At 39.6% G+C, this 72089-nt stretch overlaps 1 protein-coding gene across 2 annotated transcripts; it reads left to right on the top strand.

Moving 5' to 3' along the window:
- The first annotated feature begins 23809 nt into the window (after positions 1-23809).
- Positions 23810-55002, top strand: poc1a (POC1 centriolar protein A). Of its 2 annotated transcripts, none has more exons than XM_016991584.2 (12): positions 23810-24033; positions 27691-27775; positions 28960-29131; positions 30247-30426; positions 32863-32970; positions 40355-40470; positions 41899-42032; positions 44644-44712; positions 45958-46110; positions 50441-50500; positions 51592-51738; positions 54733-55002. In XM_016991584.2, the coding sequence occupies exons 1-12, from the start codon at positions 24016-24018 to the stop codon at positions 54829-54831; spliced, it is 1341 nt and encodes a 446-aa protein (XP_016847073.2). In that variant the 5' UTR covers positions 23810-24015; the 3' UTR covers positions 54832-55002. The 2 variants fall into 2 exon arrangements, with proteins under 2 accessions (XP_016847073.2, XP_016847072.2); XM_016991583.2 differs by having other exon boundaries at positions 23813-24033; positions 51589-51738.
- Positions 55003-72089: the final 17087 nt, after the last annotated feature.

Here is a 72089-nt window from a genome sequence, read left to right as displayed (position 1 = left end):
CGGATTTTATCAAGTTATTCCACGGACCTTGTTCTTGTTCTTAGTTACCTTGTTCCACGTTCAAGCCTTGTTTCAAGTATCAAGTTATTTCCTAGCCTCGCTCAAGTTTCATGGACTAAAGGACCTTGTCATCTCCCCTCACTTTGCTTGGCAAAGTGAGTGTTTCGGTTATTGGATTACAACTTTGGACCTTAATATTTCTTATTGGACATTGCTTTTTTGGACTAATTCTGACCTTTCCTGAAAGGTCTAATTCTGGACTATTTTCTACACTTGTTTTTATTAACTTTATATATTCCTTCAATAAAGATATTAGATAGATTCTGGCCTCTGTGTATGGTTATTGGTGCTCTGCAGCCTGGGTTGTGACACCTGCCTGCGGAATCTCACTCCCAACCCACCCTCTCTCTGCAGATCCCGAAATGAGCCACGAGGCGCCCGTGCACGCTCTTTTCATTCATACTACCAGCCCCTCCCCTGGGTTAAACGTGCTCTCTGATTGGCCACAAGGTGGAAAGAACACGCTAGGTTGCCCCAGTGCACTTAAACAAGTTTGGGTGATTTGCAAAACCTTTTTTTCCCAACGAAAAAAAATGACGAAATAAGAAAAACGGCCTGTCGCGGTTCGAAACCGCGATATCCAGACGTGTGGACAATCAAGGTCGTATATTGCTTCACAAGTTACAAAAGTAACGAATTAGTAACGAGTAACGGGGAAATCGAATTATTTGAGCAAGCCTAGTGGTCATATATGTGGATAAAAATATTGTATCCGAATTTCAATTTAAAGGTCAAGAGGGTAGAATAATTGGAGTGAAAATAACAATTGGAGTAATAAAGATTTTATTATGTAATATTTATGTGCCAAACGGTCCCAAATCCCATTTCGCAAAACTTTTAAAGGAAAAGATAGACCCAACTGAATTTGATGATCTAATTATTTTTGGAGACTTTAATAGACAGAAGAATAGATAAGACAACTGACAACAAAAGAAAGAAGGGAGACACAGTAAGTACTCTTCCCAGAAATTTTATACAACTTAAAGAAGAATTTGAAGTGGAAGACGTCTGGAGGGAACATAATCAAAATCAAAAGGATTATACATTCTACTCAAACAGACATTCTAGTTCGTCTAGGATTGATATGATTTGGATTTCTAAAACATTATTGACCAAAATAGACTGTATTAGAATTCTACCAAGAGACTTATCAGATCACAATGCAATTGAAATGATAATAAATGAAAAAAGACAAAGTTTTAGATGGAAGTTAAATGATAATCTAATTAAATCAGAAGAAGATATAATCAAAAATAAAGACATTACAAAAGGTTATTTTGAGATAAATGATAAGCCACATATTAAAATGGAAACTATCTGGGATGCTTATAAGGCAGTATTAAGAGGACATTTGATACAAGGAGCGAGAAAGAATAAATTGAAGAATCAAAAAATTAATACAATTAAGTCTACAGAGAAAAGTCTTAAAAGAAAATCCCAGAAACCAAGAGATTAAGAAAAAATTAGAAATTTTGAGGAAGAAAAAGAATACAGAAGAATTAGAACAATTTGCTAACCAATTGAAATATATAAAACAATATACATTTGAAAATGCTAATAAATCAGGAAAGTGGCTGGCAAGAAAACTGAGGAAGAAACAAAATATTCATGTATTACGAGAATTAAGAAAGGGAATAAGATCTGTACAATGGATAAAGAAATACTGGAAGAATTCAAAACATATTACAGAGAGCTATACAAGGAAGAAGATATAAACATTGAAAAAAATTCAGAGTATGTGAGTAGACGAAAATTAAACAAGATAACGGATGATCAAAGGAAAGACCTGAACAAAGAAATCTCGGAAGAGGAAATAAGAAGAGCGATAAAAGGTTTAAAAAGTAATAAATCGCCTGGACTGGATGGATTCACGGCTTCATTCTATGCAAGAATAAATAATATATACTTTAAAGAAAGTAATGAACACAATCTTACAAAAGGGTACAATGCCAGAGACATGGAACAAGGAGGATATTGTCATGATTCCCAAAGATGAAGTAGAATAAGAAGATGTCAAAGGATATAGACCAATATCATTATTGAACACGGACTATAAAAAAATTTCAACGATTATGGCAAATAGATTAAAAGAATTCTTAAAGACCTGGATTGGTGTAGAGCAGGCGGGTTTTTTACCAGGAAGAAGTACAAAAGACAATGTAAGAACTATATTAGACACACTGGAATGTTATGAAAATTATCACCAAAAAGAACTGGCCTTGCTTTCTCTGGATGCAGAGAAAGCTTTTGATAATTTAAATTGGAATTTTTAAAAAATACTTTTTCAGGAAATGGATATGGGATGAGTTTCAAAACGCAATTTCGGCAATATATCAACGACATACAGCAAGAATATTAATAAATGGGCAAGCTTCTGAAGAATTTGTAATTAGTAAGGGGACTAGACAAGGCTATCCCCTCTCACCGCTAATATTTATTTTTGCTCTAGAAATTTTACTAAGAAATGTAAGAGAAGATCAAGAATTAAAAGGAATTAAGGTTGATAAACAAGAGTACAAAATTAGGGCCTATGCGGACGATGTGATTTGTATTATTGAAAATCCAAGAGATAATATACAGAAATGGCTTAGGAAAATTGAAGAATTTGGCGAATTGGCAGGGTTTAAAATTAATAAGAAGAAAACAGTTTTATTAACTAAGAATATAACCAAGAAGAATCAGGAGATATTGCAACAAAAACCAGGATTTCAAATTGTAAAGAAATTTAAATATTTGGGAATTTGGATATCGGCAAGAAACAATCAATTATTGAAACTATATACAAAAATGGAAAGAGATTAAAAAGGAATTGGAGTCCTGGAAGAATTTGAATCTTTCACTCTTAGGGCGAATAGCCACGATTAAAATGAATATATTACCAAAATTATCTTTTTCAGAACCTGCCAATAATTCGGAATATTAAATTGTTTAAAGAATGGAATAAAGATTTAATGAAATTTGTATGGAAAGGGAAAAAGCACATAATAAATTATAAAACAATGATTGATTCCCAAAAGAGGGGGCTTTGCCCTTCCAGATTTCAAAATATATTTTGAAGCATGTGCCCTGATCTGGATAAAAGATTGGATAAAATTAGAAAACCCCAAAATCCTAGTCCTGGAAGGTTTTGATTTACGAAAAGGATGGCATGCATATATCTGGTATGGACAATTTGTCAAAGAAAAACATTTCGGGAATCATTTTATACGCTCTTCATTAATTTGGGTATGGAATAGATATAAAATATATTTTTATGAAAGAACTCCCAGATGGCTATCTACTTTAGAAGCCAATCAAAAACGTTTATTAGGATGGACTAAATGGTACACATATAAAGATCTGTTGATAGAGGAACATAACGAAATAAAATTAAGAAGCCATGAGATGATGAGAAAAGATTTTAAGATGTAACATGGTTACAATATATGCAGATAAAAGAACATTTTAATTCAGACCGAAGTTTAGGTTTTGGGGTGAAAGAGGACTTCTGGGAAACTATATTAAAGTCGGAAAGAAAATTAATCACAAAGTTATATAATAAATTGTTGGAATGGGAAACGGAGACGGAAGTAGTGAAGAACACGATGGTGAATTGGGCAAAAAATATAGGTAGGTCAATTTTTCTGTCAGAATGGACTGAGATTTGGACAAGAAGAATGAAGTTTACCTATGCCACGGATTTAAAAGAAAATTGTCTAAAAATGTTACATAGATGGTATTTGACTCCCAAAAAACTAAGTGTAATGTATAAACAAGCCAATGATAAATGTTGGAAATGTAAGACTAAGGACGGTACATTCTATCATTGCTGGTGGACTTGTAATAAAGCAAGAGAATTTTGGAATATGGTGAATGGTGAAAGTCAGAAAATCTTAAAGATGAATTATTCAATAAAACCAGAGATCTACCTTTTGGGCATTTTGGACAAAGATATTTTCCAAGACATTAACAACAGCAGCAAGGATGGTCTTTGCAAAGATGTGGAAGATGGAGCAGATACCAGATAGAGAAGATTGGTTAACAAAAGTATGGGAGATAAAAGATATGGACCAGTTAACATACTACAGTATTTGAAAAAAAAAAATACTGGCAAGGGTGTAAAGAAGACTGACTGGTCGGTATTAGAAGAGTATATGAATTTAAATCACAATCCTTGAAGAATAGAAGGAAAATAAAGATTTTTTTTAACCAAATGGGAGAGAATCAAAAAGAACTAGAATATAAGAAAATTAAACAGGAATAAGAGTTGAGAGGAAGTTTTAAAAAAACTTTTTTGCTTGTTGGATTTTTTTTCCTTTTCTTCTCTTTCTATTTTTCTTAACTTTCCTATAAATATTGTTCCCCCTCTTTCGATGTATAAGTTGTTTGAATTTTTTAATAAAAATTATTTTTGTTTTTTCCAATTTTACCCAGTCCATAACCCAAACTAAAGCACAGGATTCGTGATATTAGCTGCAAATTGGGGAGATCAAATCCACCTTTTGATTTCGGGACAATCATTGTGTTAAATTTTATCCTGGGCTTTTTATTATTCCAAATAAATTTGTTAATTTCCTTATGCCAACTTTTAAATAGTTTTATACCTCTAATAATGGGGATGTTGCGGAACAAATATAATAGTTTTGGTACGGCCTAAAAGCAATAAATTCAAATTCTTCCAATTTGTCAAGTCTTTCCTTATTTCTTTCCATTTTCCCCCATAATTGAGTTCTAGTAATTTATTATTTTTATTTGCTATCCATATTCCCAGATATTTCTTTTAGATCTTTCTGGGCTTTTATGGACAAATTTTTTGTAAGGATTACAGTTTTCTTTTTATTAATTTTGAAGCCAGCTAGTGAGCCAAATTCTTCTATTTTCGTTAGCCAATCGTTAATTTTTTTTGGGGGGGGGGGGGGTTCCACGATACAGATAACATCGTCGGCAAATGCACGGACTCTTATAGATTGTTGGTCTAATTTAATGCCCGTAAAGTTGCTATCTTTCCTGATTGTTTCCAATAAAATTTCTAACGTAAAAATAAAAATAAATGGGGATAGAGGGCAACCTTGATGTGTACCTTTTTGTATTTCAAATTCTTCCGTTGTTTGGCCATTTACCTTAATTTTAGGTCTTTGTTGGTGATAAATTGCATTAATACCATTTTGGAATTGTGCCCCCATGTCTAATTCATTTAATAATAATTTGAAAAAATCCCAATTCACATTATCGAAGGCTTTCTCAGCGTCGAGTGCAAGGAAGCCAACCCCTTTTTGGTGATTGTAATCAAAATATTCCATTGCATCCAATATTATATGGACATTCGCTTTAGTGCCACGGTTGGGGAGGAAGCCTGTTTGGTCATCAGAAATCCAATCTTTCAAAAATTCTGTAAATCTGTCGACTAAAATTTTGGTAAATATTTTATAGTCGGTGTTTAATAAAGAAATGGGACGGTAATTTTTAACGTTACTTGGGTCTGTACCTTCTTTATATATTAATATAATTTCTGCTGTTTTCCATGAATCGGGGATGATTTTATCTGTTAATGCCAAATTCATATTTTTAGAAAAACAATTGCCTCTTCTTGGTCTATTTTGTAGAATCCAGCGGTAAAGCCGTCTGGGACCAGGGGGTTTTTCAGCATCTAATTTTTAATGACCTTTTTAATTCTTCTGTCGTGATTTCTTTATTAAGTTTTAATCTTTGGTCGTCCGAGATCTTCTGTAATTTCTGTTTGCCCAAGTATTCTACTATTTTTTCTGGGCCTATTTGATCCTTTGTGTAGAGATTTTTATAAAATTTTTCAAATTCATTTTTTATCTCTTCATCGCTATACATTTCATTGTCTTGGGTTTTAATTTTTATAATTTGCTGTCCACATCTTTTTTTCCTTAATAACCTAGACAACCATTTCCCCGGTTTGTTAGCATTTTCAAATGAGTTTTGCTTTGCCCATTTTAATTTGTTGGTCAATTCTTCTAAATCTAGATTCTTTTTTTCCCGTAAGATTTCCAGTTTGTGCTCGGTTTTCCTATCATTGGGATTAAATTTTTGTCGTTCTTCCAATGCTTCAATCTCATTTTGAAGTATCTGAAATTTTCGGTTTTTTATCTTGGTTTTATATGACTGTAGTTGTATAAGGTCTCCTCTAACTACCGATTTATAGGCGTCCCAGATTATTTGGGGTGAAGTGTTTTGATTTCGTTTAATTGAAAATATTCTTTAGTAATTGCTTTGATCACCTTAATATCCTTCTCCTGTTTAATCAAGCTGTTATTTAGCCTCCAGTTGAGGGAGGGCTTTTTCTGATTCTTGGAGAGATATTTATAGCATCGGAAAACAAGAGAGGGGTGGCACTGTATATTAAACAATGGCTTAATCCGCAATTGGTTTTTAAAGATGAGGAAGGAAGATTTGTTGGGGGTCACAATTCTAACAGAATTTTGGTCTGCAATAATTAGAGAGATTATACCTTTTTCTCCAACAGACATAGATCCTGGTCTAGAATAGATATGATATGAACTTCCAATGTAGTAGCAATGTGAGTAAATTGGATAGAGATCCTGCCAATTCAGATCATTTTCCAATAGAGATGATTTTGAATCATCAGGAACGACCGAGAAGATGGAGACTAAATGAAAATATTTTGGAGGAAATTGATATAAAGAAAAGCAGAGAAGCACTTTTAGATTACTTTAAATGGAATGACATACCATTTGGGACGCAAGCAAAGCAGTCATGAGAGGCTACTTTATACAACAAAACGCTCTAAAGAATAAGAAAAGGAATTCTAAAATAAAGGAAATAATGGACAAAATGGAAAAAAACAGAACAAGACCTTAAGATAAACCCCAGATAAAAAACTGATACAAAAAAGGGAAATAGTACAAAAGCAAAGAAACATTCTTGAATCAGAACAAATGGCAAGGAAGCTAAAGTATGTTAAACAACAATATTTTCAATATGCAAAGAGGTCAGGTAAATGGCTCTCAAGGAAAATTAGAAAGCAAAGACAAGCCCAACATATTACAAAAACACGAGTTGACGATACAGAACACACTAGTGAACAATAGATTGCCTTTCAATTTCAGAAGTTTTATGGGAACTTATATCTCAAAGAAAAAATTAATAGAGGAAACAAATACCTGGGAATACCAAACCTTCAAAGAGTCACCAAGCCACAAAGAGAAATGCTGAATAAAGAGATAACAGAAGATGACGTTATTAATTCTATTTGAAAGTTAGATGTATCTAAAGCACCGAGACCAGAAGGATTTACAACATTATACTATAAAACTTTTGAAAAAGAAGTAACACCAATTTTAAGGAAAGTGATGCATTTAGCAATGACAAAACAAAAGATTTCAGATTCATGGAAAAAAAACAAATATTAAAATGATACACCGAAGGCTCAGATCCAAGCCGCCCTGAGTCCCCCAGGGGAGAAGGGCGGGGTAGAAATACCGGAAATAAATAAATGACGTAAAGAATTATAGACCAATATCTCTTCTAAAGATAGATTATAAGATTTTTGCAAATATTTTAGCGGAAAGACTGAAAACTTTCCTTGTAGATTGGATCCAGGAAGAATAAGCAGGCTTTCTACTACAATGTCATATTAAGGATAATGTAAGGACATTAATAAACGCAAGTGAATATTATGAACGACATAAACAGAAGGAATGCACATTGACAGCATTGGACGCGGAAAAGGCATTTGATAATGTGAATTGGGGCTTTTTCCTCTAATTGATTCAAGAGTTAGATATGGGACATTACAAAAGTCATACATTCAATATATGAATTACAAGAAGCAAAGATCATAATAAACGGTCTGGACACAGAAAAATTCCAAATTAGCAAAGGCACACGACAAGGATGTCCACTATCTCCACTATTATTTATAATGTCCCTTGAAGTATTTTAAAGAATATAAGAGAACATTAAGAATTAATTGGAGTCCAAATAAGGAAAGAAACTTACAAGGTTCGTGCATTTGCAGATGATTTAATTTGTATTGTAGAAAATCCACTCAATACAATACAAAAATGGATTAACAATAGAAGAATTTGGGAAAGTCGCAGGCTTGAAAATTAATAAAAATAAAACAATGATTTTGACTAAAAATTTAAGAAAAAAGAGACGAGAAATAAAAGAAAAAACAGGAATACCAGTGATCAGTAAAATAAAATATTTGGGAATTATTTTAACAGCAAAAAATGCTCATGTTATGAAACGTAATTATATGGCTCAATGGAACAAAATAGAAAAAGATTTGGAAAATTGGCAGAATCTGCAACTTTCTCTATTGGGAAGAATATCAATAATAAAAATGAATGTACTTCCAAATATGCTCTTTCTCTTTCAAACAATTCCCATAAGAAATAACGAAACCTTTAGGAAATGGAATATCGGCATAAAGAAATTCATTTGGCAAGGGAAGAAAGCCAGAATAAAGTTTTTAAATTTAACTGATGACAAGAAAAGAGGAGGGCTTGGCCTTCCGGATTTGAAACTATATCACGACTCATGTGGCCCTGCTTTAGCTGACAGATTGGTGTAATCTGTCTAAGATAAAAATATTAACATTGGAAGGATTTGATCTAAGATACTGATGGCATGGTTACTTATGGTATAAGAAAAAAGTAGAAAAAATGGGAATCATTTCATAAGATCATCTTAAATAAAAATCTGGGAAAACTATAAAAGAAGATTTTATCCAAAAAAACACCTTTGTGGATATCATCAATGGAAGCCCAGCAAAGAAGAGAATTAGGATGGGGCAACTGGCCAACTTATGAAAATATTAAAAAGCAACAGGATAAAATATCTACAAAAATATCAGGAGGAAATAAATTTGAAGTATAAAAATGTATGTAATTGTATACATACAATTAAAAGACTATTTTACTAAAGATTTAAAAAGTAGGCTTTTCAGAAAAAGATTCACCAAGGGGCAAAATATTATAAACGCAAACAAAATTGATTACAAAAATATACAAAGTTCTACTGCACTGGTCGACAGAAATTGAACAAGTAAAGGAATGTATGACTAAATAGGCCGCTAACATTGGGCATAATATAAAAATGGAAGATTGGGAAAAATGCTGGAACAAGAAGTTGAAATATATTCTTATGATCTGAAGGAAAACTGGTACAAAATGCAATATTTGTTGGTATATGACACCAGATAAATTGGTGAAATGTTATAAAAATGTATAGCTGAAATGCTGGAAATGTGGAAAAAACAAAGGTACCCTTTTATCACATGCGGTGGACATGCGAAGAAGCAAAAAGGTTTTGGAAATTAATACATGAAACAATTCAAAAAAAATCTTAAAACTGAAATTCCCAATGAAACCAGGATATTTTCAATTTTTAAATTTTTATTAAGGGTTTTTAAAAAGTGCAGGGATAGTGATTTGGTGGATGGGGGGGGGGGGTTAGGGAAACGGATAACCGAGAAAGGGATTTGCAGGTTAGGGTAAAAGGGGGTAGGGTAAAAGGGGGTAGGGTAAAGGGGGATAAAGGGGTAATGGGTAGTCTGGTCTTCCATTCTTCATCCGGTGCGATAGAATTGTTAATCAATTTCATTGTTTGTATATGGTCCTTGTTATTTAATTTTATCCAAATTTTTATTTGGTTTCTGTTTTCTGTAACTGTTCTTACAATATCTCTTGAATTCTTCCCAATTCGTAGCTCTGATCGGTTTTCCTCTGCTTTCTTTTAGGAGGAAGGTCAATTTGTCCTTATCGTGAATTTCTTCTAATTTTCTCAGCCACAATTCTTTTGTCGGCATTTCTTCTGATTTCCATTTTTTGCAAACATTATTCTCGCGGCGGTAGTAATGTAAGTAAATAAAATATCATTTAAATCAAAATTCGTCTCTGTTTGTTATTCCTAACAAATAATACTCTGGTCTCATGGGAAATTCTTTGTTAGGAATTTCTTGTGCTTCTTCATGAATTATTTTCCAAATTTTTTGGTTTCTGTCACATGTCTACCAAGTACGATAATATGTACTATTATGGGCTTTATATTTCCAGCATTTATTGGTGGAGTTTTTATACATTTTACCTAAAAAAAAATAATTGGGGGGGGGGGGGGCGGTTAAGTACCATCGGTCAAACATTTTCAGCCAATTTTCTCTCATGTCCGCTTAATTAAATCCTGTTTTAATATCGTTAGTGAACTGTTCTTTTATTTGTGCGTACTGAAACCACGACAGACTTTTATATTTAATTCCTTATCTCTTCTTGGCTCCTAACTTGAAAGTTTCCATTCTTTTTTATCAGTACATCCTTATAAGTTCGTAAAAATTATTTTTGTACCTTTCCCAAATTTTAATTAGCGAAGATCTTACAAAATGGTTCCCAATTTTTTTCTCAATTTTTCTTTTATCATACCAGAGGTACGTGTGCCAGCCCTTCTTAGGTTGAATCCTTCTAGGTTTAAAATGTTTTCATTTTTTAAGGTTGCCCAATATATCACCCATTGCAAGGCACACGCTTCAAAATATCATCTTAAGTTTGGGAGTCCAAAGCCTCCTCTGATTTTTAAGTCCGTCATGATTGTATTTTTAATTCTGGTCTTTTTATTCTTCCATATAAATTTTATAAGTTCTTTGTTCCATTATTGAAAGGTATATTTTGAATTATCGGCAAATTTTGAAATAAATATAATAGTTTGGGTAATACACTCATCTTGATCACCGCTATTCTTCCCAGTAAGGAAATATTCAAATATTTCCCATTTTGTAAATCCTGTTTTATCTCATTCCCTCTAGTATGATAATTTTTAGCAGTGATCCAAATTCCTAAATATTTAATTTTCGTTACGACCTTAATACCGGTTTTCTTTTGTATGAGTTCTTGATCCTTTTTTGATATATTCTTTGTTAGGATTTTGGTTTTGTTCTTATTTAGATAGAATCCTGCTAGTTCCCCGAATGTGTCTATTTTGTTTAACCAGTTAGACAATTGGCTTCTTGGTTCTTCTATAATACATATAACGTCATTGGCAAAGGCTCAATATTTGAATTCATGATTTCATATTTTGGTCCCGTTTAGTTGTTTATCTTGTTTGATATTTTTTAAAAGAGTCTCCAAGGCGAATATGAAGATCAATGGGGATAGCGGGCAACCTTGACGGGATCCTTTGCCAATTGTAATTTCCTCCGTATACTGTCCATTTATTATTCTGGCCTATTGCTTTTCATAAATTGCATTAATCGCATTTGTAAATTGGAACCCTATATCTATTTCTTTGAACAGTAATTTAAAGAAATTCCAGTTTAAATTGTCAAAGGCCTTTTCCGCATCTATAGCGAGTAAGGCCACTTCTTTCTGGCGATTTGACTCATAGCACTCAATTATGTCCAAAATACAGCTAACATTGTCTTTCATATACCTTTCTGGCAAAAAACTTGTTTGTTCGAACCCAATTCAATTGGTTAGGAAATTTATTATTTACATCATTTTTATCCCGCCCTTCTCACCCGGCGGGACTCAGGGCAGCTTACAACAGTTGGCAAATTACATTGCCCAAAATACATTCAATAAAAGAAAAGACATATTAATAAACAATAAAACAGTACCACATCAATTAAAACTCTAATTAGACTCTATTAAACCAAGAATTATAAAATTTAAAATGTTTAAATCTATTTGCTAGGATAGTTGTGGAAAATTTGTAATCGGTATTTCAGAGGGATATGGATTGGTAATTTTGTACATCTGTCGTGTCCACACTTTCTTTTGGGATAGTTACTATGTCTGCGGGAATCCAGGATTCTGGAATTTCTTTATTTTGTAGTACTAGGTTCATTACTTTCTTTAAATGGGGGGGGGGGGGGTTATTTCATCCTGTAGTACTCTGTAGAAGGTTTACGGTGAAACTGTTGGGTCCACGTGCCTTATTGGCTTTCATTGTCTTGATGGCTTTCCTAATTTCATTGTCTGTGATTTCCATATTTAAAGAGTCTCTCTGTGCATCTGTAATTTTTTTGCAAGTTTTGTTCCCCTAGATATTGAGATATTTTAATTGGATCAATTTCTTCCTTCTTATATACTTGACTATAAAATCTGTTAAACACCTTTAAAATTTCTTCCTCTGATAAATGTTTTATCATCTTCCATAATTTTAGTAATTGTTTTTGCTTCTTCCGAATTTTCCTTGCTAACCAACTACCTGGTTTTATTAGCATTTTCAAAATTGTATTGCTTGATAAACCTAAGTTGTTTTGCTATTTGCTCGAATTCTATACTGTGACTTCCTCTTTTTTAGGTTCTCCAAGTCGTCTATTACTTCTTGATTTCGTGGATTTTCTTTCAGATCCTTCTTTTTTACTAAAATTTCCCTAGTTATTTCCTTGATTTTCTGGTTTTTCAATCTATTTTTCTCTGCTTTTTGTTGGATCAAATGACCTCTTATCACTGCTTTGTACGTGTCCCATATTGTTTGATCTTTTACCTCCGGTGTAGTGTTGAATCTAAAAAATTATTTGGTTATCTTCTGATTTCAACAAATTTTCATCAAATCTCCATTTTCGGTGTGTTCTTTTATCATTCATAATCATTTCTAGAGGACAATGATCCGATCTCTCTCTTGGTAAAATCTTAATATCTATTTTAGTACACAGGGAGTTGACGTCCAAATCATGTCAATTTGTGACCATGATTTGTGTCGTTGAGAGTAAAAAGGTATAATCCCGGAATCTCCAGGCATCTTGAAAGTCGAATTCCTCTTTAAATTTTATAAAGTTTTGGGGGAGTAATCATGCTTTTTCTGTCTTTCTATTTTTTTATTTTGTTGCTTGTATCCATCTTAATGTCCAATATCCCATTAAAATCTCCTATTATTATTAACTGATCGAAGTCAGTAGTTGTTATATGTTCCTCTTTTTTGATAAATTGCATCTTCGGCCCATTTGGGGTATAGATATTACAAATCAAAATCTTGTGTTGTCCATATTCTATCCTCACTGCTACAAATCTGCCGTCCGTGTCTTTAAATTGTAATTCTGCCTTAATATTGTCCCTTACATATATTACTACCCCTCTCTTCTTTTAAATGACTGCCAAATAGAATTATTTCCCAATTTTCTTACACATCAGATGGGCCACATGTTTTTGGGAAATGTGCATTTCCTGTAGTGCAGCCAAGTCATAATTCCCTTTTTAAATTTGGTTCATAATAAACGTTCTTTTATTCAGTGAATTCAACCCATTAACATTATTGGAGTAACATTTCAACTGTTGGGTGAACTCATTATTATTCAAACTTATATGCCGCCACTCCCCTAGGGCTCGGGGCGGCTTACAAGAACAGGCTAAAATCTAACAATTTAAAAACATCTTAAAACATCTTAAAAACATCTTTTAAAAACATCAATAACAGAAATCAAAATCCTGCCGAAACAGGTGTGTCTTACATGCCCTGCGAAAGGCTGATAAGTCCTGTAAGGCACGAACGTCAGGTGGCAGAGTGTTCCAGAGAGATGGCAGCACTGCTGAAAAGGCTCTGCGTCTAGTTGTTGTTTGATGCAAGGTCTTAAAACTGGGGACTTCCAATAGGTCTTGGTCCTCAATATTGATTCTTGTCTTCATCATCCCGGTTATCCGGTAACTTGCCTTTTTCTTCTTCCTCCGTCTCACCTTCCGTCATGTCTGAATTTGTCGATTCCCCTTCTGTGTTGAATCTTAGGTCATCTGGGGAGAAGTACTTTGCCCTTATTGGGTTTTTTCCTCCTTAATGGTGATGTTAATGTAGATTCTGGAGATTCATCTTTTTTCTTCTTCAGGTATTTTCTGTAAAAATCTTTGGCTTTTTCCTCCAAGGTGAGCCAAAATCCCCCCCCCCTTACATGTCACCATGACTCCTCCCTCATTCTTTCCCCACCTAAATCTGATCTTTTGTCTTTTGAGTTCATCTGTCAAAAAGAAATATTTTCTTCTACGACTGAAGGTTGCCAGTGGGAATTCTTTTAAAACCACTATCTTTTCTTTATAGAAGATGGGATTTTGACTTTTGTACATAAGTAAGTCGTCTCTAATTCTCTTCTTCACAAAGTGGATTATTACATCCCTTGCTACCTTATGCTTCCTGGCATAATTAGTCTGAATTCGTATGTCTTATTCATTTTATTTAAATTCTGTTCTGGTTGTTGCAAAAGATCTGCAATCAGTTTGGTAATTATTTGCCTAATATTTTCATTAGCTTCTTCCTGAATGTTCCGAAAACAAAGTTGGTATTCTTTTCCATTTTGTTCCCATTTTTCTTGGAATTTCTCAAATTTTATATTTTTATAATCCATCCCATCTACTTTCTTTTGTAATTTTTGTGTTTTTGTCAATTTCACATTTTCCTCTTTTAATACCTCCATCTCTTTATGCGTTTTCCACTTCACTTTTTAATATACCAATTTCTTCTTTAAATTTCATTTTTCATCTCAATCATTTCCTGATGCATTTCTCTTTGTTGATCTAATTTTGCATGGAATTCCATTTGGTATCATCCTGTTTTTCAGAGAGTTTCTGAATCTCATAGAAAATCTTTTAAATTCACTTCCTCTGATTGTGAAGGTCTTCTGGCCAACCCTCTTATTATCTTTTATGTCCTTCCCAATTTTAGATTTTATTCCTGCCATGTTTTGTATCATTACTTTTTATTTAACCTTGGCGTTTCTTTAAATTTCTTTAAGGTTAGTCCTTGAATCCCAGGTTCTGTATGTCTCTGCTATTTATTCAACTTTATTCAATTTTCTATCTTCAGTTAAAGATCTTAGTTCCTGGTCTTTTGGCAGACCCTAACCTATGTATAGTTTTTAATTTAGCCTCCTCTTTCCTTTATTCTTTTATTGTTGATCTGTCGCTCCGTCTTCAATTGGGTAGCCCTCCGTCTGTTTCTCTTCTTGCCGCCGCTCCTTCGTTTCGTTGCTTTGCTGATCGCCGCCGCTTCTCCTTGCCTCCTCTTTCTCCTCCCTCTTACTTCTTTCTTCCTTCTCCTTATCCACTCTTGATTTCACCACTTTTATTTCTTATTTATTAGGTCATTTACTGCTTTGGGCCCCATTCTTAGTCCTTTCTATTCCACTCTGTAATGTTCTTTCTCTATGCTTGTCCTCCAGTCCGTCTCAGTTTTGTTTTCCCCATCCTGTTGCTCACTTCCATTTTGCCAACTTTCTGGTAGTGCGTCCTCCAATTTCCTCTGTGCTCCTTCACTTTTTGGTTTCCGCCCTTTTGATGCCAGGAGGAGGGGAATCTTCTGCCCTTCCGACACATTTCCTTATATCCCTCTCGTAGAGTCTCACGGTTGGTGCGGAAGGAGGGTTGTTTACACCAAGGGGAGAGGAAGACAAAACAATATGTCTCTCAAGGTCAGTCGCGCTGAGTTGGTTGCTCCTTGTTTCCCAGCACCAAATTCCGACCCATGCCCCTGTCTTGCTTTAAATTTTAGATTTAAGTTCCTTTTCAAAACTCTCTCTCCGGTTACTGTCCTGTTTTTATATTCTAGTCTAGTTTAGTACTTTTTCATTAATTGTCCAGGATATTTTCTATTAGGTATCACCCACTCAATTTTTGATAAAAGCAAGACAAATTATTTACATATCTCACAACGGCAGCTAGAATAGAATATATGAAAAAAAATAACATACCAGCTAAAGAAATATCAAACTACTCCAATTAAAAAAACGGACTGGACATGTTTTAGAGACTTTTTAAACTCAGATAACAGAAAAATGTTCATTTGAATTAGAAAAGTAAATGACTGAGAGTTAATATAAAGTAGGAAGACCATACAAAAATTTATCCTAAAAGGAGATCGGAAGTCACCCCCCTCCTTCTTTCTTTCCTTTTTAATTTTCTTTTTACTCCATCTATATATTCCTACTTTTCTGTAATAAAAATGTTCTCCCACTTTTCCATGGGATGAAAATCCCCTTTACCCCTTTTCAATAATTTTTTTTAAAGACTCCCCATGTGTCTGTGGTGTGGACTCCCGTTCTTTGGAGATCCTGAATGGGAGGAACAAGATTACCACAACTAAATACAATTGAGTTGGACAGGGATTACTTGATCTGAGCCCGTTGTGTTTTGGGGGACATGGGGACCACTCACTTTAGCCTTTGAACAACTGCAGAGGAACAGCTGCAAGGGAAGCTTCCTCATCCATCTCCACGCTGCTTGGCCCTTTAAAACTCTGCTGCTTTGCTATTTGCTGTTTGGCCTTGGAACCACTGCGGGGGAACAGTTGTAAGGGAAGCTTCCTTGCCCCTTTCCCCACGCTGCTTGGCCCTCTATTGCATGTTAGGCTTGGTCCCACTCCATTACTTCCTAAATTGGAACTGCTATAAACTGGTCCTGCATTAGCACTTTTATAATCTGAATCCCCTCCACCCACTATCCACTCACTATCCTCTTGGTGGGGGGGGGGCATGTAAGGGGGAGACAGTGGAGGGTTCCCGCCCTGGAGTTAGAAAGAAGCTCTTCCTTTAAAACATCAGCAAGTTCCAAGGACGCTGGATCAATGCAAGCACGGAGACAGATGTGGAGGAATTGGAAGGAGGGAGGGAGAAGTGAAGAGAGATAAGAGGGAAAGTGGGAGAAAAAGGGGAAGCTCCATTGGATTTGAGTTGTCCGTGTGACTGAAATAAAGAAGTTACTGGGAAAATTACAAGCAGCTATCGAGTCTTGTTTGTTGCAACTAACTGCCGGAATGGATAACGCTGGACCCTTTCATGGGGCTGTACCCAGAAGGTGTTGTTGGGGGACTCGTGCTCGGCCTCACAGCCATTGACTTGTCGGGTCCCGCAGGGTTCAATATTGTCCCCTATGTTGTTTAACATATACATGAAGCCACTGGGAGAAATCATCCGGGATTTTGGAGTTGGGTGTCATCTGTACGCAGATGATGTCCAACTCTATCACTCCTTTCCACCTGCTGCTAAGGAGGCTGTTCAAGTCCTGACCCGGCGTTTGGCCGCTGTGACGGTCTGGATGAGAGTGAATAAACTGAAATTGAATCCAGACAAGACAGAGGCATTCCTGGTCAGTCGCAAGGCTGAACAGGGTATGGGGTTACAACCTGTGTTGGATGGGGTTACACTCTCCCTGAAAGTGTTTGCAGGTTCGCAGTCTGGGAGTGATCCTGGACTCATCACTGAGCCTGGAGCCCCACTATGTCAATTGTTCACATAATATGTTGTAAACCGCTTTGTGTCCCCTAGGGGAGGAAGGCAGTATATAAATGATGTAAATAAATAAATAGCCTTATGTTTATAACTGACAGTTTTCCTGCTAAGTACCTGCATGTCATAAGCATTTGAATTAAAATTTAAAAAGAAACATATTTCTCCTTGTTAAACAGAGTTTAGCTCGCACAATGCACGAGGACACAAGCTACACACTACAACTCTACACACACAAGCACTGAGGTGGTAAAGCCTCCTCCCTCAATGGTTGCTGTTATATCTTTCTTCCTTCGTGTTTGCCAGCAAGAGCTAACGTCACAGCTCTGACAGTTTGTGGACCATCTTTCCTGTTTGAGCCCGCCACCACGTCTAATCTCCACCTGGTCGCTCCCTGTGGCTGCCACCACATCAACTATTACTGTGGTCCCATAGCTCTCTTCCTCCTCAATGGTTGCAGCTGGAAGCTGGCATGGTTGCTTTCCCACTGTTTGTGGCCCATCGCTCCAGTAGGCTCCTAGCCTGGCCGTTCCCTGCTTGTAGAACCACGTGACTGAGCTCTGCCTCCTATCGCCGGTTGTTGGTGTGAACCAACAACTCTGTTTGGTCTCTTGTTAGTGGTGGTCCACTTTGCGCGTCCACACAGTCACACGTTGGCACTGTTTCAGCTACCCATGGGGCCATCCCATCCTTTGGATCCAAACACCACGTCAAATCTCCACCTGACTGTTCTCTGCTGCTGGCACCTCATCCAAAATAGACTGTGCAGCTATATCTTTCTATCTGCTGATAACAATTTCTCTGTTGCAATGAAGCATTCCGGGGGATGCGGCTCGGCCTGTACAAGTTCTGGCTGAGCCACAGCCGGTGGCCGAACAATGAGGAGTGGCAGGAAACTAAGATGAGGGCCCTTGGCAGGCAGTCCACAGCAAGGTGAAATTGTGCAAGGTTATGGTCAGGGTGACTCGACTGCGGAATTTTTGCCCCTCCAAAATCGATCCCAGTCGACCGTAACTGAGGACGCCATAGATGTAACAGAACTTGGTCGTGTTGTTGTCCTTGCGCCAGAAGTAATGGTTAAGCAAGAAATTGATAGGCTCCCCCTAACTCTTTCATTGACAGATGATGGGGAAGAAAAAGACCATTCCAGTCAAGTTCTTCCCCAGGAGGCCGTGCCGTTGCTAACAACTCTTTACCTCCCCCGGCCCCATAACCTACAAAGGTCATCGGGTGCGCCACCGTTGGGAAGGTGGGAGAAAGACAAAAGCATGGAGACAGGCCATCGCTGGGCCCTCCTCACCCTGGAGGCCGTAGATAAGGACCACAAGGCAGAAACGATTTGCCAGAACCTTGAAAACATGATGGCGGCGTGGACACGTCAGCGTCCAGAGGCCATGAGGATGGGGTTTATAGTCACTGATGCGGGCAAAAATATGATCAGAGTGGTGGAAAGCGCCAGATTCACCAACGCAACATGTATGGCACACTTGCTCCACAATACCGTCAAGGATGCTTTCAAGAGCACTGAGGATCAGCACGCCTCCAACACAGGCGCACACATTGGTCTGCTTACTGAACGCTGCTGGAAGATCGCTGGATTTTTCCAGCGGAGCGTGAAGGCGGGCCAAGAGCTGCGCGACAGGCAGATTATCCAACACATTTTTGTAGTCAGTGTTTTCAATATATCATGATATTTTGGTGCTATATTCGTAAATACTTTTTCTGTCCAATTTGTTGTATAACATGAAGTTTTGGTGCTTAATTTGTAAAATCATAATGTAATTTGACGTTTAATAGGTTTTTCCATAATCCCTCCTTATTATCCAACATATTCGCTTATCCAACGTTCTGCCGGTCCGTTTAGCTTGGATAAGTGAGACTCTACTGTATTGCAAATGCACAATGTTTTTCCTCTGCATTCATCCACAGTTCTATTATGCCTCCCCTCCTTTTTCCTTAACCCTTTGCGATTTCATTAAAAAAGTGGGTATTTCTGTGACTCTCAAGCAATGGGATGGCACTTATATAAAAATTAAGGCAACATTTCCTGGGACAACCACAAATGTATTGACATTATTTCATTTTCATGTTTAGTTGCATGTTGCAAGTCACTTTTAGTTGTGAGAGAATCAACAAAGATGTTGACCAGGTGACGCCTGGAGGTGTTACGATACTGCAGGGAGGCTTCTCCCATGAAACATGAGGAAAAACGTGGGCCCTAGAAATAATATCATACGAAAGCTGACTGGCTCAACCTGGGGGTCACAACCAAACACAGTGAAGACATCTGCCCTTGAGCTTTGATATTCTGCTGCTAAATATGCATGCCGAGTGTGGTAAACAGTGGACGCGGCTCTTAATGAGGCATGCCACATTCTCACAGGATATCTACACTCCACACCACTGAAGAAATTATACTGTTTAGCACCAGTATTGCACCACATGACATCCGCTGGGAAGTAGCAGCCTATAATGAAAGGACCAAGGACGTGACATCTCTGGCCAATCCTCTGTTCTGATATCAGCCAACATGCCAACGCCTTAAATCAAGAAATTGTTTTCTAACATCTAGAGATACTTGCAAGAACACCCCAGCAAGCAAGAGTCCAAAAGTGGCAGGCTAAAGCACAGAACCTAAAGTCATGGCTGATACCGAATGAGAGACTCCCTTCTCGGGCACACAGAAGTCTGGGGCAACTTGGAAGATGGTAAACAGACTGCGCTCTGGCACCTTAAGAAATGGGGCTACAAAGTGGAGTCCCACGACATGTGAGTGTGGAGAAGAGCAAACCACAGAGCACCTACTACAATGCAGTCTGAGTCCTGCTACATGCCCAATAGAGGACCTTCCAACACCAGAGACACTCCAAGGGGCCAGCGACTGGTCAAAGGACATTTAGTGTAATGCCAAGTTTTTAACTTTGTGTTTTTAAAAAATATATTACTACTGTACCCTCAGTTCACTTCTGGCACAATAAATTAATTTCATTTACATTTCTCATGATAGTAAGAGAACGATGTGAGAGAAGGAAATGATGGGGAGGATGAACATGTTCAGAATACAAAACTTTTTTAGTTTTCAAGTGTGCAAAACAAAATATTGTAGAACTATTTGATAGGCAGAGAGCAAACCTCATCTCTAATTTTAGAGCGAGATTAGAATGTTTGATTCCCCCTCCATGGAAAAACTGTATCCTGTTGTTTCAGGAGAAAAAAAATTCAATGAATAATTAATTGATAAGTAAATTTGTTTTGTAAATTTACTAAGGATATGGAGCCAAAGCTTTCAAAATAAGCACACTAAGCTAAGTTCCTTTCCAATAGGGAGAAAAACCGAAACTTCAAGAGTAGCACTAAACAGCATTTCTTAACCTTTACTCATGCAACAATTTTCCAAGTTGTTTTCTTTCTTTAAGAAACCCAACCTTTGAATACTGAAATTAAGCGAGAGGGAGAAGGAACCCTCACACCACACACAAAAACATTTCTTTTGCAAATTGTTAGTTTTCTTTCCTCTTATAAAAAATAAAAACCATCCCCTAAAGCAGCTCTCCTCATAAATCGTTGCCTATTATCAGAAATGGAGAATGGTTAAGCAAAGATAGGGCAAACATAATGGTAACTTTCCAAATCACCCAACCCAACCTGCTCTCCCCATGCACAAATCACGCTGAAAAGCCAGCAAGCTGGAGCAGGGAAGAAAAGAGCGGGGGACTGAACCAACTGAATGGAGAAAAGGGGGTGTTTGGGAAGGAGGCTAAAGGAAAAGGGTTCCTCTCTCTTCCAAAATCTCGGCAAAATAGCCCAGTATCACCAAACCACCCTGCTCTCCAGTGTTTGTTTGAAATACATAGCTAGCTATAACCTACGACAGTTATACTGCTCCATCCAATGGGAAAACCCATCAGCCACCCCCCCACCACTTGACTCCCTTTGGAACCTTCCAAGCCCTAGTTTTCCATGAGGACTAGGCTTCTGCTGCGGGGTTTCTAGGGAGTTTAGCAGGGGCAGCCTGCAAGAATTAATCTTCCCCGCCCCAAAGAAGAAATTCATAGAAAAAGAAAATACAGTAGAGTCTCACTTATCCAACATTCGCTTATCCAACGTTCTGGATTATCCAACACATTTTTGTAGTCAATGTTTTCAATATATCGTGATATTTTGGTGCTAAATTCGTAAATACAGTAATTACTACATAGCATTACTGCGTATTTAACTACTTTTTCTGTCAGATGTGTTGTATAACATGATGTTTTGGTGCTTAATTTGTAAAATCATAACCTAATTTGATGTTTAATAGGCTTCTCCTTAATCTCTCCTTATTATCCAACATATTCGCTTATCCAACGTTCTGCCGGCCCGTTTATGTTGGATAAGTGAGACTCTACTGTAGTTCAACAACACTCCAAATCCGCAAAGGGGAGGTACCACAATGCAGAAAATGCCTTCACACTGAAAATTTACAATTATTGATCCTGTTGTCGAAGAATCACTGGGCTGCTGTGAGTTTTCCGGGCTGTATGGCCATGTTCCAGAAGCATTCTCTTCTGATGTTTCACCCACATCTATGTTCAGCGTGGGAGAAAGAACTCTTGTCTGCCTGAAGCAGGAAACAGCCAGGTTTTGAAGCTGCCGGGCCATTCAATGCTAATCAAGATGGCCAATTGAAACATTCACACATGCCTCAGGCAGACAAAGAGTTTTTTCTTCCACCCTGGACCTTCCTTAGATATATAAACCCCACTTGCCTAGTTTCTAACACCTTACAATCTCTGAGGGTGCCTGCCATAGATGTGGGCAAAACGTCAGGAGAGAATGCTTCTGGAACATGGCCATACAAGCCCAGAAAACTCACAGCAACCTATTATCCTGTTTCATTGTGTTTTGAAGGCCCTAATAAACAGGTAAATAGCCAAGAAATGTTCCTTGTAGATCACATACTATCCACCCATTAAAAACAAAGCAAAAGAAGCGAGAAATCAGGCATAAACTCCAAAACCCTGCTTTATTTATTTATTACAACATTTATATCCAGCCCTTCTCACCCAACAGGGGACTCAGGGCGGCTTACATGGGTCATGGGCCTTTCATGGGTCATGTTGAAGATGAAAATATCAAGAAGTGTAGCTGCGAAGGTCTCAAGGGCATGCACAGTTTGCAAAGGCCATCACAAATTCACAAATAAAAAGAAATGGATCCCGAGTCAGTCCTACTGAAACCCCTTCCACACAGCTGAATAAAATCCCACCTTTTTTGCTTCAAACTGAAATATATGGCAGTATGGACTCAGATATTCCAGTTCAGAGCAGATATTGTGAGTTATTCTGCCTTGATATTTTAGATTATATAGCTGTGTTGAAGGGCTTGAACTGCTATACAATCCATTTCAAAGCAAATAATCCAGATTTTATATGGCAGTGTAGAAGGGCCCTTAGGGCCCTTTCACATAGCCATATAACCCAGAATATCAAGGCAGAGTAACCCACAATATCTGCTTTGAGCTGGGTTATCTGAGTCTACACAGCCATATACTCCAGTTCGAACCAGAAAAGGTGGGACTTTATTCAGCTGTGTGGAAAGGCCTTAGCACACCAATCTGTTAGGCCAGGCATGAATAAACTTCGGCCTTCCAGGTGTTTTGGACTTCAACTCTCACAATTCTTAAGTCTACCAGCTGTTAGGAATTGTGCGAGTTGAAAACCAAAACACCTGGTGGAGCGAAGTTTGCTCAGGCCACTGTTAGGCTATTAGGCCTCTTTCACACAGCTGTACAAAATCCCACATTATGTACATGAACTGGGATATATGTCAGTGTGGACTCAGACAATCCAGTTCAAAGCAGATAATTTGGGTTATAGAGCTGTATGGAAGGGCCCTTAGTATAGTTTTAGATGTTTCTTGTGAAAATCCTTTATCACGCCTGCCTATCCGGATCCTGAATGACACATTGCGATGTCATTCAAGTGGTGTCTTGCCTGCCATAACAATGGAAACTACAAGTGCCTTGTCTGCCTCGGAGCTGTGGGTTCAAACTACAGGATAGGAGATTCTACCTGAACATTAGGAAGAACTTCCTGACTGTGAGAGCTGTTCAGCAATGGAACTCTCTGCCTCGGAGTCCAGTGGAGGCTCCTCCCTTGGAGGCTTTTAAGCAGAGGCAGGATGGCCCTCTGTCGGGAGTGCTTTGACTGTGCTTTTCCTGCATGGCAGAATGGGGTTGGATTGGATGGCCTTTGGGGTCCCTTCCAACTCTACAGTCTATGATTCTACAGTTAGAAATGACCCCCCCCCCCAACATGCCTTTATTCTACTTGCTTTCTTTCTTCTTTCTCCCGTCTTAAATACCTTTTATTGCAGGCATGGGCAAACTTGGGCCCTCCAGGTGTTTTGAACTTCAACTCCCACAAATCCTATCAGCCGGTAGGCTGTTAGGAATTGTGGGAGTTGAAGTCCAAAACACCTGCAGGGCCGAAATTTGCCCATGCCTGCTTTATTGCGTTTGGAAAGCTCTCAACCATGATGTGTGCGTCATCAGAAAGGGAGTCCTGAGCATGCCTTCCAGGAACAGGAAGCCCCACTTCCCTCTCTCGCTTCCTGCCGAATTCCCTCCCTCCTTCCCGCGCCTTTCTTTTCCTGTCGGAGGGCAACATTTCTCGCCTCCCCCGCCGCCTCCCCTTTAAGCGCAGGACGCCGTTACTAAGGCGGAGGGCAGGGCGCGTAAACTGAATCCGTCCGGCGGCAACAATCGCGGCGGCGCTTGGTTCCGCTGGGACTCCCTCGGCATCATGGCGTTTGCTTGCTTGGTAAGGGCAGAGCGGGGAAAGCAGGGGAAGGAGGAGCTGGACCAGGGCTTGGAAATGCCAAGGCAGTGGAGTGGGCGAAGAGCCGGGCGAGGCCTGACCAAGCTGCCTGGGCGATTCTTGGGAGTTGTAGCCCAACGAAGGAACTTCTCAGGCCCCTTCCACACAGCTGAACAAAGTCCCACATATTCTGTTTTGAAGTGGAATATATAGCAGTGTGGGCTCAGATAACCTAGTTCAAAGCAGATATTGTGGGATTTTCTGCCTCCATATTCTGGGTTAAATGACTGCGTGGAAGGGCCCTCACAGAGGAGGAAAAGAAGTGCAAGGGGGACTCAGAGGGTCATTTGGAAAGGAAGAGCTGAGTAGTTTGGGAAACGGAGGGCCTGTTACTATTATTACATGTACAGTAGAGTCTCACTTATCCAACACTCGCTTATCCAACGTTCTGGATTATCCAACGCATTTTTGTAGTCAATGTTTTCAATATATCGTGATATTTTGGTGCTAAATTCATAAATACAGTAATTACTACATAGCATTACTGCGTATTGAACTACTTTTTCTGCCAAATTTGTTGTCTAACATGATGTTTTGGTGCTTAATTTGTAAAATCATAACCTAATTTGATGTTTAATAGGCTTTTCCTTAATGCTTCCTTATTATCCAACATATTGGCTTATCCAGCATTCTGCCGGCCTGTTTATGTTGGATAAGTGAGACTCTACTGTATTTATATCCCGCATTCTCTCTCTCTCTCTCAAAGAGATTTAAGGGCCCTTTCACACAGCCATATAACCCAGAATATCAAGGCAGAAAACCCCACAATATCTGTTTTTAACTGGGTTATCTGAGTCCACACTGCCATATATGTATTTTAATGTATTTCTGTAACACTTTTCTCACCCCAAGGGGGACTCAAAGTGGTGTACAGTATAATAATGGCAAAAAATCAATTCCTGACATCCATATAAAAACAATACATTGCATATGTAAACAACAAAACATATAACTATTCAGTTAAGATCAATTAAAACTATACAAATTGTCAAAACAAACGATAAAAAATATTACACATTAAAACACTTAGGCATTGCATCACTCCCAAGATTTTCCTTTAGCTGCTTGAGTATTATCATTTGTGGAATGCCTGCTTGCATAGCCATGTTTAAAGCTGTTTTTTGAACAACAGGAACTGGAATTCTGCCTTGAATTCCAGCCCAAAACAGGTATTGTGGGAATTTATTCCCCTATGTGGAAGGGGCCTAACCAAAGCAGCCCAAAACACAGTCCTCTCTTCTCTCTTTAGTATTAAGTCCAGCAAACCTTTTTCTTGTAGTTTTCTTAGCTGACCAAAATGATGTGCAGGCCTCTTGGAAGGCCAGGAATCTAAATAAATACAATATTCTGGGTTATATGGCTGTGTGGAAGGGCCCTCAGTAGGATGTGGCTGGGAATCATGCAAAAACTCATGATCCTTCTACACTACCATATAAAATCCAGATTATCTTCTTTGAACTGGATTATATGGCAGTATAGAAGAGTCATGAGTTCATCTGCACTGTTGAATTAATGCAATTTGACTCCTGGGAGTGATTGGCCCTCTATGGCTGGCATTGTTGCTGTTTTCCTTTTGCTTGAAATGGTCTGAAGGAATGATCTCAGTCAGTGCCTGTTAAGCTGCCTGAGGTGGAGGACCAACACTACTAGTTCCCTCTTTTTTCCTGGAAGTTCTCTAGGAAAGCAAATGACTGAAGCCCCATTTACACTGTCATATAATCCAGTTTGAACTGGATTATCATGGTCAGTGTAAACTCATAAAATCCAGATTGAACTGGATTATACGAGTTTACACTGCCATATAATCCAGTTCAATGCAGTTATTCTGAGACTTGACTATATGGCAGTGTAGATGGTCCCAGTCCATGGGCCAACACTGGAGTAGCACTGCCCTAAGTGAAGAGATCCCGTCTTTCCTGGCTGGAAACTTTCAACTGTTCAATTTTTTTACTTTTCATGTAAATACTGTATCAAATTATTTATTGTTATTGAGGTCTTTGGGTCTTCGGATTGTGCTTGGTCTGGAACCTCCCCTGCGGCCACTTCTGGGAGTGCATGACTCCAGTGGTTGTGCCCGCAAGTTCATAGGAACACACAAGCCCCCTCACCACGACAAGGTGACAATCCATCGAGGGGGGTTAAATGTATAGTAACCCTGTGAAGGACTGGGGGGAGGAAGAACCAAGCTTTGCCATCTAGTGTGGTATAGCTCATCAGAAGTGGGGCAGAGTTTTAAGAAAGATTTGTGATCACTTCTTTGTGATCATTATATCCCTTCTCGTTCTCTTTTAAATTTATCCTATATCTGAATCAGAAAGTCACCAGATGGCACCTGTTTCCTATTCTGTCGGAAAGATGTAAGAGTCCTATCCTGGTTTGTACTTGGCCACCATATACAGTATATATATGGATAATAGAAGGCAAAACTATCCTAAAAGCGAAATGGCCAGGATCTATTTCATTATAACTAATTTTTGTATTGTAATAGTGTTGCTTTGTGGATGAACTAGATAACAGAAACTTGAGAAACAGCTTTCCAGAAAAGAAATGATTGTTTAGGAACTCATGTTTCCTATGTGGTCTGTATAGCAGTGATATCTCTCTTACATGAGTTAAATGTATAGATTGTTTAGGTTTTTAAATAATTACCTCCTTTTTTTCATAATCAGTCTTGTTCTGTTTATCAGGGCAGAGATAAAAGGCTATGGAAGACACTGAACTACTGCTGGAAATGTTATTACATCAGCATCCCTTCAGTTGTTCATGACCCCTAGAATGGGAAACTTGCTATTCGAATGAATGCTGGTATTCTTAAGACAAATTTTGCATACTGTATGGAATTTTGCACAGTTCCAAACATAGAGCATTCATATAGATTGTATCTTCCCTAAGAAGGGCTTGCATGTAACAATTGTAAGAATCTGCCTTAAAAGTGTGGCCTGGAAAGATTCTGTGGTTCAGAATAGAACTGTGTAATACCGAACTTTTCCATCTGCATTGTATTCTGAAATTCCTGATCTTCCCCAAAGCCAATTGTAGTTCCAAACTCAGTGAAGGCATGGTGGAAAAAAGAGACACAGGATGCATCTATGCTATGGAATTAATGCAGTTTGACACCACTTTTGACTCAGTGCTTTGGAATCATGGGAGTTGAAGGATAGTTATGCTCAGCAGTGCTCTTTCACAGCGAAGGCTTTATAGTATACTTTTGTTCTGTAGTTGTGAAATTTCCTAGCAATTTATTCTGTTAAGGCTCCTATACTCCATAATGACTGTACTTCCAGTTTTTAGCTGACCACAAATCAAAGGGCTTGCCTCCTTATGGGATCAACTTGAAAAAACAGTCAGCTACCAGCTAAAGACTGGAGCAAGGTGTCACTTTTCCAATAGTTCACACAGCTGTCTTAATGGAATTCATTGAGGCCAATGGTAGTGAACTGACAACCTAAAGACAAGATAATAGCTGTTTTGTAATTGGCAATTCTTATTTTTATATACAATAAAATAGTTAAATCACAACAACAATTATTCTATGACGGATGCACATATTATCTAAGTGCAGCAAAAACGTAATGTAATATGACTTTTTTTCTTCTGTAGGAAGATCCGACATTGGAGAGGCATTTCAAAGGCCACCGAGATGCAGTAACTAGTGTGGATTTCAGTCTAAATAAAAAACAACTAGGTGAGTTGCATCATTTTCTTCAGATTTATCTTTCATGGAATAAGGTACTAGAAAGTAAATCATTCTAAAGATGCTGTGTTAAAATTTAATTCAGAAATGTAAACTGCATCTTCAAACGGAACATTTTGATCCCTTAGAGCTACAGGCAGTCCCCATATTACGAACAAGATAGATTCTGTAGGTTTTTTTCTTTAATTGAATTTTTTGTAAGTTGGAACAGGTACATTTGTAAAGTGTAACTCCAGCCGTGTGTATGTGTGTGTGTGTGTATACACACAGAGAGAGAGAAAGAGCGAGAGAGCACAAGAGCACTCATAGCATAGGGAAGGGTTAACACCGCTGTGATGTTTGCTTTGCTGTCTGTGCCTCTGTTCAGAAGATTTCACCTCACTTTCTGCCCATGTAATAATTGGATTTTGAAAAAATTGTCTTGTTGTGGAAACAAGGATTGGTGGGAAAACTTCAGTTGAGACACCTTTTCCCCATGATAACTCTTTCAGGAGTGGATTTCCCTTCCTAGGTTAGATTTTTTATACTTCCTGTTGTCTCACCCCCGTTCTTAACTATGAGTCATTTGTAAGTCAAATGTTTATAACCTGGGGACTGCCAGTATATTGTATTGCAGAACTAGACTTACAAAGTCAACATTTGTACGTTATAAGCTGGGGTTAATATTGTCCCAAGAAATCTTGTGTATTAGTGTTGGATTCATTATTTTCAAACGAGGAGTGCTGATATTGCTCCAAACAACTGTTTCATCCCATTCTGGCTCTGGGTGTTGCAGGTATTATGGAGCACTAGAGTACCAAAGGCTTTAGAAAAGTTTTTGACTAAGATTTCAAAACAGTGGTTGAAGGAACAAACTGTCAATACTTGGGAAGACAATTCCAGAAGTATGAAGCAAAAAAGACTAAGGACAAAGCTGAACTAATTAGCAAAAACCCCATTTGTAATTTTAAAGAAGAGGTTCTCGGAGGTATACTTTATTTCAAGACAATTATTTTGTTGTTGGAACTAAAATCAATACTTTATGTGCTTACTTTTAGTTTTGTGATTAGTGAACACATTTTTCTTCAAAGAGAAAAGCAAAAATTTGAAACTGGTGACTAATGCTTCTGTTGTCTGTAATGTGCTTCTAGTTTAATTTTGAAGAGATAATGAATGCCTTCTTTTATTCAATCTAGTTAGCGGATCTATGGATTCATGTTTAATGATTTGGAGCATGAAACCTCAAATGAGAGCCTATCGCTTTGTGGGACACAAAGATGCAGTAATGTCTGTTCATTTTTCACCATCTGGTCATCTGATTGCTTCAGGTTCCAGAGACAAAACAGTTCGCTTGTGGGTTCCAAGTGTGTAAGTACCTGCTAGGTTGCCTTTGCCATATCGCTCACATTCTGAGTTGTCCAGGATTAGGGGATAAGCATTTTTTGGTTAAAGAAATTCAGTTGTGAAAAGATAGCTCATTAATGCTGGAAACAGAAATTACTTTTCTGTGATTGCAGTAAAGACTGACTTATTTTTAATGTTTGCATCAGTGCAAAGCAGGTATGCTAAAGATAAAAGTGCCAAAGTTTTTACTTCATATGTATGGGTCAGAAACCTTTGTTCTTATGTATTGCCTTACTAGGGGGGTTAATTTTTATAATTTTTTTCAAGCTTCTGAGTGTAAACGGATTCTGAAAAAGGTTCCTGCTATAAAACAGTTGTAGACCAGAATGATATAGATTAGCATAAAAGTGCTGCCTTCCTGTGAATCTCCTTTCCTTAAGTAAGCTGGCTGGGATTTCTGGGAGTTGGAAGTACAAAACACCTGGAGGGCCGAAGTTTGGCCATGTCTGCCCTAGAGCAGTGATTCTCAACCTTTGGTCCTTCTAACAGCTGGTAAGCTGACTGGGATTTCTGGGAGTTGAAGTTCAAAGCACCTGGACTACCAATGGTCTGGAACCACTGCTCCAGAGGGTCTTTGGGGAAAATTTGTTTTCTTTTTTTAGGGAGGAGATGTGACAGAGCAATGCCCTTTCTGGCTAATGCATCTCTCTAGCATTCATCAACCCCTTGTGTAAAACTTCTTCAGCTCTTAACTGACGCTTTTGCTTGCGTTTCCATACCCGCTTTGCAGTGAGACGTGATGTCCTTGCAGATTCTTTGTCTTGCATCATCAGTTGGAACAAACAGTTTTAACAGAGTACTGATTTGACCTTACTACTTCAAACATTCTTTTTTATTGTAAATATTATCTGTGAAGCATACAAATGCAAGCTGTCTGGAATTAGAAGCCAGTAAATAAAGTGAAGTAGAACAAATTCTTGTACTATGTTTAGTATGTTCTGCATGACTAAGTTCTACCATTTTTGTAAATGTATATATTAAGAATTAGTGGGGAAATGTGTGTAAACTTCAAACTCAGAGTGTAATAAATTTCTCTTGTGTTTTCTATCTCTCTCCCCCCCCCCCCCCCCCCAATTAAGCAAGGGAGAATCAACTGCATTCAAAGCTCATACAGGAACAGTCAGAAGTGTTCACTTTTCAAATGATGGACAGTCATTGGTTACTGCTTCCGATGACAAAACAGTTAAAGTATGGTCAGTCCACAGACAAAAATTCTTGTTCTCACTCAGTCAGCATATCAACTGGGTTCGCTGTGCTAAGTGAGTAAAGCTGTTTCATTTTCTGATTGTAATATATATTACATAAAAGTAGGCTATATGACGAAAGCTTCATCATGTTCTTTCTCTCTCTATTTTGATTATATTAAAAGTTCATCATACCGGGGAGCAAGTGTACTGAAATGAATGTCAGTTAAGTTACTCATGGCTGCCTTAAGTTCAATTGAATTAAAACTGGTGTATTCAAGTATGTGTGATACTATCTGGGCATTTAATGAAGCTGTGTATAACAGCCCTGTGGCTAGGCTCATCCTATATAAGAGAAAGATTTGGAGTAGAGCCTGCTAATTGTGTGTAGGCTGCCTCATAGATCTCTCCTTCCACATGAATAGTATGGGGTCGTTTGACTTACTGGGTGGACCTGAGGACTGGCCCTGCTGTTTCTCCACATTGGGGGCGGGATGTCTCAATATGGCCTTTGTGTACAACTGAAATTTTCAGGCCAGTGAAGACTTGAAATGATGACGTAATACTCTATTCATTCATCACTCTACAAAACTACCCAATTCCTGTTTAAAAATTAGCCATGTTTCAGCACTTCAGTTATATTTCCCACAAAGACATGTCGTAAATAAGATCTTGACCAAATTGGAATGGAGATTAGACTGAAAAGAGCATGGAATAAATTTATTTCTGTGAACATGACCCTCTAGTGTTTTTCTCCTGTCTAAAGTAAGACAGTCAGCTGAATAGGAATGCCATTTTTCTTGTTCACAAAAAAGGGAGCTTTCATTTTCAAAACAAATAGTCAACTTATTCAGCAGGAGGTATTGTTATTTCATGCTTCTGAAGACGTTTAGGCTGAAATCTCTTATCACACACACACACACACACATTTGCTTTAGATCTAAATCCCATTGCAACAGGGCTTACTCCTCAGTAAACATATATAGGGTTATAATTATTGTTAATGCCAAAATTACTTAGAATTCTGAGCAAATATAGTTTGAGTAAATAAAATACATGAAAGCATATCTGCAAAAAAAGAGCAGATGTCTACGAACATTCATAAAAGATTTGTTTTGCTCCTTTAATTAAAGATATCCTAGGGAACAATATTTTTGCACAACATCTATTGCTTATTTTAAATACCTTTTAATAATTGTCATAATTGTTGATGCATGGAGAATATTCAGGTGAATAGCTTTTATATTCAGTTATTGAAATCATAAAATTATAGAGTTGGAAGTAATCACATGGGCTATCAAGTCCATGCAGGAAAAGCACAATCAAAGTACCCCTGACAGATGACCATCCAGCCTCTGTTTGAAAGCTTCCAAGGAAGCCACACCACACTTCAAGGCAAAGAGTCCCAATGTTGAACAGCTCTTACAGTTAGGAAGTTCTTCCTGATGTTCAGGTGGAATCTCCCTTCCTGTAATTTGAACCCATTGTTCCAAGTCATAGTTTCCAGGGCAGCAGAAAACAAGCCTGCTCCCTTTTCCTTATGACAGCCTTTCACATATCTATACATGGCTATCATGTCTCTTCTCAATCTTCTCTTCTGCAGGCTAAACATCCCCAGTTGCTACTCATAGGGCATGATTTCCAGAGCTTTGATCATTTTAGTTGCCCTCCTCTGGACACCTTTCAGTTTGTCAATATCTCTTTTGAACTGTGGTGCCCATAATTGGACACAGTATTCCAGGTGAGGTCTAACCAAAGCAGAATAGAAAGGCACCATATATTCCATCAATTTAGACCAATGGTTCCCAAAGTGGGCGCTACCGTCCCCTGGTGGATGCTGCAGTGATCCAGAGGGGCGGCGATGGCCACAGATGCATTTGGGGGTGATGAATAACTGTAAGGGGGCAGTGAAAGCATAAAAGAAAGAGAAGATTTAGAAAAAATGATTTATGTATTCCGCTCATAGTGCTTAATTTTTCTTTGAACAAAGTACTGGACATTGGCTCGGTTCCCGCATACTCCCTCACTTTCATTGAGGCATGTGCAATCGCGCACTGCTACTGTTCACGTTATGCCACTGAATTAATATTAATTTCCAGGAGGTGCTGAGTAATTTTTTTTCTGGAAAGGGGGTTGTAGGCCAAATAAGTTTGGGAGCCACTGATCTAGACACTAGACTCTTTTTGATGCATCCCAGAATCCCATTGGCTTTTTCAGCTGCTGCATCACACTGTTGGCTCATGTTCAACTTGTCCACAAAGACTTCAAGATCTTTTTCATATGGACTGTTGTCGAACCAGGTATCACCCATTCTGTATTTTTGCATTTCATTTTTCTGCCTAAGTGCAGTATCTTACTTCTGCAGTGTCATATGCATGCTGAATTCATTGTTATAAGCCTATTAGTTCAGTACAAGTATTTTATTAGCCATTTGCTTTTGAAACTATTGTCATCTTGTTGCTGTAGGTGAACAGGATGTCGCTTGTAGTTAAATGGATTCCTGTCTTTTAGGTTTTCTCCTGATGGAAGATTAATTGTATCATCTAGTGATGACAAAACTGTCAAGCTCTGGGATAAAGCAAGCAGAGAATGTGTGCACTCTTTCTGTGAACACGGAGGGTATGTAATGGTTCAGATTCTTGGGACTGCATCTGTTTTTGAAAAGTCTTTGAATACTGTCACTAGAGTCAAATATAGCATTCTCTGTCATTTACAGACACACTAGACAAGACACACTAAGAGGAGTATCTTTGCCCTTACTCCTTTTTTAAACAGTCTTCTCATGTAGAGAATAAGAGAAGAAGAGAGCATTTGCAAAATCAAGGTTCTTATTCTTTAAAGAGGTTCTGCAGATTGAGGCTTCTTTTGCTTTAGAACAGTAATTTATTTTGTGTCTATGGGCCCCAGATTGGCATCAAATATGTTGCAATTTTGTAAACATTTTCATTGTCCTATGGTGTGTGTATGTGTGTGTCTTGTGTCAAGTAGCTTGTTGACTTACGATGATCCCGTGAATTGCATAGTTTTTTCCCTCCTTAGGCAAGAAATTCTGAAGCAGTCTTGCCAGTTCCTTCCTCTGAAATATACCCTAAACCATGTGATCTACATTGGCAGTCTTCCTAAATAGGGCGGTCCTTGCTTAACTTCTAGTATCAGATGTGGTTTGCTGCCTTTATGGTGTATATTTTTACATGCAATGTCCCCTACAGCTTGAATAGATCAAGGCATTTTTGCCAAGTCCCTCCACCAGGACTAAAACTGTTATGATTGAGCCTCATGGCTCTGTTACTGACAGACGTGGGCGTAAGACTCCTCGAGAGTCAGATACTCTCGAGGAGCGAGAAAGAAAAAGACTGCGAGACATTTTTGCAGCACCATCTGACGAAGAGTCTTTTGAGGGGTTTACGGAGAGAATGGAGGAGGGGCTGGTTAGCTCGGAGGAGGATGAGATGGATTGGACTCGGGTAAGGGAGGAATTGGGTGCCACTGGCCATGATGGGATAGAAGATGAATGGGGACCTTCAGGATTAGACCCATGGCTTAGCTGGAGGGATGGGACGGGATCCACAGCTGGAGATGCTGTGGGGCGTAGTCAGAGGTGTTCCAGCTCTGATGAGGAAAGTGATGAGGAAACGCCCGGGTTAAGGAGGACAGCTGACAGTGATGAGGATTTGTAACTGGCATAAAATGGGGCTTGGGAGCAATTGCAAATTGCGTTGGGCAAGGTAATCTGGACGAACGCTTGGGATCTGTGTGGGACGCTTTCCTGAAGACTGGTGTGTTTTCGTGTGCTGATACGTAAGTTGTTTTGGAATTCAGGGTCAGACGGCGGGAGGAATTGTGTGGGCATTTGTTTGTGCAAACCTGTGCTTACTCTTATTAGCTTGACCTTCCGTCGTCTTCTTGACGGACGCCATCTCCTGCTTTGAAAACTCGGACTGAACTGACCACGGCTTGTCTTCCCCCTTCTTGGACTTGGAATCTACAAACGTCTGCTTCTGGCTTTGATCTACGGAAAGGAACTGGGTCTACTCTTCTGCTACAATCCTTGGCTGATCTGTTCGTGTTGGAAATCCTGTCTGCTGTGTGTGTGGGAGCGACGCAAGTTACTCTAAGCACAGTGTTGGCAGCAGAGAGGAATCTGCTGCCAATTAGTTGCATTCTTTTGTATCTTTTGTTCCTCGGCTTTTGTTTTGTTTATCCCCAGGCTGAAGCAAGCAGTTTATTTTTACCCGGATTAAACTCCGGTTTAATCCGGTTTATCTTTTGAATGTTTTTCCTTGTCCCTTTTTGCTCCTAAAGGCTAATACTGCCTGGCCCTTGTATTTTACGGGCATTTTTGAGTTCTGTAATCCAATAAACTCTGTTATCTTGAACCTTGTGGCGTTCTGTCCTTGACAGATTGCCCAACGCCATAAAAAGTTTATTGCAGTAATAAACCCGTCAGGAAGACGATGGAGGAGTTAAGGGCCAAATTTGACCAATTACAAACGGCTTTTACCGTCAGCCAAGCAGCTCATGCTGTGAAAGGACATGTTTTGACTCCTGAACGCTTTGACGGAACCAGGTGCAAGTTGCCAACCTTTTTGGCACAAGTGGAGCTTTATTTTTCCCAGCTCAGTGCTCATGCTTTTCCTACAGACACTAGCAAGGTGGCATTTATTTTGAGTTTGTTGACCGGTCCCGCAGGACAATGGGCCACTAATTTAATTTTGGGAAATGACCCAGTCAAGGACAATTTGAATAATTTCAAAAAGTTATTAACTGACACTTTTGGGGATCCTCTCCGCACGGAGAATGCTGGGTGGGCTCTGTATCGGTTGAAACAGGGAAAGGGGACTGTTTTGGATTACTTAAATAAGTTTAACTTGTATCGCCACCAGCTGGATTGGGGGAAAAATGCATTCATGCTTTTATTTACTGCCGGGTTAAGTGATATGCTCCAGGATGAATTAGCACGCTTGGAGCCGGCTGAAAACTGGGACGCCTTAGTAGCTAAGGTGCTGCGTTTAGACACAAGGTTCGAGGCTCGTAAACACTCGAAAGCAATGTGTGCGCCACCCATGCATATTACCAGGGCACCTGTGGTGATGGGGGAAGAGCCTATGGAGCTTGGGGTCTTTAAAAAGCTGTCTACAGAGGAAAAGAGCCGTAGGAGGCAGCTGGGGTTGTGTTTATACTGTGGGAATGCGGGGCATTTTGCCAAAAACTAATGTGAAACCTTCTCAGCTTTCGGGAAAAGGCCAGCCCTAGTGCGACGTGAGTCCAACGCACTAGGGCTCCTCAAGCAGTCAACTGAGGGGAGGAAGCATGTTTTCGTACCCATTACATTATCTGTTGGGGGAAGGGAACTTGTTTCTACTTTGGCACTGCTGGACTCAGGGGCTACGGTCTCTTATGTAGATATTGAGTTTGCTAAGAAGCATGGCATTCCTAGAGTGCGCAAGGCATGCGACGTGTGGGTGGAAGGAGCAGATGGGAGACTGCTGGAGACTGGGGTGGTTAACCATGAAACCTCAGCAGTAATGTGGGAGGTGCAGGGAGTAACGGGAACGTTTGTGTGGGATATTACGAGCTTGCCTAGATATGATGTGATCCTGGGGATGGATTGGCTAGCTGTAGTAAACCCACAAGTAGATTGGGCGACACGTAAAGTGATTTTAAAGAGGCAGGATTGTTGCACTCTGAATGTTACTCAATCTGATATGGAGGGAGTGCCTGCTGAGTATGGGGAGTTCTCTGATGTATTTTGTAAAAGAGAAGCGGACAAATTACCACCGCACAGGCCATATGATTGCGCCATCAAGTTAGCAGAAGGTGCGAAATTGCCAGCAGGAAGGCTGTATGCCTTGACTGTACCGGAAAGGCAAGCTTTGCGGGAGTTTCTAGATGAAAATTTAGCCAAGGGGTTTATTCGCCCATCTAGCTCTCCAACTGCGGCACCAGTATTCTTTGTAGCCAAAAAGACTGGGGAACTTAGGCTGGTCTGCGACTATCGGATCCTAAACAAATACACCATTCGGGATAGGTACCCGCTACCTTTAATCTCGGAACTGTTATCAAGGGTGCAAGGGGCTAAGGTCTTTACCAAGCTTGACCTGCGGGGGGCATATAACTTAATCCGTATACGGGAAGGGGATGAATGGAAGACGGCATTTAACACGTGTTTCGGATGCCACGAGTTCCGAGTCATGCCTTTCGGACTTTGCAACGCTCCTGCGGTCTTCCAGAGGTTCATGAACGATGTGTTCAGGGACCTAATTGACCAATTTTTAGTGATTTATTTGGATGATATCTTGATTTTTTCTAAGGACGAGAAAGAACATCGTCAACATGTCAAGCAGGTTCTGCACCATCTGCGGGCTAATGGGCTTTTCGCCAAGGCTTCCAAGTGCGTCTTTCATGTGCCTGAAGTGGAGTTCCTAGGTCATGTAGTGTCAGGTAGGGAACTTAAAATGGATCCACATAAGGTTGACGCCGTCAACTCATGGCAGGAGCTAAAGACTAAGAAGGATGTACAAAGGTTCTTAGGTTTCGCTAATTACTACCGGGAGTTTATTCCGAATTTTGCAAAGCTCACGGTACCTTTGACGCAGCTCCTGCGTAAGAAACAGCCATTTGTGTGGGGGCGGGAAGCTCACGATGCGTTTCTACAACTTAAGTCTAGTTTTCAATCGGACAACATACTAACACATCCTGATGTTGACAAACCGTTCGTGGTAGAAGCGGACGCTTCTAGCTACGCGTTGGGGGCTGTATTGTCTCAGAAGGATTCCTCAGGGACCTTGCGTCCCTGTGGATTTTACTCGCGGCAACTAACACCCTTCGAGCAGAACTATACCACATGGGAGAAGGAGTTGTTGGCGATTAAGGTGGCGTTTGAGGTGTGGCGGCACTGGCTTGAAGGGGCACGGCACCAGATCGTGGTCAGATCTGATCACAAGAATTTAGAGCACTTACAAACAGCAAAGAAGTTAAACCAGCGTCAAATCCGATGGGCTTTGTTTTTCTCCAGGTTTAACTTCAAGGTGCAGTTCGTGGAGGGGAAGGCAAACTTGCGGGCCGATGCTTTATCCCGCAAGCCGGAGTTTAAGACCAATGAGCAGGTAGTATGTCAGACCATCTTGCCTACTGCCTCTCTATGTGTTGTAGATAATGAGCTCGGGTTACATGACCAGATCCTTGAGGCTCAGAGGGATGATGTGTGGACTCAGGAGCAACTGATGCTGCTATCAGCAGGTAACCGTACAATACTGCTGCATCTACAAGATCAAGACGGAGTATTGGTACGCAGGGGGCAGGTCTACGTACCAGTGGGGGCCCTCAGGTTGGAGGTGATTAGAGCCCACCATGACGAACCCATGGCTGGGCACTTTGGCAGGTTCAAGACCGTACAGCTTATCACCAGGAGCTACTGGTGGCCAAAGATGCGGCAAGACATTCTGCGCTTTTGTGACAGCTGCGCTGTTTGCCAGCAGAGTAAGACGCCTCTTGGGCGCCCTAGAGGGTTGTTGTCGTCTCTACCTGTTCCGGAGAGGCCATGGCAAATCATTTCCATGGATTTTATTTCAGATTTGCCTAAGTCTGGGGGTTATACTTGTATTTGGGTGGTGGTGGATTTATTTAGCAAACTGGCTCATTTTATTCCTTGTTCAACCATTCCGGCGGCCCCTACGTTGGCCTTACTATTTACTAAGCACATCTATCGTTTGCACGGAGCACCCGAGGTGATTATTTCAGATAGGGCTCCGCAATTTGTGTCACGCTTTTGGAAACATTTCCATGAGTGCTTAGGGACTAAGTTAAACGTTTCTTCAGCCTTTCATCCGCAATCGGATGGACAGTCGGAACGGGTTAATGGGCTCTTAGAGCAGTATTTGCGTTGTTTTTGTTTAGATCAACCCACGGCTTGGGTGAAGTGGTTACCGGTGGCGGAGTTCGCTTACAATAATGCGGTGCACACGTCTAGTCAGCATACGCCATTTGAGCTAACTTATGGTTTTCACCCACGGGGAGGTGTGGCGCCGTCGACCAATGTGGTCTCTTCGGACCCGGTGTACCGCTCTTCGGAAATGGCTGCATTGCATGATGTTGCCCGTCGCTTACTGCTGGAAGCTAAGGCAACGCAAAAGACTCAGGCTGACCGCCACAGGCAGGCAGGGGAGGAGTTGGAAGAAGGGGATTTGGTGTGGTTATCTTCCAAACATATTAAACAGGCTGGGGGAAAGTTTGCGCCTCGATATTTGGGTCCCTTTCCTATCGTTAAAAAGATTTCTTCCGTTGCGTTTCGTTTGCGTTTACCGTCTAGTTTAAAGGTCCATCTTTCATCGTTCGCTGTTGAAACTAGATACCTCTAGTCGTCGTGGTGCTATAGCGGAGGGTATCACTGCCACTTCTCCGCCATCGGGGGAGGAGGCCTTTGTGAGAGGGGATAGTGTTATGATTGAGCCTCATGGCTCTGTTACTGACAGACGTGGGCGTAAGACTCCTCGAGAGTCAGATACTCTCGAGGAGCGAGAAAGAAAAAGACTGCGAGACATTTTTGCAGCACCATCTGACGAAGAGTCTTTTGAGGGGTTTACGGAGAGAAAGGAGGAGGGGCTGGTTAGCTCGGAGGAGGATGAGATGGATTGGACTCGGGTAAGGGAGGAATTGGGTGCCACTGGCCATGATGGGATAGAAGATGAATGGGGACCTTCAGGATTAGACCCATGGCTTAGCTGGAGGGATGGGACGGGATCCACAGCTGGAGATGCTGTGGGGCGTAGTCAGAGGTGTTCCAGCTCTGATGAGGAAAGTGATGAGGAAACGCCCGGGTTAAGGAGGACAGCTGACAGTGATGAGGATTTGTAACTGGCATAAAATGGGGCTTGGGAGCAATTGCAAATTGCGTTGGGCAAGGTAATCTGGACGAACGCTTGGGATCTGTGTGGGACGCTTTCCTGAAGACTGGTGTGTTTTCGTGTGCTGATACGTAAGTTGTTTTGGAATTCAGGGTCAGACGGCGGGAGGAATTGTGTGGGCATTTGTTTGTGCAAACCTGTGCTTACTCTTATTAGCTTGACCTTCCGTCGTCTTCTTGACGGACGCCATCTCCTGCTTTGAAAACTCGGACTGAACTGACCACGGCTTGTCTTCCCCCTTCTTGGACTTGGAATCTACAAACGTCTGCTTCTGGCTTTGATCTACGGAAAGGAACTGGGTCTACTCTTCTGCTACAATCCTTGGCTGATCTGTTCGTGTTGGAAATCCTGTCTGCTGTGTGTGTGGGAGCGACGCAAGTTACTCTAAGCACAGTGTTGGCAGCAGAGAGGAATCTGCTGCCAATTAGTTGCATTCTTTTGTATCTTTTGTTCCTCGGCTTTTGTTTTGTTTATCCCCAGGCTGAAGCAAGCAGTTTATTTTTACCCGGATTAAACTCCGGTTTAATCCGGTTTATCTTTTGAATGTTTTTCCTTGTCCCTTTTTGCTCCTAAAGGCTAATACTGCCTGGCCCTTGTATTTTACGGGCATTTTTGAGTTCTGTAATCCAATAAACTCTGTTATCTTGAACCTTGTGGCGTTCTGTCCTTGACAAAAACTGGTTCTGAAATGGCTGGAATTGGTGAATGTTTTGTGGAAAAATGAAATAAAATAAAGACATGTTGAGTTGGTTGCTCAGGGTCCGCAAAAGTGGATTGGATTGGATTGGATTGGATTGGGGTGGGCGGGCTTTGGGGCTACATTTCACTTATCATTGCATAGTGTCACTTATACAGTAAAAATGGCAAAATTAAAATTTGTTTTATGTTTTTTTGTGGAGTATTTTCAAGCCGTGGGTGGTTGAAACTATGGATATAGAGTCTGGATATGAAGTGCTGACTGCTTTAACATGCTACTTATGAAGTAACATAATGGTTCAATAGAACATAAAAGTAATTTGTATTTTTCACTACTTTGTATCAGTATGTTTCACTTTTTGTCAAAATAGAAGAGCGTTAAATTTGCACTGCACTCTGTACAGGTTTGTACCTCATGTGGACTTTCACCCGAGTGGCACGTGCATTGCTGCAGCTGGCACAGACAACACAGTGAAGGTATGGGATGTTAGGATGAACAGGCTTCTCCAACATTATCAAGGTAAGTAGTATGATCAAGAAAGACCACTTTCTTAAGCATATTATCTGGATTTCTGTGGAGAAACAGTTGGCTTCCTTGATTCTTCTGTGTTTCTTTCCACCTATTTCAGTTTGCAAAAATCAGAAGGGGCTGCATGCATCTGATCACAGATCTTTGAATGAGAGTGATTGGTTTTAAATGTTATATAGGAGCATTTATTATAGGCACAATGATCAGAGGTCAACATGAGAACTCAGTAATGAAAAGTTGCAGGAAGATAAAAGTACCAGAGAATCATATAGTCTAAACAGAAGGAATCAGGCTAGTTTAATTACTACAGCTGCCTCTGCCTTATGACCTCGTCAAACTGCTGCTGAGGTTGCTCTGCTTCATAGAGGAGCGTGGGAAATCTGCCTGGCTCCAGCTGAGGGTGATCAGATAGGGGGAAGCATGAGCATGGGTGGCTTCCCGCCATGCATTGCAATGGAAACATAGGAGCTCCGCCATCCTTCACCCACGGAACCAGCATGGTGTTATGTGATGGCAGCCAGCTGGCTCGGTTGGTGACTGGGACTAAATCAGTACATGCCGCTGAATTTAGCCCAGTGTGACAAGGTGGTATATGTTTGCATCTTGTTTGGACCCTAAAGCGGGATGCAGCATGTGCCTTGAGTTTCCATGTCTGATTTTATTAAAAATCATTATAATAGGCGCTTAGTATCCCCTGGTGTTTGATTACAAAACATGTACATGGATACCAAAATACATGGATGATGACAAAATAAAATGCTGTCTCTTATATAAATAGCATAATCAAGGTTTGCTTTTGAGAATTTTTAAAAAAGTACAGTAGAGACTCACTTATCCAATGTTCTGGATTATCCAACGCATTTTTGTAGTCAATGTTTTCAATACATCGTGATATTTTGGTGCTAAATTCGTAAATACAGTAATTACTACATAGCATTATTGTGTATTGAACTACTTTTTCTGTCAAATTTGTTGTATAACATGTTTTGGTGCTTAATTTGTAAAATCATAATCTAATTTGATGTTTAATAGGTTTTTCCTTAATCTCTCCTTATTATCCAACATATTCGCTTATCCAATGTTCTGCTGGCCTGTTTACTTTGGATAAGCGAGACTCTACTGTATGTTCAATCTGGGGGTGGCTGAATCCATGGATATGGAGGGTCAAATGTAATTAGAGTGTACATTTGTGTTGTACCAGTTCCTTAGAAATATATCAGTTTTTGAGATGGCTTGAAAACTAATTCTGATATTACTTGCAAGTTATTAATAGAAAAATGGATTTTCAGAATACTGTATTTAATTATTTTGTTCCTTAGCCATCTTTTTACTTTAGTTTCTATCTTTTTCATATTAGTAACACATTAGTATGTTAGTAACTCGTATGTTTCCCGCTCCTTTTCTTTCCCACAACCCCAGTACACAGTGCTGCTGTGAATTGCCTGTCCTTTCACTCCTCTGGAAACTACCTCATTACTGCTTCCAATGATTCAACTCTAAAAATACTGGATTTATTAGAAGGGAGGCTGCTATATACACTTCACAGTCATCAGGTGAGAATTGAATGAATGGTTTGCAAATTTGGATTTCTTGAGCATTATACACCAGCAGTACTTCATTTAAAAGAAATACTTTTCATTCTACAGATTTCAATTCACTTAATTATTATTCTGTCTGTACATTTGTAACCAAAATTCTTAAACCTGATTTTTTTTTCTTTATATCTCACTGGTGGTTTTTTTCCCACCTGTGCAAATCTTATTTTTACTTCTGATGCTTTCCCCAATCATTAATCTCTACTTTCTTAATCTGTTCTTCTCCATTTCACTTGATATCTTAGCACTATGATATTGGAGCAACATGAGAGTTTTTATTCACTTTAACAGTGCCTAAGCATTCAAATTTCTGAGTTTCATAACCAATCTTCTACATCAGTTTAACAAGTGTGTATAATATATGATATTAATATCAGTTGTCCAGTTTTTCCAAAATTTATAGTTTTCAGCTCTATTTCCCAACTGTTCATCTTCATTGGTAGTTTCAACTGGTTTCAGGTTCCATTGTGCTATTGATTTGTTTCACATCTCCCATCAATTCTTCATTCAGTTCTACCTCCTATTTTAAAAACTAGCAGGTTCGCCCATCTTACTCGTTGGCTTTTAGGCTGCCATGAATCAATGCCATAGAATCCTGGGAGTTGTAGTTTGGTGGGGCACAAGCACTCTCACTGAGGCCAAAGACATCATAAAAGTACAACTTACATAGCATTGAGTCATGCCCATTAGTATCAAAGTGCATGAATTCTGCAATGTAGATGCACTCATTGTTACTCATGATCCGATTGTTAAATGTGTATAATATAAATATGTATGCTGAAGACTCCTTGGCTCAATTTTACTACTTAATCTAACATCTGACTGGGGCTCTGGGACAAGTAGTCATGAGAGAAGCCTTGGATTCCTTAGATAGGCCTTGACGTAACTGTTGGTGTACAAGGAATTCATTACTTGTTGATTAACTCTAGTTTACACGAGAAAGGCTGCCAAGTTTATATTGCTGTCTTTAATTATAATGGCGCTTACTCTCCATATCTGAATAATTGTTAGGGTGGTGAAGCTTAACTCTCTTCTGACATTTGCGGCTGCAGAATCTGGTGCAATGTAATTGCATCTTGAGTGTCTCAGTTTATGGAATACTTTCTTCTAGAAATACAAACAAGGCTTGGAATGAATACATCAACCCATTGTTGACATTTCAACTTACAGAGAAAGAACATTCCAGGATGGAGCCACTTTTGAGTGGTCATTAAAACCTCCACAAAAGGATATGTATGTTGTGGATTTGGGTGACCATTTCCAAACTGCATATGGTCCTTGGAGACTCTTCTGTAAATTATTAGATATTTCAATTGGCTTGATGAAATTTAATATTTCTTTTCAAGATGTTTGAAGACCTCTTAAAGGGAAAAATTCTTTTGTTGAAGGTTCAGTGGAAAACGAAGCTATTTTACTGGGGTCTGTGTATAACCCAAAGCGTGAATAAAGATTATTTTTGATGGCTGTAACTACTCTTTGGTTGTTAAGTGCTCCAAGTTAATTGCAACTTATGATGACCCTATCATAGAATTTTTGTAAGCCTTTTTCAGAAGAGGTTTGCCACTGCTTTCCACAAAGGGTTAGAGGATGTGACTTTCCCTAGAATACCCAGTGAATTTCTATGGCTGAGTAGGAATCTAAACCCTAGTCCACAGAAGACCTATTCCAGTGCACAATTCACCGTCTCATGCTTGACTTTACACTTGACTAATATATTTCTTAAAAGGACAGAAGCAGGAAAAATGCCAGTCTTAACGTCTATTCATTTAAAAACAGGTATTTCTGAATAGCCAGATAGGATGCTGAGTGTGCTGTCTGTGGGAGCGTGTTAATGAGTATGGGGTCACAATAAAAAAGGCCTGTCTGATATCTACAAGTCTAACGGATTTTACTGGTAAACACATGAGAAGCTTCTCTATGGCTTATCTTAGGACCTGGATGAAGTCATGTTGATGGTCCTTCATACAACCAGATTCCTAGCCACTGAGGGTTTAATGTTGTACATTAGCCCTTTAATCAAGCCTATAAGTATACTAACAACAGCGGGACAGAATCATTGCTGCATGTTCTAAAGATATACTTGTGGGCAAAAAAAGAAGAGAAAACACCATATGCAATTCTCTAGTGTTCCCCTGCTAGTTCTTAGGAGGCTAGTAATTTTTGTGAGCCTATTTTGTGAGCAAGCCTGTAAATTGCAAACCTTTTTAAGAAGGTATAGTCAGTGCTCAGTTTGTCATTACTTGAGTTTTAGAACTTAAAAAACAAAATAGATGATTGAAAATAATTGCTCCTGTGAGACGTCTTGAATAATAGTGGTGGATTTACATGTAAGGAAATAGGACAAAAATACAAAATATATTAAAATCATAGTTCTATGTAGCAGAACAATTATGTTTATATGGTCCAAATGAATATTGTATATTGTGACACCATCTTGGGACAGGTTATAAATAATTGTGATACATAATTTTGAAATCACTCACCCATTCATACACCAGCTAAGTTTTAACATATATTTTAATCTATTCAATCTTGTACAATAATGTTTGGGCTTTTTTTGTCCTTATAGGGACCAGCTACTTGTGTTTCTTTTTCAAGAACAGGAGACTTCTTTGCTTCTGGAGGATTTGATGAACAGGTATCAGCTTTAAATTTTCTCTAATAGCTTGTGTGTATCCTATACCCTGGAGAATGGATATGGCATGCCCTTATCACATGAATGTCACTCTGCTTTAATCTTCATCGTTAGCGTTTACTATGGGTTGTCCTGCAATGTTTAGATGCAATATGGTACTGATTCAGTTAGGTTGTCTGGAACCATACCCAGGAAAGAAAGTGCCAATAAACTAATTCAGTGTGACTATGTCTTAGCTCAGCAATGGTAATGCCTGGTGATATATCTAGGCCTTGATGGGTAATAATCTTGAGATGTAGAAATTGTCATCTTTTTTATCTGTTTATATTGTTCCCAGTGTTTCCAAATTGCTTCTCCCAAAAATTTATGAAATTTGTTTACATATTTCATAGGACTTAGAAAATGCTTGAAATGACTGTATGAAAATGTTTAAGGCAGAGTGCAAGAGACATTTGTATTACAAGCAGGACCCATCAGCAAAATACCCAAAAACATTACTTTAAACGTTTGGAAAACAAATGGGTTAACTTGGTATCAAAACAAAAATATTTCCTGGTGGGCTTGTTGTGTAAATCATCTTAGTACTGCAGGGATAGTGACTTCCAGGTCATTTCCTGTTGTAAAAAAAAGTATCTTCTAAGCCTGAAATGGCCATGGCCCTTCAAAAAATTTATAAATATGCCCATGCATTGCATTGAGGTGTAAGCAAAATTATTTTCCACCCCTGCATTGTTGCGTATGTGAAAACACTTGCCTTCAAGCCAACCTTATGGCAGTCCCATGAATTTCTTAAGCTTTTCTTAAGCAAAGAATCCTCAGAAGTAGTATTGCCAGTTCCTTCCTCTGAAATATAGCCTACAGCACCTGATATTCATTGGCAGTCTCCTATCCAAGGACAAAGCAGGGGTGATCTTGATTAACTTTCAAGATCAGGTGGTATCTAGTGCATTTATGTCCTTCTTAGCTGCAATCAGAGAAAATTTAGAGAACCTAAAATTACTGTGTTCTTCAGACTATTTTCCAAAAAAAAAAATTGTAAAGCATTTTAAAATTTAATACTTCCCTATGAAGAACCCAGTGAAGCAGTTTTAGTAATTCCTTTTAGTGTTATTTCTTTAGATATTGACAACATTTTATTGTATTCTTGCATTCTGGCCAAGAGGTATTTTCAGTCTTGTGTGGAAATACCAAACAGTCACTGGAGCACTTGCATGCATACAGCTGCTTTAAATTGAATTTATTTTGCAGGTAATGGTATGGAAGACAAACTTTGACGCTGCTGATTATGGTGATGTCTTAAAAACACGGAAGCAAAGTATGAATGTGAATGGTGCTGAAAGCGGCGATCCACTGAGAACACGGAAACCCAGTATGAACATGAATGGTGCTTTTAATGGCATGGTAAGTTGATGTCATAGATTACTGTGGTCTTACTGCTTCATTTGGAAAACATCTCGCCTTGCTGTTGTCTCTGAAATGAAAGATTATGTTCTGGACTAATTCATAATTGCTCATTTATACTCTCCTGGTGGAGGCAGGCCAATATAATATAAGCAGTGATGTTGCGGTCGTCGTCATCATTATTTTCATCGTTTATATAGCGCTGTCACAACAAAACAGTTCCCTGCACTCAGGCTTACAATCTATGTGAGAAAAGAAATGACAGAAAAGGAAAAGGGGATGGCAGTGTGGGAGGGAATTACACTGGCAGAAACAGCCTACTCTTCTCTCTTCCAAGGCCAGGGCAGTGGCAGCTGTGATGGAGGGAGGATGTTTCATCTGTTTCTGGAAAAGTTTTGTAGGTACTGGTAATACAGATGAATGGCCTTAGTATTAGAGCCTCTAAAAGTTCTCAAACACTATAAAAGCTAACAGTCGGATAAAATGAATGACAACAGAGTGGTGGGTGACAGGATGGCAAGCTGGCTGCAAGGGAAAAAAGGAAGGAATCTTTAGTAATAATTCTTTTATGCAATTCTGAAATAGAAATTGTCGAAATAAAGAAAAGTCAGGCATTATACACAAAGCATTTAAAAGAAATCAACAGTGTAGTTATAGTTTTTTTTAAGAATTCTGCTTCCTATTGGTAGCATTTTTAAAGTAAAGCATGCATGCTGCCCTTGATATCTGATATTTTCCATTGACTATATTCTTTATGTGCCATAACGTTTCATAGGAGGGCTTGTTCATATATTTTCTTAACCTGCCTGTGCTTATGATGCCACCAAGTGGTACTGAAGTATAACTAAGGCCTGGAGAAAGTTTTTAAATTTTTATTCCATCTTTTCAAGTCCACTAGCCTCCATGGCTACTGATCTTGATTGCTGGAGAAATGTAGAAATCTATATTCTAATTCAAAAGGAACCTTTCCAGGCCTTGCTTACAATCCAGTCCCACCTGGAGGCACTGTTTAGCACAAGCAGCACAAAGAACTCAGAAAATGGTGAAGTAGAGTGTGTTGAAAGCTTAGTTTTTTAAATGTTTTCCTCCAGTACCTCCACTGCTTTAAGTCATTTGCAGAACTGTAAAGTAACAGTAGCACAAATATTTGAAAAATTATTTGCAGAACTATTTTGAGCAATCTCCTCAAAACCAAAACCTGAATGTACCTAGTTCCCTGTTAGCAAAGGAAATATTTGTGTTCATTATGTAGCCCTAGCTGATCATTATTATGGTACAATATTTTATTTGTTATTGCCGTGCATACATCTGACATTGTTTTATTTTGAGCTAAACCTAATTGGCCTTTGGTTTGGTTTCTATGTTTAAATATAGTGTTTAAAGGAAAATGGATCTGCTTTCTCTGTTTACTTTAAGATTTGCTTGTAATCCGCCTTCTACTTTTCATTTTGTGTATTTTTGAGTCTCATTGTTTGGGAAATGTTAACGAAGTGACTGATGATTTGGGCACTTGTCTGTTTCACTAAGGTTCCACTCAGCTTTTGCTTTGTCGCAGCAAAAGAGTACTTCCACTGGATGTCACCCTCACCTTCTTTTTGAAGCCAAAGAGAAGATGTCGCTTAGTCAAAGCTAAAATAGTTAATTGGAGGGGAGAGAAATAAGAGATTGATATCATACACTAGCTGTGTTTTGGCTTTAAGTTATGGACTGTAGCTCCTTCCCTTGAGAGATTAAATTGGCACCGCCCTTGCTATACTTTCATAGGCAGCGGAAGACCTTTTTATTTTGGCGGGCCTTTGCAGGCTGACTGCTCTGGTGGAAGGGGGCTTTTATTGTGCTGTGGTGTTTAGATTTGTTCTACTTTTTAATGGACTGCTTTGACTGCTTTTAATTTTACTTATGGTTTAATTGTATTTTGTATGATGTAAAATTTTAAACTGCCATTGTCTTGACTTTCATGAAGTTAACTTTCATTAACTGGAACTTCTCTCCCTCCCCAATTTCATTTGAGTCTCAGGCTGAGAAAAGATAGGATATTAATATGAGGTATGATGATGATGGGCAATCTGTCCTCATCATCTCTTTATGAGGCACCCCTAGGAGGCTTCTCATTCCCTTCCTCCACCCAGATTATGGGGATTACAGTATAGATTTTACAGAATGGCTTTGAGGATTACAACAAAATGATTTATGTTGAGTTATCAAACATTCAGAGGCTTTGTGTAAATGCTAAATAATTATTATTGTTAAAGCTATTTCTTGAGTTTTATATTGTTATTACAAATATATTTAGAAATTAGTGAACATGGTCTTTTAAACTTCAAGGCATACTGCATGTTTGCAAATAAAGTTTCATCTGATGAGATCGGGCATGTTCAGGGTGGTATGTCCATAGGTGCAAATAAAGTTACATCTGAACTGGCCCAAACATTTTGCTTGGTCAACTTCACCACCCCCACCCCCTGCTGTCCAATGCTTTTGTTAAAAAGATTCATCTATAGTCTAGGAAAATTGTATACTTTTTAAATGAAGGCAGATTCTCCTCCTTCACATTCTGCAGTATTGGCAGTTCCTATCTTCTAGCAGATGCTATAAATAATTCAATTATCTTGATTCTTGCTAGAAGCAGTGCTAGAAATGGCTTGTCTCTCCCACCATTTAGTGTTATTTAGTTCTTTATTTCTATTACATATTAAGAGGATAGCTACCAAATGCCTTTGTTTTCTTGTGTTGAGTAAAATGTGCAGTAGAACAATAAACTAAAATAGATTTAATCTCTACACTAGTGTGATCATGTATTACCCTTTCTAAACAACTTCAATTGAACGAATTGTCTCTTGGCTGCAAGCAGGCTTCCACAATCATCTTGAACTTAATTTCCTTCCCTGTGACTGGGTAACCAGTGAGCAAATTTCCTCCCTTAATGTATATGCATATTTGATTTTGACTGGGGGTGGTGGCCCTCCAAATGTTGTATTGTAAATCCCATGAACTCTAGCCAGAATGGCCAGTGGTGGAGAATGGTGAGGGTTGCATCTGACAACATTCAAAGGCTCTGAGTTGCTCACCCTTGACTGAGACCGTCTGAAGATTCCAGCTGCCTTGGTTGGAAATAATGGAAATTAATTTAGAAAGAAACTAAAGTGGTGAAGATTCAAATGAACATCCTCTTGTAGGCTTCATTTTTTTCTCATTTTGTTCCCTCTATTGACAGGGCATCTGCTCCATACTATTCTTCCCTTTCCTTTCCAAATACAGTAAAACCCCGCTCGTTCGAGCCCTGCTCATTCGAGCCTCTGTGCAATCCGAGCAGGTGAACGGGGAGGGCCGCAAAGGTCCTCCCTGTTCACCTGCTCGCTGGCGTGCGTGTTGCTAGGTAGATAGCAAGCTACCTAGCAACATGCACGGGGCACCTCCCAAGGGGCGAGTGCTCTGTGTGTGTTGCTAGGTAGCTTGCTATCTACCTAGCAACACGCACGTCCAACTCCTTCGCCACGCCAGGCACCGGTGTTGCCGCCCCGGCATGACGAAAGAGCCGAGGCACAGGCGGGTGGGTGAACAGGGAGGGCTTTTGCAGCCCTCCCTGTTCACCCACCCGCCGAACGAAGGGGCTTTCTTCCTTTGGCGAAGGCTTGGACCCAGGGAAGTGGGAGTCACTTCCCTGGCTTCAGGCCTCCGCCAAAGGGAGGGAGAGCCCCTTCGTTGCACTGGTGCTCCCAACCACGGGGAGGCCTCTCCGTGGGGACGAGGGCTGGATCGGGAGGTGCTGCAAGCGTTTGCAGCGCCTCCCGATCCAGCCTTCGTTCCCATGGAGAGGTCGCTCCATGGGTACGAAGGCTGGATAGGGAGGCGCTTCAAACGCCTCCCGATCCAGCCTGCGTCCCTCCTGGTAATCCGAGTTATCCGTTTGACCGAGTTTAACTCGGACTACCGGGGTTCTACTGTATGTAGTAATAGTTAGCCAGTTGAAATGTTTATTCAGAAGCAAATCATTACATTTTGGGAAAGCCACTTGAAGTGACCAGGGTCATAATTCTAGAAGAGAAGTGAATGCTGAAGGCACATGTTGTCCCCCCCCCCCCCCCCCCCCCCGTTCTTAAAAATGTCTTCTTCAAGGTATGTAGGATAGAACTTAAGGTTTGGGGCTGCCAACTTAATGATATGGCCACTGCTTTTGTATTCCATTTTGTTTCAAAAGAAAGTACAGCATACAGGGTTGACTACTGCTGGTCTTGTGGTAAGTGCTGAGAGTATTTATGGTGCCTTGAATTTTTCATCTGGGAGTGGGAAATTTTAGAATAACACAAACCTTTGGGTTGTTTGCATGTAGAAAGCAATCAACACTGGCAGTAGTGAGCTACAGCAGGCTGGACCCTACAGACAAGAAAAGGTAAGCAAAGACAACCATTCCCTGATTAAGATTTTTTCCACTATTCAATTGTGGTGAATTACAGACATGATTTGTGTATTTTGACAGAACCCTTTTGTCATAAGACTCATTTATCAACTGAGGTGAACAAAGCATACTTTGCAAGCTGTGAAAATAGTCCCAACATGTCCACTGTACGTGCCTTCAGTAAACACTAGAGTTCTTGAAGGGCTGATACGTGGTTAATACAGACCCTGGAGCAAAGATTCTAGAAGATTCCTGGGCATGTAGTTGCACTGATCCATTCCAGTGGAGAATGGTACAAATATCTTTGTTTTCCTCTGGCCCAAATAGTCTGAGGTTAGAATTTCAACTGTGTTTTTCTATGTTCTGCCTGTGTGACCACTCTATAAGAGGATAAATACTAAGAAATTAAGGAAGCAGGAAACATGTGGGTGAAGTGAGCTGCTAAAGATGATTGAATAGTCAATTACCAGAAACTGAAAGCTTATGAGTTATAACAGATTCATTAGTGATTAAAATGAAGTTGCATTTATCAGTAGTATACTTGCATGCAACTCCCGTCAAAATATAAGTGAGTTCATATCCCATGTCCGAGGTTCAGCTAAGTATTATTAGAGCACCTTAGTTTCTAGCATAGGAGCATTTTCCTTCCCCTCAGTCTTCTGGTTGAGGAATAGATACTAAGTAACTCTCTGATATGTCTAAATTGTTTGTTCATTATAAAAAGGGTCAGAGATTAGAAATTCCCTGTTTGTAGATATTCTGGTTTCATTCTATCTTTGTTTAATCTCTAGTTTCATAAACTTTCTTCAGTCAAACAGTGTTGTATTGGGAAATGTTTGGTGGAGTAATTTGGAGACATAAATTCTACATTTGAGTGATCACTGCTGAAATGCCCTCATAGCTGTCGTATACAAATTCAATATCCGCCCTGGTCCAGCTTTTCAAAGTGGTTTGGGCAGCATTTTTCTGATCAGTGTAACACTCTTGCCATCTTTACTATTTGTATGTGATGTCCTTAACTGAATTTTGTATGAGCTGAATAAAAATCTTGTTATGGTAAACAGTGCCTCTTTATTCTTCAGCAGTCAGAAATGGACTTTGGAGAAGTTCCAGATAGACAAAGAATTCAAGAAACTACAGAATCAGTCAGAAGGCATCAGGAACAAATTGATGAGGCCAGTCTTGCCAGTACACTTCAGCATATTGTGGGGCAGCTTGATGTTCTCACTCAGGTAGGGAACACTTTGGGGAGACTTGATGAAACACCAAATAACTTCAAAAACCAAAGTTGTATTGACATTTGAAAGAAGACTCTGTCTTGAGAAGTCAATGTAGAAATTATTTTGGGATGTTACGTGGGGCTTCCCTTGAAGACGGCCCGGAAACTACAATTGGTCCAGCGCTTGGCTGCCAGGTTAATTACGGGGGCGAGTTACAGGGAGAGATCTACTCCCCTGTTCAAGGAGCTCCACTGGCTGCCTTTTATTTTCTGGTCCCAATTCAAGGTGTATACCATCACATATAAAGCCCTAAACGGTTTGGGACCCACCTACCTTCGTGACCGTATCTCCTATCACAAGCCTACACGATCCCTTCGTTCATCAGGGGAAGCTCTCCTGTCCCCACTCCCGATATCCCAGACCCGCCTTGTGGGAACAAGGGAGAGGGCCTTTTCTGCTGTGGCCCCCCGATTGTGGAATTCTCTGCCTGCGGAGATTAGGCAAGCCCCCACACTAGCAGCCTTCAAGAAAGACTTGAAAACATGACTCTTTCGCTGTGCTTTTGGAGAGTAACCATTTTATATTTCTTTTCCGTTGCTCCCTCTAATATCTATCCTCCAGAATACCCCACTCCCTTATGACCCTGTTCGATGTGGTTTTATTTTTATGTCTTTCTAACCCCGAGTTTTAACTTAATGTTCATGTGGTCTGCCCTTGTTTTCATTGTCTCCTTGCTTTATTCTGTAATAGATATTATTTATTGTATTACTTATTGTATTGTGTTGTGCTGTTCTTTTATATGCTGTTTACATTGTATTGTTTTGGGCATGGCCCCATGTAAGCCGCCCCAAGTCCCCGTTGGGGAGATGGTGGCGGGGTATAAATAAAGTTTTATTTTATTATTATTATTATTATTATTGTGTTTCACTTTAAAATTGAATGTCAAGCAGTAGGACCCATTAGATTTGCTTTATCCACACGTGTGAAAGGTTATGATTCATAGATACCTTTTACGTGTTATCTGTCAGTCAGGTCTTCATTTGATTGCTAATAAATTGCTAATATCTAAACGAGAGGTGAGGATTCTGTGGTCTTCCAGGTGTTGTGACTGCAACTTCTATCAGCCTTTGCCGGGATAACCAGTGGTGAAGAATGCTGGGAAGTGTCCTTCAGAAACATTTGGACGATCTCATGATTTCAACCTAAATAGTGAGCACGGTGCAAGAGTAGTAACTGCTTACTATCCTGCGTGATCATGGTGCTGGATGTCTAACTAGGCAGTTCTGCATCCAGTGATTGTGACCCTTTAGTTTTGCTAACCAGGAGACTTATCCAAGGATAATTTCCTAGAAGCAGTTGTCTGAACCTATGCATCACAATAGTCTCTGACGTTCTTGTGCTTTTAACATAATCAAGAGAGTTACTCAACATGGCCTAGAATGAAAAAAATGAAAGCAAAGAATGAAAGCAAAAGTAGAAGGATTATGCCTCACCAGTTGTTCAGATTGTTTAAAACATTTGTGTCACACTTGTTCTTTAAAAGATCCCTAAGAAGATAAAGACTCCAAACTGACATAAAATGTGGTACATCCATCTTTTGGTAGCGTGTAGCCAATCAATTTTTCCTTCTGCTACCTCAGAGTGCAGCTGGAATGGCAAAGCCCTGTGGTGTAAGCCTTTCTATGGACAATTCCATAAAGTGACCAGCAGAGGGGTGTAAAAGATAACAAGCTATATTGAAGGCAGAGCTACTGTTTATATGCATTCTGATATCTCTTAACTTCATTGGCTTTTAAATATGTAGGTTTATCATTCATAGGAGGATTAAGGATGATTAAGGAAGCCATTATTGCCAGATGCCATTTTATTGCTTTATTTCTGAAATTCCACATTTGTAAGAGCCGTCTTGCCTAATTTTGTTTGGCTTGCAGGCTATTCCCCTCCCAAGCTGGTGCTTTCCCACACACACTGAAATAGCAATTTTGGTTGAGAAGTGATAGACAATTTGTTCAGGAATGGGGAATCTAACTTATCTTAATTTATTACCTATGCTGTTATGATCCTGTCCATTAAGGCTAGTCCCTAAAGTAGATCAACTGGGACATGGCTATGGGAGATATCCTTTTGTTTCATTTTCATTGGGTGGCTGTTTTTATGTGAGAGCAGGAAGATCTACTGACATTCAGACCCTAGGATTTCTAGCAAACAACACAGCTATCCCAGTAGCATCTCTAGATATATGACCTTTACTGCCATTCTTTTCTGTGTGGTCTGTAAAGCACCACATTAAAGAATGCTGCAATGGGGGCAGAAGTGGCCCCTCGGCTGATCCATGATGGGGGGTGACCCTTTCCTCACTTGCATGTCAAGCAAGGGGCAGTATGTTTTCAAAATGACCTCCCCTCACCAAACCAATATTTGTGATAACATGGTTTCTCTCTTTACCAAATGCATATTTTGAATTGGTGGCAAGATTTTTTTTTTAATGAAGGCTGGAAACCATATTTAATTTGCAGAAGTTTGACATATTTTGTTTTGGAAAAGCAGTCCTCTACCTATATTTTGTTCTGCCCAAGAAGATTGTGTCAATGAATAGGGGTGAGGTGGGGTTGGGGGAAAACTGTTATTTTCCATCCTTCCAATTGTACTTGTTGGACTTTTAGCTAGTTTGCAATTATAAGTCACAATCCATATGGTACCTTCTTCAAATGGAATTCTTTGGTAAAATTTAACAAATTTCCTTTCTAGTCTCTAGTCTCATCTCAATATGCTGCACATTAAAATATTTTAAATTTTGCAATATCCTTATTTGAGTGTCTTGTTCTTATTATGTGATTCTGCTATAAGCAAAAAATGGTTCTATATGCATAAATATTATGTACAAAACAATGCAGTTCTGTGCACACTTAATTCAGAAATCTCAATGATTTCAGATTCAAAAGCATTGCATTCTCAAATAGCTATTATTGTAACACCTTTCTCCTGTTGTTTTTCCTCATTTTTCAGACTGTTTCCATTCTAGAACAAAGGTTAACATTAACAGAAGACAAGCTGAAAGAGTGCCTTGAGAATCAACAAAAGATTGCACAAAGTAAATCCAGCTGACTCCCAGGGACTGGTGAAGCCACCATTGTTGGGATGCATTTCAAGTATTTTGTGTGAATAACTTTTTAAAAGGGCGAACATTTCAAATTTTATTAGAATAAATTGTACAGCTAGTGGTATCTGTAAATATATTTTTCGTTAACAATAAACTGCTTTCATACTAAAGATGAACATTTGTGTTGCTTAGTTTTATCATCCTAATTTGGATCTTCAGGAGGTGCATTTGAAAGTTGCACCCACTTCACTTCTCAGATCTGTTCCACTGAGAATTGGATGCCCTCACTTTGAGGAGAACAAGTTTATAAAACCTGGGGGAGTAGATTCATTGAAATGTTGTGTACATATGCATAAGGACACTGTGGGAGTTTCCTTTCAGATGGGGCGGACATCTTCCTTCCAAATGTGCTGCAAACATTCCAGGAAGGAATGTGACTCACACTTTTTGGGAGATCCTTCTTGAAGTATCAACTGCCAGAAGAACATCTTAAAATCTGGCTGCTTCTTGCACAAAGAGCTCTGGTATATAAGACCTTACAGCATGTGGGAGCTAAAAAGAGCAAGGTTGACTTTTAAGGTGAAGCACAACCGCATGTCAGATCTATCTTCATCAGAGTGCCTCATCACACTAGAGCAAACTTTTTAAACAGGAGGCCAGTTCACGGTCCCTCAGACGGTTGGAGGGCCGGACTATAGTTTTTTAAAAAGCTATGAACAAATTCCTATGCACACTGCACATATCTTATTTTGAGGTTAAAAAAAAAACAGAAAAAAATACAGCCTCAATGTTAGTAGTAGTAATAATAATAAAAGAGGGTTGGAAGAGACCCCTTGGGCCATTTAGTCCAACCCCCTTCTGCCTTTGTGCACCAAAATCACTAGCAAAGCACCCTGGACAGATGGCCTCCCAGCCTCAATGTTGTTAATAATAATAATAATAATAATAATAATAATAATAATAATAATAATAATAATAATAATAATATCACAGTACTCTCCATTGTCCAAATAACATCCATTGAACAAACAAACCAGTATGCCTACAGTGCAGCAGTGATAGTAACAGAAGAGCTTGGGCTCTTACAACCAAGGCAGCCCCAAAGAAAATCGACTGGAAAACCAAAGTGGAAGGTCAGGTTAGAGTTGAAAATCAAAAATCTTATATCAGATGCAAGTAACCTGAAAAATATGAAAGAGAAGAAACTGAAGAATGACAAAATCAAGCAATACCTAATCAGAAAGTACTGGCTGAACACCAGAAAAATTGAAGAAGCCTTGGAAATCGTGAAAGAACAAATTACAGCAACAGCCAGAAAAATTGAAAGATATGAAGCCAGAATCATCCAGTACAGACAAAATCAACTGTTTCAATCAGACCAAAAACGGTTCTACCAGAGTCTGAACCAAACAACAGACACAGTAACCATAAAGCCAGAGAAAACTGCAACAACGAAGTTTTGGAAAGAGCTTTGGGAAAATAATAAGAACTACAACAAAAATGCTGGGTGGATAAAGGAGTTTAAAGGAAAATTCTCACAGAACAAAATGGAACAGATGGAAATAACAATTGAAATGATCAGCAAACAAGTGTAAAAAGTCAAGAACTGGACATCGCCTGGTAGTGATCAACTTCATGGATTTTGGCTCAAACATCTGATTAGTTTACATGGGAAAATGGCCCAACAGTTCAATGAGATGCTGCAGAAAGGAAGTATCAGTCAATGACTAACAACTGGAAGAACATACCTGATACAAAAGGATCCAGCAAAAGGAGCAGCACTAGGAAACTACAGGCCAATAACGTGTCTGCCCACTAGGTTTAAACTACTGACTGGCATCATAGCTGACAGAATTCAAGACTATCTTGAAGAAAACAAATCTTGCCAGATGAACAGAAAGGCAACAAACGGAAAAGCAGGGGCACAAAGGACCAGTTATTAATTGACAAAATGATTCTGGAGAACTGTAAAAGCCGAAAAGCTAATCTTCACATGACGTGGATTGACTACAAAAAGGCCTTTGACTCACTCCCACACAACTGGATCATCAAGTGCCTGGACGCCATCGGAATTAGTAAAAACGTTGGCACCTTTATTGAAAACATGGTGGAGCACTGGAAAACTGAACTGTTTGTTGGAAATGAAAGCTATAGACTTGTCAACATCAGAAGAGGAATTTTCCAGGGAGACTCATTGTCCCCTCTGCTTTTCATTATTGCCATGATTCCTCTGTCAACAATCTTACAAAAAACAAATCTCGGCTATCAAACATCTAAGAAATCTCACAAAATTTCGCATCTGATGTACATGGATGACCTGAAGCTGTATGGGAAAACGGAAACTGAAATCCAGTCTCTGACTAACACTGTCCTAATTTTTAGCACTGATATCAGCATGGAGTTTGGTTTGGACAAGTGTTCGACAGTGGCATTGAAGAAGGGAAAAATCATTGAAAGTGAGGGCATAAATATGCCTAATGACCAAACGATAAAGTGTCACCAGTCAGAGGCCTATAAATATCTGTGCATATTACAGGTGGACAACATCAAGCATGAACATGTGAAAACTGGTCAGCAAAGAATACACACAAAGGGTCAGAAAAAATTTCAAAAGCAAGCTCAATGGAGGCAACACCATCAAGGCCATAAACACCTGGGCCATACCTGTCAGAAGATATACTGCTGGCATTATAAATTGGACACAGGCGGAACTGGACAATTTGGACAGAAAAACAAGAAAACTCATGACCATTCATCATTCACTGCACCCTTGCAGTGATGTTGACCGGTTATATCTGCCTAGAAGATCTGTTGGCAGAGGACTCTTACAAGTAAAACAAGCAGTCAAAGAAGAAGAACATGCCCTGGCAGAATATGTAAAGCAAAGTGAAGAACCTGCTTTGAATGAAGTCAAAAATCAGAAACTCCTCAAAGCTCAGCAGACAAAAAACCAGTACAAGAAAACCGCACCACAAACTAGAGCTGACAGCTGGCACAGCAAAACATTGCATGGAAAGTTCCTTGACAAAATTGAAGGAAAAGCTGACAAGGAGAAGACCTGGCTATGGCTCATGAATGGGACCCTGAAAAAGGAGACAGAAGGCCTGATCCTTGCAGCCCAGGAGCAAGCCATCAGAACAAATGCAATTAAGGCCAAGATCGAAAAATCAGCTGATGACCCAAAATGCAGACTGTGCAAGGAAGCTGACAAAACCATTGATCATCTCCTCAGCTGCTGTAAGAAAACCGCACAGACTGACTACAAACAGAGGCACAACTATGTGGCCCAAATGATTCATTGGAATTTATGCCTCAAGTACTACCTCCCAGCAGTAAAGAACTGGTGGGATCACAAACCTGCAAAGGCAATGGAAATGAACATGCAAAGATACTGTGGGACTTCCGAATCCAGACTGACAAAGTTCTGGAACACAACACACCAGACCTCACAGTTGTGGAAAAGAAAAAGGTTTGGATCATCGATGTCGCCATACCAGGTGACAGTTGCATTGAAGAAAAACAACAGGAAAAACTCAGCCGCTTTCAGGACCTCAAGATTGAACTTCAAAGACTCTGGCAGAAACCAGTGCAGGTGGTCCCGGTGGTGATCGGCACACTGGATGCCGTGCCAAAAGATCTCAGCCGGCATTTGGAAACAATAGACATTGACAAAATTACGATCTGCCAACTGCAAAAGGCCACCCTACTGGGATCTGCGCGCATCATCCGAAAATACATCACACAGTTCTAAACACTTGGGAAGTGTTCAACTTGTGATTTTGTGATACGAAATCCAGCATATATTTACTATTTATTTATATTTATTTAATATTTATATATTTATATAGCATTTACTGTGTTATATTGTGTCTTTGTGTCAATAATAATACTAACAACAACAGAGAGGGTTGGAAGAGACCCCTTAGGCCATTTAGTCCAACCCTCTTCTGCCTTTGTGCAGCAAAGGCACTAGCAAAGCACCTCTTAATCATTAACAATTAATTAAATAATAATTAAAATACCATTATAAACAAGCAAAGCTTCGGAAGGTGCACACCAAGCGAGGGAGGAGGTGGGAAAGGTGTGCACTTTTCCCTCCTCCCTTGTGCCGCATGCACCTTCCTCAATGGCGGAGGAGGGAGCCGCTGCCACAGGGGCCGGATAAATTGCTTCGATGGACCGCATGTGGCCCCCAGGCCTTAGTTTGGGGACCTCTGCACTAGAGCATGAATCCACTTTACATCCGGTTTCTGCTTCCTGCAGAATTCTGGGGTTTGTAGTTTGGTGAGGCCCAGGACATGTCTGACTGAGCTGTTTAAAGCCCCCTCCCTAAAGTGGATTTAAAGTGGATCCAAGCTCTAGAGTGATGAGGTCCTTAGTTACTTTTAAACTGAACATTATTTGGCATGCATGTGTAAGCACTGTCTGTGCTAGATTTGGATGCATGTTGATAGATGTCTCTTGGTTTAGTTATACTCCTTTATTCCTTGTACAGTAGAGTCTCACTTATCCAAGCTAAATGGGCCGGCAGAAGCTTGGATAAGCGAATATCTTGGATAATAAGGAGGGATTAAGGAAAAGCCTATTAAACATCAAATTAGGTTATGATTTTACAAATTAAGCACCAAAACATCATGTTATACAACAAACGTGACAGAAAAAGTAGTTCAATACGCAGTAATGTTATGTTATAATTACTGTATTTACGAATTTAGCACCAAAATATCATGATGTATTGAAAACATTGACTACAAAAATGGCTTGGATTATCCAGAGGCTTGGATAAGCGAGGTTTGGATTACTGAGACTCTACTGTATTAGTGATACAGTATTTCTGATCACTTTACTTGTGTTGAACCTGGCATTGAGACCCTATAATGAGGGATACCTCTTTTGTGGTGTGAACAAAGTGCACTTCTTTTCAGGCAACCAAAATTAGCCTTAAAGGTTCTGGTTCACATGGAAAATGTGACTGACTTGTCTCCTTCCCATATCAGGGCCCCTCTTGCTGAAAGCTAAGGCAAAACTGGCATAGAAATGCACCACATTGAAAGTTTTCCAGTTTGGGTGTTCATCAAGAAAGCTTTTTAGCTGTGAATTTTTCTCAGTCAACAAATATACTAGATGCTTCTACATGGTTGGACTCGAGATTATTGGTGTTCCTTCAAATTCTACAGTTCTGTCATTGTGGAGTTGCCTCCTCCGACTCCCAAGTGTGTGATGTTACTCTCACTGCATATATTTAAAGGCATCAGGGAAGTGGAGTGGTGTTTGTCCTTGCTTAGCTGCTGAAATTCTCTTGCCCTTTCATCATCAAAGTCTTCCCTGCTCTGCTGTAGTAATTTTTATCCCAACCCCTAAACCCTTTCCTGGAACAAAGAAATTCAAACCTCTTTGAATAGAACTGGGTTTCTTTACTCCCCGCTCCACTTTTCCATAGAAGTCTGCACCAACCTGTATTTTACAAAAACCTTACAGCTTATTATTTCCATCTGGGTTTTAAAATATGTATTTCCCTTAATTTTCCATTTCCATAAAAGATTATTATTGCCTTCTGTCAGGTTGTATATTTTGTCCATCTCAGAGTGTCTGTTAAAAGCTGTAGGTTATTTTGCATCTTGGCTTGACATGAAACATGGGAAAGAATATTTCTTCCATGCTTTGTCTTTGTAGGCAGGGTTTGTTTTTTGTTTTTGGTTTTTTTGGGGGGGGGGGGAGAGAGATTTTGCCTGGGAGTTTTGTTTGTAATGGAAAATGGTCAAAGAGGAAACTGTTACTTTATAACTACATGACCTCCAAATGTGGGTACAACTCAGCATCTCCTCATGGAAAAGCAGCCTGCTCTCTCTCTCTGGTCAGCCTTCCATATTCATGGGTTCTACATCCATGGATTCAGCCAACTAAGGCTCAAAATATTTATTAAAAAATTCCAAAAGCAAGCCTTGGTTTTGTCACGCTGAGCAATGTATAGGCATGCCCAGCTGAAGCCTTCTTACCATTTCACAGACTCTAAGGCTCTTTCTGACACTTGTTTGAGTTGTTGACTTTCATATAATGGACATCGTTTTGCTGTACCATGGAGCATCCCTAGATTTTGGTTTCTGGTGGGGGGGAGGGGGGCTAGAACCAAACTGCAGCAAATACCAAGGGTCCACTGCATACACTTAAAGCCAGAATGGGTAAACAGTCTAAGTGACTTTCCCTTTTTCTTTTGCCATCACTTTACATCATATGTTTTTCCTTTGAGTAAATATTATACCTGTATGCAGTGTTGTATCCAGTATTGTCATTTCACTGATAGAAGTGCTTCTGACAGAGGAACTGGGAGTATTAATCTCAACAGATCCCTATGTATCTCAAATATTATGATACTCCCTAAAGCATATTCTGGCACTAAGACAGTGGGGAGGAGAGAGAAACAAAGTCTCATTGCATTACTGGAGTTGTGATAGACTGTGCTGCACTGAATCCATCCCTTTTTTTTTTTTGACACCTCAGCCTTTCCCAAGGTGCTTACTGTAACCACTGTATGTGGCAATCTACCCTCAGTGTTACAGAATTTGTGAATGTGGCTAGACTGGAGTCCCTTTCAGTTGTGTTAGACTATAATGCTGTCTGAAAATGGTGGGAGTTGCATCTAAGCACATAGGACAGTTACTAGCTTAATGAAGGCGACACTACACTATATTGGCTTCCAGCATTGAATGCTGCAGTTTTATGATGCCACCTAAAAAGTATGTTTGGTTTAAAGCAGTGAATTTTCAGTAGAAGGTTGAGCACATTTACATGATTTGCACCCCAATCTACTCTGCTATCAGAAGCCAGTCCCACCAAATTCAATTCAGTTGCAAGCAAGTATGCACCTATCTTCGTGACCACATCTCCTTCTGTGAACCGGTGTGGGCTCTGAGATCTGCCGGGGAGGCCCTTCTCTCGGTCCCACCTCCGTCCCAAGCACGGTTGGTGGGGATGAATGAGAAGGCCTTCTTGGTGGTGGCCTCCTGGCTCTGAAATTCCCTCCCTAGAGAAATTAGGCTAGCCCCCACTCTCCAAGATTTTCAGTCTAATCTGAAAACATGGCTTTTTAAACAGGCCTTTGACCTTGATTAGAATTTTAGTGGTTAGACTCAAGGACTTAGTGATTACTTCACTCCGGCACTTTGGATTGATACTTGAAGACAGGGATTGTTGCGTTTTATGGAATTTAAAATTTTATTATGTGATGTTTTATGTGAAATTGGTGTATAAATGTATGTTGTAATCATTTTATATGCTTATGTATTGTGTATTCTATGTGTACGGCACTTTGGAGTGCTTTGGTGAGCCACCCTAATTCCCTTCGGGGAAATGGTAGTGGGATATAAATAAATTATTATTATTATTATTATTATTATGCATAACACTGTATCTTTAAACTGGCATTACATTATATACCTGTTGGCACACTCCATCTAAACCATTATCTTTAAATTTGTCAGCAAATTTCATGTTTGAAACAAGGGGTATGCTTGTTTTAAAGTGGTTGTGTGTGTATGTGTAGTGTGTGGTTTGCCACTGACATTCAGCTGGACTAAGAAATGCTTTTAAATAAGCATTTACTCATTGTTTTAATGGAATTTAGTGGTTAGCCAACAAATGGTTTAGTTTTGCCACCAGATTTTTGTGGGAAGGGAAGGAGGATACAACCTACAGTTTGGTTAAGAGAGGCAGAGCTGACTCCTGAATAATAATAATAATAATAATAATAATAATAATAATAATAATAATAATAATAATAATACTTTATTTATACCCCGCCACCATCTCCCCAATGGGGACTCGGGGCGGCTTACATGGGGCCATGCCCAGAATTCTAAAGATGACCACTTCTTATGTAAAGGGGTTTTGCTCGGTTCATTATCGAGAGATTTAGTGAAACTCCCATTAAAGCCAAATGTTCATTTAAAAGACTTACGATGAATCGAAGGAGAATTGTGTGGGAAGTAAGTACAGAAGCAGCTGTGGGTTTAGAAGTAAAAGTATCTCTAAAGAAAAAAAGATTTTTTGCGTGCAAGTTGCCAATTGGAGTTCCCTGAGGCAAATTCAGTCTTACTGAAGAATGCAGTCTGGCCCCGCAAATTGACAATGTAATGACACAAAAGGTTCAATGAAGTGGCAGCTGTAGCAGCAAAGTTCTGTTAAGCTCCTTCTGGTATATAGCAATCAAGCGGATGGCCTGATGCCTTTGATTCCCCTTTCAAAATGTCCCACCTTGAAACATTTATTGTGGATCTGGGTCTTAATCTCTCTTTATTCAGATGCCACTGTTTTCAGTATGTTCTCTCCAATTTCCTGTTGAAAAGATGATTTGATCAATATTCCTATACTCTGCAGCCATTGATAGATATAACTAATATAATTCTGAAAGGAGTTAAGGGTTGGGGGACTTCAAGACACTTGACCAACTTGTGACCAGAATCCTGTTGGGCAGTAACAACTGCATAATCTGAGGTTAAGCACTTGTGTCTGTTTCATATCCATAGTCATAGAATCATATAATTATAGAGTTGGAAGAGACCTCGGTAAGCCATCCAGTCCAACCTCTTGCCAAGGAGCAGGAAACCCCCTGCCAAGGAGCAGGAAGTCCTTAGGTAGTCCCTAGTTTATGAGCTATGTAGGTACTGTGCAAATCCCCCAACTCCCTTATCAGGAAGCAGCTGCTGCAAATGATGGTGGACTGTTCTCCTGTATTTCACAAAGCACCTGACTGCCATTCTCACCCACTCTCGCATGAGTGATCACTACTGCAAGCAGGGTTACAACAGAAATCCTGCTTCTGTCTGTCCCAATGGAGATTCTGCTTCTGTCCATCCCAATGGAGATTCTTCACATGAGAGCGAGGACATCAGCTGCTTCCCTATCAATAGGGGAACAGATCTCCATCAGTCACAGCAGCTGTTGCTCTATAAATATTAGAATGAGATTTATTGTGTAGCAATGTATCTATAGTGTTTATTATATATGTAAATCCCCAACAGGATTCCAGCCATTGTGTTTATGTCCTTATTGATGTGTCTAAATTTCAGTATCATATTCCTGTTCTATTGTGAGAAGGAGGCAGTAAATACAGTTTTACTCATTACAAAATGCTTTTTCCAGAGAATGAAGCATCTGTGTTCATCATCTTGCAAAATTCCTAGTTTGGGAAGTGACACAATTGATAACTGAGGGGAGGGTATGTTGCAAAGTCCAGAGAAAAAGGTCCAACAAAGAGAACAGCTCATTTGAGGAATTCACTTTCTGCAGCTGTAGTGTCAGAGGATGTGAGAAAGGGTTAAGGATTCTGTTTGGAACTCTGAAGCAATGGCCAAGCCAAGTTCCTAAAAAAAGCAGTTTAATTTGTTGCCATTAGGTTTGCCAAATATATGACCTCACTGAAGTTTTTAGTAACAGCTCTTTTTACTCAGATTGGTCCCTTGGGGAGAAACATATGCCAGAAGGCTGAAGCGGAGAGATTTTTTTTGGCTGTTACGGGCATGGAACATGTTAAAACATACTCGTATAGTGTGGGGAAAAGCAGTCTTTATGCTGTGCCCACTTTCCTTCCTGTCTGGGAGTTTAATTTCAAGTAATATCGTGGTCAATTCATAAGTATTTTGGAAAAAAGTATGCAGGACTATATTGGTGATGGTGATGGGCAGAAGGTCAGGCGCCCTATGCAAATAGCTCTGTTCCTGTTCTTGCAATGACTGCTGTGAATCTGTAACACCAAGCCTATGTTTTTTTCAGATTTTAGTCTTGTATATTCTTTGCTATTCATGTCTTCTAAAGTAGCACAAACGTGTGCTGTTTTTTCAATGTGCTTTACAATTTAATTCACAATTGATTGTAAGGAGGAGCAGCTTGTCCAAGCTATTCGGGAGGTCTGATTATTTATGTTTTATGTAAAAAACACTTCCAACTTGATGGATCCAAGAATGCTTATGGGCTATAGGCAAAACAGATTTGGAACCAGGATCATGTGATTCTTGCCTTGGCAACAGAACACTGTCTGACAATTATAGCAGAAACTGACATTCTCAGATTCCCTTCTTTGTTCTATATGTATACAGAGTCAATTTGAACAAATCTATTTTTAATCTTCATGTGTCTCACTTTCTTTCTCATTCCTATGAAACAGAAATGGAGGCATGCAAAACCTTGAAGAATAGCCTTAAATCCGTTAAAGACACCAGAGCCTATGTCATTTTGGAATCAGCGGGGTCAACTCTGGTTAGAACTTGGATGGGTGCTGTAGCTGTATTCAGAGGGAAGTGGCAGTCACCACTGAGTATTCCTAGCCTAAGAAAAACGTATGAAATTCGTGAAGTTGCCATAAATCGGTGAGAGACTTGAAGGCACATGCATTGTGAAAATTAAAAACAAATGGTAGGCAAGTTAGTTTAGTATAAGAATAATATCTGATTTTAGAAACATGGTTTTTTTTTGTTTATGCTGTGTTGCAGAACCTACGACCATACTGACTTGGAAGCCTAGACAACTTGTTACTCTCCGTCCTCATACTTGGCCCCTCTCTGGAGCTATAGCAATAATTGGCACTTCAAAGCTGGAGCTGTCAGTGTGAACTCAGGGCTCTAGCAATGGCCAAAATGCAACTTTTTTATTAACATTGAAGTGAGTGGAATTATTATGTTGTTTTTCGTTGTCATTAGGTCAGTTTCAGTGAATTGTGACCCTATGAGAAATTTCCAAGAAATCCTGTCATCATCTCTACTCAAGTCTTCTAAGCTGAGGGCTGTGACTTCCTTGATTAAGTTTAATCAAAACCAAGGCATTCTTCCTATTTATCTACTGCCTCCTATTTTCCCAAGCACTGTAGTCTTTCTAATGAGATATGTCATCTCACAATTTGTTCAAAGTATGATAGGCTTAGTTTAATCCCATTAAAGCCAAAGCAAATATAGCTAGAGCTGTGATGGAGCAAGTAGGAAAAGAGTCACCCATGGAAACATCCCATAGCTAGCAAAGAGGCTAGGCTCGCTGATACCTTAAGCATGCAAATGGTATATGGATGTGTTGTCGAAGGCTTTCATGGCCGAAATCACTGGGTTGTTGTGAGTTTTCTGGGCTGTATGGCCATGACATAAACCTCCCTTGCTTAGTTTCCAATATACCTCACAAACTCTGAGGATGCCTGCCATAGATGTGGGTGATACGTCAGGAGAGAATGCTTCTGGAACATGGCCATACAGCCCAGAAAACTCACAACAACCCAGGTATATGGATAGACTGAATCTTAGTGTGTTCATGAACAGTTAGGGTATTGTGTGAATAATTATCTAGACAAGCAGTTTACCAGCAACGGTTTATGGCTCCAGGAGCGCCTTGGACAAAGAGCTCTCTGGTGAGTTCTTTCTTAGTTGATGGGGAATAGTCTATTTATGTGGAAGTATTACTTCAAGGAGCACTTAGGCCTAGTTACAGCTGGTCCCAAATAATCATTTTAATTTAAAGTAACATTGGGAAAGTTAAAATGACACCTAGAACCAACTGTTCAGTGTATTGAGTTACAATTGTCTTTGAAAGGGGTGCTAGAGTTGGACCCTCTGGTCCTCTTAGGAATGGTTCTTCTCAACCAGGGAGGTTCCAGATGCTGGACTTCAACTCTCAGACTCTCTCACTCTTGGCTAGGCTGGATGTTGAGATCCAACGGAATCTGGAGTTCCCTTAGTAGAGACCCTTGCAGGTGCCCAAGGATTCCAAATGATGTATTGTCGAAGGCTTTCATGGCCAGAATCACTGGGTTGCTGTGAGTCTTTTGGGCGGTATGACCATGTTCCAGAAGCTTTCTCTCCTAACATTTCACCCACATCTGTGGCAGGCATCCTCAGACATACCTCACAACCTCTGAGAATGCCTGCCACAGATGTGGGCGAAACCTCAGGAGAGAAAGCTTCTGGAACATGACCATACAGCCCGAAAGACTCACAGCATTCCAAATGATGTTACAATTTCTGAATGACCATCTGTTTGGGTCTGTTATCAATCGTCTGTTACTTTCTTTTCCTCTCGACTTGGTGTCACAGATGTCTAATCTTAGGAGTTGATGCTTCTTTCCTTACATTTTCATGAGATCTCACTCCCTGGAATTTTAACCTGGGAAAAATCTGTATCAGCTTGCATGCTGGTGCCCACTTTCTATTACCTCTGCAATAGTTCTGTTTCCAATATTAATCATAATGCACTCTGCAGTTTAAATGGGGGGAGAATGAGTAGGTATCACTTTAAATCCTACTTCCCACATTATGCCCTGCTGGGTCTGTAAGTGCTTTTTCCTTACTTTCTTGTGGCATGGCCAAGAGCCCATCTTAATCACCCACGCTGCCTCCATAAATGGGTCATATAAGCAGATGGACTACTAAAAGGGTTAATAATAATTTTGCCTTGCGGGTTGTTTGGATGAAGTTCAGCATTGCTTCACTTCCCTTTTACACTCCCTCTGTGAGTATTTTCTTAACAGCTGTCTGGGATCTGTTCCATTCAGACTTCCCCTAGTGTGGGCCTATGAAAACATGCAGTCTGCTACTCTCAGTAAAGTTTCCATTGTCGCACCCTTTACTGGAAGAGAAAAGGAGCACCGTATACTGCACTTAGATTTAATGTAAAACGCCTGTTTTCTGATCTTTTTAAAAATCGGAACAAAAAAGCTGATTATTCCAACACTGCGCAATATATATTACAACCTTAACGACTTTTCAACATCTGTATTACTTTGGTCCAATATTCTCTCACAAATGTGCTTAGTGAACGAGTGTAGCCAGTTTTGTCTTTCAGAAAATTTGTGTGAATAATAGATACTTTAAAATGTAACTGATCAATAACGGTATAGTAAAGTAAAGGTAAAGGTTTCCCCTGATGTTAAGTCCAGTCATGTCTGCCTCTGGGGGTTGGTGCTCATCTCAATTTCTAAGCCGAAGAGCTGGCATTGTCTGTAGACACCTCCAAGGTCATGTGGCCGGCATGACTGCATGGAGCGCCGTTACCTTATGGATCTAATAAACAATCTCTGCAAAATGGGAGGCCCAAACGATGGAGGGAGTCACAGTCAGGTTCAGATGCTATACAAAGTGACTGAAGAAATATGAGTTCGCATGGCATCTCTACTAAGAGGCAGCTAGTACACAGATTGCAGCTTCTGGCCATTACTGACAGTCCTGCACCATGGATGGCATAAGTGTGGCACAGGGAAGCAACCGGTTTAGGTGATATATATGAACAGGATCAAAAGGAACTTGGAGCTTCCCTGGGGCATAGAGCATCCTTGTCTTGTGTTTGATATGTATTGTATTTCTTTATACCCTGCCTTCCCTTTGAAAGCTGGGAGTCAAAGCCATCTGCCATCTCAGGCTCTTCAGGTGTGTTGGATGACAATTGTCAGCACCCCCAAAGGCCATGGCAGTGTCTAAGACTTTGGAAGATGGAGCCAGAGTGTAATTTACTACTCAGCCATGGAAACCCATTGAGTGACCTTGGGTGAGTAACAAACTCTCAGTCCCTGAGAACCCCTTTAATAGGATTCATTAGAAATGAGTTGAAGCCACACAGCCTGTCATAGTTGAAAAAAAATCTATATGAAGTTGTCAGGCTTGTGTCTTGGTTGTCTCTCGTTTGCTTGACTGCTGCCTTCTTAGCATTGGAGGGCACTTAAGTGGTTTGCAAAATTGCCATGCTTTACACTGGCACTGCTTCATATTTGCTGAAAAGACACATTTACTCAAAAGGTTGGCGGCTACATTAGCTTAGGATACTCAAGTCAAGTATCAAGGCCCCTTCTCTGGCAACCAGCAATGGAATCCATTTCTAAAAGAACTATTTCACACCCAATTGTACCTTAGCCTGTGGCTCTTCAGTTGTGACCCTAAGCATAGTTCCTCGAAAGAACAACATGCTCAAAACATTGAAAAGATCAAAATGCTCGCAAAATGTTTGTGTCTTTCCTAAATGTTCATTATCTGTACACAGCTAGATGAAGTAATACTTCCCTGAAGAGAAATGAACCAGAGTCTTCCACACTGAGCCAAACACAACACCAGGCTGACAGCTTGCTCTATTTTGGGTTCATAGGAGGAAAAGTTGAGGAGGCCTGATGGCGTGTCATGACTTGGTTTACTTGGAGTCTGGCTGAGCAGTTCCCACAATGCTGGATGACAGGAGAGTCGTGACACAGAAGGAGTCTTACATCAAGCAAAATAGGAATTGCTCTGTAGACCACCTCCAGACCAATTCTATTTACTTTAGTGGTGGGAGTAATGGAATTCTGTTGGGGTATATTTTGTATGGAAATAGTCATCCTGCAATCTGGTGTTAAAATAAATGATTATTTGGGAACACAAAGAAATTATTGTGCATATATAGTACTTGAGAATTAGCATGGTGTAGTAATTGAGAGATCGACTAGGGCTCTGGGAGACTAAGGTTTGACTCCCCACTTGTCTACTGGTATGCAAATAGTAGACTGGAGCTTATTTTTAAGACCATCTGCATTGGATTGTACCTGACATGTATTCATCAGTCCACCAGAATCTACACATTTGGTTTAGTACAGATAGGCTGAGTGCAAACGGATTACTTTTGTCAGATGCCTTGATCTGCAGTACTATTTTAAAACAATGGTCCAGCATGGCTATTGGTTTGAAAGTTGGACTATGAATTGAGAACAGAGTCTGAATTCCTAGTCAATCATGAAAACCCACTGAGCAACACACTCTTACCCTCAGAAAACTCCAACTTGAAGGTAAACAACAGCAACCATTAAAAAAACTAAAATCTTTAATAACAGATGAAAGGAACTATATTAATGTGTTCCTTTCTGCTTTACTCCATTTTGGTAGTTTTGAGCTAGTTTAAATCCTAGGGACCACCATCATTATCCTTCACGATAAGCAGTAATCGTGGCATTAATCTCCTTCTGAAAAGAAAAAGCAGAGTATAAATAAGCATAATAATAATAATAATAATAATAATAATAATAATAATGGTAAGATAAAGGAAAACGTACACAATCTCTCTTGCTGTAAAATAAATATTCAAAAATAATTGCAAAATAGTCAAAGAACAGGTTTCTTAGAATGTTGTGAAAGTGTGACGATAAGAATCTGAACCAACAAGAATCTTTGCACTTTGAGGTTTATTCTACATAAAATTTGAATAGAGCTGCTTTTTTTTTTGCAGAAAACACTATTTTCTATACAAAAAATAATATTTTACATAGAAATATTATTTTCTGCATAGCTATTTCTTGCACAGAATATGTTGTTAACTGGGAATATATTCTGTGCAAAATCCACAGATGGTTGATTAGATCAAAAGACATATCTTCTGGACCAATTACATTAACATCTGGACAGATGGGATGTTGGCCTGACAATTCAGTATTTTGTTCTGAGAGTGAAAGGGATGCTTGCTGATATGGCAACAACCAGAAGAATAGACTCAGCTGAATACATACCAATTGACATGAGTGAAACCTTTCAGTTCTCAGGTTTTTCTCTGAAAGAGAGTTTAGGATCTTTAGGATTAGATTGTTACTCTGCAGAGTGATTGATCTTGAATGGCTTGGACAACATCTAACGTGATTACCCTGTTTGACTATTTATATAGGATTGTTTTAATGTGGCCCTATTTGGGGACAGCTAATAGTTTGAGATAATCCTGAGGATTAGGATAGAACTAATAACATTTTGGACAGTGGGAAATTCTCTTTGTGCTGCAGTTGCATGTGAAGAAACCTTCTGAGATAGAGCTGGCCTTGTGCAAACACAGTCAGATACAGCTACTACACAGACCTCAATAACATTCCCAATTGCTTATTCCCACTGTACCCTCTGTGGAAAACATACACCTTTAGTTCAAATGAAACAATAGGAAAACAGGATGATTTCAGAGTTAACAGCTTTATTTTTGCCTACATATCTCCACGGCCATATATAAGGAAAATGGTTTGATGTTATGCAAGAGCTTTGGTACAGCAACAGCACTCCAGCTGTATAATATCTATTCACACACACACAGCCTTTTATTGGCATACAAGAACAAAATTGGCATACAACACAGGTGTATATACAACAAGAGGAAGTCACAGATAAAAAGAAAACATATTTAAAGGTTCTAATGTCAAGGATACAATGCAACAGTCACACAAAAGAATGCATCTATTTATTGTTTTCTCTCTCTAGTCTTTTGTAGCTTAAGAAGATGAGATCTACTGAATCATACTCACAGCCTATCAGATCCAAGATTATGTCTATGCAATGGCGACAAAAAGCCCCTGAGTAGGCTAGGAATGCAATCCTCTTCCTGTTTCTCTAGCAACTACAATCCATTCTTCCTCTTAGGCTTTCCCAAGACAATTTGTTGTCTGAGGCAGAGCAGCGAATGGCAGCCTTCTTCTCCAGATTATGTTCTATTGTTCAAAGGACCAATCATATTATCTGCTGCTCAAGAGAGAAGATCCCATAAATACCTTTCTCCACATTCTTGTTCTCAAGGTGATGAACTCAATTAGCCACCATGGGTCCCATTTAGGAGAGAAAGATAGAACATAAATCATCGTCATTTCCACTATCCCCAGAAAATTTACTTTGGCTCTGTGTGTATGCATGAGAATATAAAGGGGCCGGGCTGTGGTGCAGCTGTTGAGCAGCTGCCTTAAATCACTCTGACCATGAGGTCATGAGTTTGAGGCCAGCCCGTGGCGGGGTGAGCACCCGTCAATTAAAAATAAAAAATAGCCCCTGCTCGTTGCTGACCTAGCAACCTGAAAGATAGTTGCATCTATCAAGTAGGAGATAAGGTACCACTTATAAAGTGGGAGGCAAGATTAACTAATTTACGACCTGGAATGAGGAAGTGCCGTCAGTGTGGATGATGAAGCAGCTGCTCCCCCCTGTGGCCAGAATCGAACATCCCCTCAGAAGAACGTTAACTTGCCTCTGCGTGTGTCTCTCAGTCTCTGTTTGATGTGTTTATGGGCATTGAATGTTTGCCCTATGTGTGTTATAATGTGATCCGCCCTGAGTCCCCTTTGGGGTGAGAAGGGCGGAATATAAATACTGTAAATAAATAAATAAATAAATAAATAAATAAATAAATACCCTTTACGAGTTGCCAATGACAGCCTTCTCTTCCACAGATTTGTTTGATCCCCTATTGAAATTGGTAGCCATCATATATCACAAAACAGCACACTGTTATTCTTCCTGAGGATAATAGGAGTTGTAGTCCA

The sequence above is a fragment of the Anolis carolinensis genome, chromosome 2, assembly GCF_035594765.1.
Source record: "Anolis carolinensis isolate JA03-04 chromosome 2, rAnoCar3.1.pri, whole genome shotgun sequence".
NCBI classification, from domain to species: domain Eukaryota; kingdom Metazoa; phylum Chordata; class Lepidosauria; order Squamata; family Dactyloidae; genus Anolis; species Anolis carolinensis.
Note: the sequence above shows the minus strand (reverse complement) of the source record. Positions and strands in the feature narration are given on the sequence as shown.

Bases quoted from the DNA above. Each gene is read 5' to 3' on its own strand.
- poc1a (XM_016991583.2), top strand. The intron at 29,132-30,246 runs GTAAGTACCTGC...CCCCCAATTAAG, and splicing joins CGCTTGTGGGTTCCAAGTGT to CAAGGGAGAATCAACTGCAT. The intron at 51,739-54,732 runs GTAGGGAACACT...CTCATTTTTCAG, and splicing joins AGCTTGATGTTCTCACTCAG to ACTGTTTCCATTCTAGAACA.